Source organism: Camellia sinensis, chromosome 5, assembly GCF_055761805.1.
Source record: "Camellia sinensis isolate YWXY chromosome 5, ASM5576180v1, whole genome shotgun sequence".
NCBI lineage: Eukaryota > Viridiplantae > Streptophyta > Magnoliopsida > Ericales > Theaceae > Camellia > Camellia sinensis.
In genome coordinates, this window is record NC_138965.1 from 148,907,759 (window position 1) to 148,968,706 (window position 60,948).

Below are 60,948 nucleotides of genomic sequence, written 5' to 3' on the forward strand. Positions count from 1 at the left end.
CAAAGCAGAGTTCACAACGCTGTGTTATTTTGTTTGTTTTTCCCCAAATGTGCAACAATGAAAGTTCAAGACCTAATGATTGAATATGAAAGAGGTGGGCTCTAGCACGTGGTTCCATATTAGTTTTTTATTTTTTTATATCGAACACACAAAACAACATAGTTTTGCTATCCCAACAACCTGTTGTGACAACACCCACTCCTAACTCTTTTTTATACTACATTAAAATTATTAGAATTGTTAATTGAAATATATCTATAATATTATTAAAAATTATTAATTAATTTATTAATAAAAAAAATTATTTTATTATGTGATTAGAAATTTGAAGGAACATCATGTCATTTTTAAAATTAGAGGAATAATTTATAATTTAAACAAATCTCAAAGAGTATATTTATAAAAAAATAAAAATAAAAAAGTAAACCAATCAACACATAGAAGTATGAGTGCTTAAAGATCAGATTAGGTTGAGTGACCTCTTGTTTAAACGTAAGTAGATTTAGAAAAATCAATCTATATTTGTCGACTTAGTTAGCGGATGCGAATTAAACTGATTGAAGAGTGGATGCGAATTGATTTAACATTTGGACTTTACTATTTTGAGCATTTTTTTGGAACTATTTTCTAATAATTTTGTACTATTTTGGATTCAAAAATTTTTAATTTTCATTTTTCATAATAAAAATAAGACTCAGCATTCGTATGGTATAAATAACAAATATAATTACTAAAAAAAAAAATTTAATACACAAAACATAAAAGTGTGACGTAACTTTTTTAAAAATGTTAGTGAATCGGATTAGATCGGAAAACTCCTTCCACCGTCTTCTCAAACATAAATAGATTGCAAAAAATATATCCACGGTTAGTCAACTCAAACTATTAAAACTGTTTAATTTTGACGAATCCAATAGATGATGATCACCCACGTAACCAAACTCCACTTCACTCACTCTCTCCACATTGTTTTAGGCCCCCCCCCCCCCCCCCCCCAAAAAAAAAAAAAAAAAAAAAAACCAAACAAACCGTAAAATAATTTTTTAAATAATAATAATAATAATAATAATAATTTCTCAAACAGACAACTCTTGAGACCAGTCAAACCCAAATCATTCTTCATCTTCATCTTCATCTTCATCATCTCCTGTTGTATGTACACACACGCTTTTATGGAGAGGGAAGGCATGGTAGGTGGACAAACATCGATTCCTCTGCTTAACAGAGAAAACCCAGATCATGGTGCTTCATCATCTTCATCCTCTGCGGCCACACCTGTACTTTTATTCAGCACTTTCGTTGCCGTCTGTGGTTCTTATGTCTTTGGCTCTGCTGTAAGTTCCATTTTTCTCCTACTGCCAAAATTTATGATCGATTCCACTCAATTCATACATAAGCTTGTGTAAAGTTCAGCAATTAGGCATATTGATTTTTAATCTGGCCAAAAAAATTTAAAAAAAAATTTGTACAGAGAAAGGGCTCACTTTTGAATCATAGGGATATCCATTTATGTTTTCAATACAAATGTTGAGTGCAAAGTTGACACTACCTCTTTTTGTGCTTAGTTAGCTTAAAATAAACCCACAAATATGCAATGGTTTTTTTTAGGGAAAATAACAAATAGATAACAAATCAGTGCTACTTTTGAAAAATAATTTACAGATTCATAGAAAACCTTATGACTTTAATCATTACGGTTTGTAAACGTGTATTATAAATCTGTAATTATATTTCAGAAGTACCGCTGAATTATAATTTTCCTTTTTTTTTTAAGTGACTTGAGTGGCTTTTTAGTGGGAATTGTTAGAAATGGCTTTTGTATAATCTTATTTTTGTCAACTTTGAACATTAATTAAGATGGGACCCAAATGTTGTTTTTAACGTTTCTAAGTGGGTTTATGTTTAATGTCGCATAGTGAATAAATTCATGTATTTGATTGCTCAAAATTATTTCTGGATGAATGAGAATTCAACACGTATTTTCGGGTTCGTGAAACTAGTTTTTTGGTAGGTTTCCTACACATTTGTAAAATGTGCTTGTCTCACATTGGAAAGGCTTGAGGCTTTGAATGGGTTTATATACCTTAACTTTGGATACTTGGGATGGGCCCCAAGGCGTATCCAAATTTGTGAAAGGATGAGATTATTGGTGAAGTGGGCTAGACCCATTGAACCCAAATTAAAACCACACGCGCGCCGCCGTTGTCCATCCAGTCGGGCTGGCTGGGCGCGGCTGCATGGTGTGAGGTTGGGTTGGGCTAGTCCGACCCAATATTTATCTTTTTGGGCCAAAAAGTTTTGCAATTTATTTTTTATTTTTAATTTTGGTTTCAAAATTGAAAATAAATTGGTCAAAAAATTTTTCTTCACCCAAACAGGTCCCTAACAGGTTCATACCACCCGAACAGGTTCAGAACAGTCAAAAACAGGTTCACACCTGTTGAATTCAACTGTTTATCTGTTCAAACAAATTGGTACTTGTTTAATCTGTCTGAACAAGTTTTCCACCTGTTCGAACAACCACCTTTCCTCCTATAAAAAGCCAGCCTTCCAGCAATTCAGAACATACATTTTTTCCCCTAGATTTTCATCTCTCTTCTCTCCTTTCCGTTTTCCTATTTTCTGCATTTATTCTGCATTTAATTTAGGAAAAGAAAGAGAGAGTTTTAGCAAAGTTTTAGTTCGCCAGACTTGATTTTATAGTGCTATAAAATCAAGTGTTAGTCGTTGAATCCTGGGAAGTAGACGTCGGTAAAACTCGAAGCACCGGAGCGAGGGCGAAATCTACTTTAAAGAGATTGTGTCCAACACAAGCCTCGACATTAATTTTTGTAAGCATTTAATTCGAAAAATAATTTATATAATTATTTTTTGAATTATTTTATTTTATTATTTATTTACTTTATACATTTAATTTACACACACACACACACACCTTTGTGGGTACAACAATCTTAAAGTAGATTTTTTTTTATTTATTTATTTCTACGATAGACAGACAAATATTTTGTTTTGGAAAATTAAATAGTAGTAATATACTGTTTAATTTCTTAAATAGTAGTAATATACTATTTAATGATTTCTTTGATAACATAGTAGTAATATACTATTTATTATTGAAATTTTGTTACAAAAAATTATTCTGTTTATTTTATGTGTAAATTCTTTTGTATATAAATTTGTGATTGGGGTATTTTTTTTATTTCCTCAGAATTATGACAACAGAAATAAACAATACTGAGACTGTTATTATTCCGACCCCCATACCTGTTGTGCTAGTGATGACTCCGGTAGTACCGGTAAATCATGGGGAGAAACCAAAAAAATTCAATGGCGATGATTTTAAAAGATGGAAGCAAAAAATGATATTTTATCTTACGACATTGAATTTGACTTGCTTCACTCATGAAAAGGCACTGGCACTGAATGAGGGAGAAACTGACCGGCAAGTGGTTGCCTCAGTCGATGCATGGAAACATGGTGATTTTTTGTGTCGGAATTATATCCTCAATGGGTTGGACAATACACTGTACAATGTGTATAGTGTCAAAAGCACTGTTAAAGAACTGTGGGAATCACTAGATCATAAATATAAGACACAGGACGCTGGTACAAAGAAATTTGTTGTCGGCCATTTTCTGGATTTTAAATTGATGGATTCCAAGATGGTTATTAGTCAGGTTCAAGATCTCCAATTAATTCTCCATGACATACATGCGGAAAGGATGGTTCTCAGTGAATCTTTTCAGGTTGCGGCAATCATTGAAAAATTGTCACCATCTTGGAAAGAATTCAAAAATTATCTAAAGCATAAGCGTAAGGAGATGAAATTGGAGGAATTAATAGTGCGGCTCTGAATTGAGGAAGACAACCGTGGTTTTGACAAGAAGTCAGGAAACCATGTCATGCAGGCTAAAGCAAATGTTATGGAATGTGAACATGGGTCAAAGTTCAACAACAAGAAGTGGAAGCATGATGGCAATGGTCCCAAACAAGGATCCACTAGTAAGATCAACAAAAGGATCAACAACGGGTTCAACAAGAGGTTCAAAGGGAAGTGTTTTGTGTGCGGCAAAGATGGACATCGCGCTAAGGATTGTCACGTTCGCAAAGACGGAGGAAGTTCGACCAAAAAGCCAGCACAAGCCAACCTAGCCGAAGATTTTTATCTTTTCGATGGAGTGGCAGACATCAATCTTGTTGCAGTAGTCTCTAAAGCAAACTTGGTGGGGCAATCCCAAGGAGTGGTGGGTGGATACTGGAGCAACCCACCATATCTGTGCAGATAAAAAGATGTTCACAACCTACAAAGTGGTGGAAAATGGGGAACAACTTTTTATGGGAAACTCTTCTACTTCAACCGTAGAAGGACAAGGAAAGATCATGCTAAAAATGACCTCGGGAAAAGAACTCACTCTTAACAATGTACTCCATGTGCCAGAAATTCGCAAAAATTTGATTTATGGGCCATTGTTAGTCAAGAATGGATTTAAATTAGTCTTTGAATATGATAAAGTTGCATTCTTCAAGAGTGGAATGTATGTGGGGCGAGGATACATGAGTGATGGGCTTTTTAAGCTGAATGTAATAACTGTTGTACCTAATTTGGCTTTTAATAATAATAACACATTTTCTGTTTATATTGCTGAGTTTTCTTTTTTATGGCATGGTAGATTAGAATATTGTTAATTTTAATTCTTTGCGTAGACTTGTTGCTTTAGAATGTTTACCAAACTTAGAATTGGATTCTAATCATAAATGTGAGATTTGTATTGAGGCAAAAGTCACTATGGTATCATTTAATAAAGTTGAAAGAAGTATTGAATCTCTAAGTTTAATTCACACAGATATCTGTGATTTAAAATTTGTTCAAACTAGAGGAGGGAAGAAGTATTTTATTACTTTTATTGATGATTGCACTCAATATTGCTATGTTTACTTATTGAGAAGTAAAGATGAAGCCGTAGAAGCTTTTAGGCAATATAAACTTGAGGTTGAAAATCACTTGGCAGAACTATTAAGATAGCGAGGAGTGACAGAAGTGGTGAGTATAATGCACCATTTGAAGAATTTTGTTCTGAACATGGTATCATTTACCAAACCACTGCACCCTATTCTCCTCAATTAAATGGAGTTGATGAGAGAAAGAATTGAACTCTTAAAGAGATGATGAATGCCATGTTGATTAGTTCAGGGTACCTCAGAACTTGTTGGGGGGGCAATTTTGTCTACTAACTTTATCCTTAACAGCGTACCCCACAAAAAACTCAATCAAACACCTTATGAGTTATGGAAAGGTCGACGACCTACTTATAATTACCTCAAAGTGTAGGGGTGTTTGGCTAAGGTGGCAGTCCCTAGTCCCAAAACGTTTAGATAGGACCAAAGAACGTTGATTGTGTGTTCATTGGTTATGCCAATAATAGTAGTGCATATAGATTTTTAGTTCATAGATCTGAAAATTCGGATATGCATGTAAACACTATTATTGAGTCAAGAAATGCGTCGTTTTTTGAACATATTTTTCCTAATAAGGAAACTAAAGAGAAAAGTTCAAATAAAAGAACTTTTGATACTGCTATGGGTAGCAGTGAAGACCATAATGATAATGAATCCGATGAACCTAGACGTAGCAAGAGGGCTAGAATCTTTAAATCATTTGGTCCAGATTTTCTGACATAATTGTTAGAAAATGAGCCTCAAAACTTCAAGGAAGCAATGTCAAGTCCTGAAGCTCCGTTGTGGAGAGAGGCTGTGAATAGTGAATTGAATCAATACTGCAAAATCATACTTGGGAACTGATGGATCTTCCACCAGGATGTAAACCTCTTGGATATAAGTGGATATTCAAGAGAAAAATGAAAGCAGATGGTTCAATAGATAAATACAAGGCTAGGCTTGTTGTTAAGGGGTACAGGCAGAAGGAAGGCCTTGATTATTTTGACACCTATATACTATTGACAAGAATAACATCTATTCGCATGTTGTTGGCGATTGCAGTTTTGTATAATCTAGAAATACATCAAATAGATGTTAAAACAGTTTTTTTGAATGGCGAGTTAGATGAGGAAATCTGTATGGAACAATCAGATGGGTTTCAAGTTCCCTGCCAAGAGAAAAAAGTTTGTAAACTTGTCAAATCCCTTTATGGATTAAAACAAGCTCTAAAACAATGGCATGGAAAATTTGATCACGCTATTCTTTCGGATGGTTTTAAGATAAACAAATGTGACAAATGCATCTATATTACAAGCACAGACAAAGGCTGTGTCATAGTTGGTCTTTATGTGGATGACATGCTCATTATTGGAAGCAATAATGACATGATTAAATCTACAAAGAAAATATTGAACAAAAAGTTTGACATGAAAGATTTGGGAGTAGCAGATGTAATTCTAGGAATAAAGATTACTAGAACATCTGGAGGATATGCTTTATCTCTGTCTCACTATGTTGAGAAGATTCTGGAGAAATTTGGAAAGCATGACGACTGTCCTGCTTAGACACCTATTGACATTAGTCTTCATTTGTCAAAAAATACAGGTGCAGGCATATCACAATTAGTGTACTCTCGGATAATCGGAAGCTTGATGTACTTAATGAATTGCACTAGGCCAGATATAGCCTATGCTGTAAGCAAATTGCGTAGGTACACAAGTAATCTGGGGTTCGATCATTGGAAAGCAGTAATTAGGGTACTTAGGTATCTAAGACATACCCAGAATTCTGGCGTACATTATACCAAATATCTAGCAGTACTCGAGGGGTATAGCGATGCAAATTGGATATCAGATACTAAAGACTCAAAATCCACTAGTGGATACGTCTTTGCCCTAGGAGGTGCTGCAGTCACTTAGAAATCTTCTAAGCAGACATGCATAACTAGGTCGACAATAGAATATGAGTTTGTCGCATTAAATAAAACAGGAGAAGAAGCAGAATGGCTTCGTAATTTCTTAGAAGACATTCCAATGTGGCCTAAACCTGTGCCAGCTATATGCATTCACTGTGATGGTGAAGCAGCAATAGGACGGGCATAGAATCATATGTATAACGGTAAGTCTCGACACATTCGTCGAAGACATAATTCCATTAGGCATTTGCTCTCACATGGAATAATTTCCATAGAATATGTAAAGTCAAAGGAGAATATTGCGGATCCATCGACTAAAAGGCTAGCCAGAGAGCAAGTGTACCATTTATCGAGGGGAATGGGATTGAAGCCTATGACTTAAAAGTCGCCAAAATGACAACCCAACCTAGTTGACTGGAGATCCTAAGATCTGGGTTCAAAGGGACAATCGAGTTATGGATGACTTCATGTATCACTGAGGAGGTTTACTCCTACCCATTTCTATGATAAGAAGTGTGATACCTACAGCGTTAGTAGGATGAGCTTTGCTTTTAATGATTCTTATAGTTTGGACATCCAAGTGGGGTATAGTAGGATACTCTTAATAAGAAGTCACCAATATGAGTATGAACTAGGCCGGTTCTGTGAGAATTGAGAAGGCTAAATTCTCTAGAGCACTCGTGAATTACTAGGCGTTGTTCAGGGCCAAAATGAACATAACCGTAAGAACCAAACTGTGTCTGCGAATACACTATGTGTAGTCTATTGTCTTGGCTTACACAAACAGCTAAACAGTTCAAGGTATTGCGTCCACTGATTAGCCAGTAAGTCTAATAGGCTTTCGCTAGAGGAGGTTCAAAACCAAAAGTTACCTATCTCGATGTGGTATATCTTCTTAAGCTACCTATCTTGTTGCATGTCCGTTATCGTGAATTCCATTCATGTGGGGGATTGTTGGAAAATGGCTTTTGTATAACCTTATTTTTTGCTAAATTTGAGCATTAATTAAGGTGGGACCCAAATGTTATTTTTAACGTTTCTAAGTGGGTTCATGTTTAATGCCGCATAGTGAATAAATTCATGTATTTGGTTGCTCAAAATTATTTCCGGATGAATGAGAATTCAACGTGCATTTTCAGGTTCTTGGAACTAGGTTTTTGGTGGGTTTCCTACACATTTGTGAAATGTGCTTGTCCTACATTGGAAAGGCTTGAGGTTTTGAATGGGTTTATATACCTTAGTTTGGGATACTTGGGATGGACCCTAAGGGGTACCCAAGTTTGTGGAAGAGTGAGATTATGAGTGAAGTGGGCTAGACCCATTGGACCCAAAATTAAAACCACACGCGCGCACCGCCGTCCATCCGGTCGGTCTGGCGAGTTGGGCTGGGCCTGGGCACGAGTGTGTGGTGTGAGGTTGAGTTGGGCTAGTCCGGCCCAATGCTTATCTTTTTCGGCCAAAACTTTTGTAATTTATTTTTTATTTTTAATTTTGGTTTCAAAATTCAAAATAAATTGGTCCAGAATTTTTTCTTCACCCAAACAAGTCCCGAACAGGTTCAGAAGGGTCAAAAACAGGTTCACACCTGTTGAATTCAACTGTTTATCTGTTCAAACAGATTGGTACTTGTTCAATCTATCTAAACAAGTTTTTCACCTGTTCGAACAACCATCTTTCCTCTTATAAAAAGCCAGCCTTCCAGCAATTCAGAACATACATTTTTTCCCCTAGATTTTCGTCTCTCTTCTCCCCTTTCCGTCTTCCTATTTTCTGCATTTATTCTGCATTTAATTTAGGAAAAGAAATAGAGAGTTTCAGGAAAGTTTTGGTTCGCCAAACTTGATTTTATAGTGTTGTAAAATCAAGTGTTAGTCATTGCATCCTGGGAAGTAGACGCCGGTAAAACTCAAAGCACCGGACCGAGGGCGAAATTTACTTTAAGGAGATTGTGTCCAACACAAGTCTCGACATTAATTTCTATATGCATTTAATAAAGGAAAATAATTTATATAATTATTTTCTGAATTATTTTATTTTATTGTTTATTTACTTTATACATTTAATTTACACACACACGCACCTTTGTAGGTACAACAAGAACAAGAGTAGCAAAATAACATTTAAGCAACTTGGGCTTATAAGCCTGGCCATGTATATGAGATTAGGCCTTATTGGGAAGTTGAAGTTTTTAGCCAAAAAGTAACTAAAAAGCCAAAATGCTAAAAAGTCATATAAAAAATGGATTATCTCTACTTTTTACATGTTTTTTTTGTAAAACAATAAAAAGTTATTTCCAAACACTTCATGTACTTTCATCTCATATTTTAGCCAAAATGCCACTAAGAAAACCACTTTCCAAACGAACTCTCAGTAGATATTGTTGTCTCGCTCTAATCCAATGATGTAGTTTTTAGTACTGCAATATATGACTTTTGGTGATACTATCATGTAAACTTCTCTTCTTAGCACCACCAGAGTGTTTCACTATTCAACTTGAATTTTTTAGACTAAAAGAAGGCCGGAATCATTTAATTAAATGCCAACTACACTAATGCTTGATGTCTGATATGCAGGTCGGATTTTCGTCACCTACTCAGTCTGAAATCATGGAGGACCTTGGCCTCTCTTTGGCAGAGGTTAGTCTTATAATTGGATGTAAATGGTTATATAACTTGTGTGTTTCCATAGAATCATGATATACAATACTATTTGTTGATTTTTTTTTCCTGTATAAATTTTATGTTCCATTTTGTATATAATTTGGACCACAGATTCTCCACTTGTATCAGGATGTATAATTAACTTCCAAGGCTAGAAAATATTAGTTGTGGCTTGTTACAAATGTTTGGCTAATGCAATACAAACCAAAACTTATTATTATTAGGAATTAGTTACAAATTCGTAACTAGGATATTTTTGGCTATATATCGACTCTTCTCCATTTTGTTTTATATTCCCTCTTGGTGCCATTTTGCAGTATTCAGTTTTTGGTTCAATAATGACTGTTGGAGCAATGCTGGGTGCAGTAATGAGTGGGAAGCTTGCAGATCTCTTCGGCCGGAGGGGTGTAAGTTTTCCTATTACTTTGTGGAGTTTAATTATTGATAGACACGATAAAAAATTAATTTAATTAGTGTGCCAATTACTGAATTCTTGTTAATTTTGTTACTTCTCAAAAAAAAATATTGTTTATTTTGTTTGTTTTTATGTAGACATTGGGATTCTCAGACATATTCTGCATCATAGGGTGGCTTGCGATGGCGTTATCAGAGGTTTCTTGTCTCAGCTTTCTTTTGATTGGCTTATGTTTCATTTGATTACAATGAAGAAATTTTAATGCTTTAACTTTTTATATTTTGATCGACACATGGAATGGAGCATTAGGTTTGTAGAGGAAGCAACTTCACAAACAACGACATCATATTATACTTCATGAGATAGCTTCTATTAACTAGCTTCTATTTATTGGATGTCCCTGAAGTAACTGTTCACTGGCTTACATGCGAAGATGTTTGAAATAGGATATTGGCAATCTTTTTGGTCATTGTGCTTTTTTTTTTATGGTTTGTTCTTCTTTCTTGGGGCCATATGCTGCATTGGAGAAAATGCTTTTTCAGAGTTGCTTTTGTTGTATCTTTAACTGGAATTTAGGTTAAATGATCACACATATGTACATATCTAGGTAGTTGTACATTTATATTTTTTAGATTGTACACTATTAATTGTTCAATGATTGTCACAGCGTGCTTGGTGCCTTGACCTTGGAAGACTTTCTCTGGGATATGGAATTGGGCTTCTTTCATACGTGGTAATGCTCCAAGATTGCATTTCATATTTGACTACTTTTAAACATTTAGGCTATGTTTGTTTGGGGTGATTAGGTCATGGGATTGAATTATATATCCCGATAACAGCCCCCCAGGCTGTATATACACAAAATGGTGGGATTAAGGGAGATACTGATTAAGGGGTTAAAAGACCAAAATACCCTCAAACCATTGTTATTACACTATGTAGGCCATGTCACGTCTAGTGGCTTGGATATGATATATGTAATCCTAAACAATTGGTAATCACAAAACTATGAACTTTTTTTTTGTTGATAAATAACTATTAGTCCCATGACTAACAGTCCCATGTAATCCAATCAAACGAAACAAACATGACCTTAAGGTATTTGTATTCCCAATTCTAAACAGGTACCAGTATATATAGCAGAAATAACCCCAAGGGATATTCGAGGAACATTCACAACTGCCCATCAGGTAATTCATAACTCTTATAAATTTGGAGCTTAGTCTATATCCATGCCACGCACACATATATCTTTCTGATTCTACAGTTCCTGGATTCTTGTGGTGTATCAATAATGTATCTCATTGGAACCATCATCACCTGGCGCATCTTGGCTGCAATTGGTAACTTTGTTTTGCTTACTGTTTTCATTTATTGGAAGGTTGTTCAGTAGAATTGCTTCTAATTGATATCATTTCAGGAATTATTCCATGCTTAATTCAGTTTGTCGGTCTATTCTTTATTCCAGAGTCTCCAAGGTGGTTGGTGAGTTCATTTAAAATTTAGTCGGTAGTAGATGTTTTTGTGGTGGTTTTGTGCTAATTAAAATTTTGCATACTCCTGAATTCCTTTGTTGTTGCTTTCACATGACACCTTTAAATCAACAATGTGCTATAACCACATTTAAGAACTACAGTATTGCACTTTTCACCATGAGATCCTCTGATATTCATCGTTGTTAGAATTGTGCAATTCATGATTTGATTCGTACAATTCAACACGAGTTTCAACCAAAAGGATTTGAATCGTGTTGTTGATTGGAAATTTGAGTGGATTGTCCGATTCAATTTGCGATTCATTGAGATTCACTACAATTCACTGAGATTCATTTATGTTCTTGTTTTTTATTTGCATAATGTGTGAAATACTCTCTTTTTTTGTCTCCATCAAGAAATAAAAAGAGATAAATGTTATATAGAATAAAAGCATCCATTGACGTTCTCAATGATGGTATAACTCTCTGCAGGCAAAGAATTATCGATGGTCAGATTGTGAAGCTGCATTACAGCGCCTAAGGGGAGAGAGTGCAAATATTTCTGAAGAAGCTACTGAAATTAGAGTATCTTTTTGACCTCATAGGTTCATTCAAGTGTAAATTTTCTTTTTCCATTTGTTTGTCCTTTTTATTGGTAAAATGTCCATTGTCTAGTTTATTGAACTGAGTTTTAATTTATAATTCTTTTGTTTACTTTTCCCTAATGTTTTTGAAAAATATGACCTTGCTTTTAATGCTTTACAGGTTTATACAGAAAACCTTCAACAGTTCTCGGAAGCTAAAATATTTGATTTGTTTCAGCGGAAATATGCTCACTCCCTCATTGTGAGCCTTCTAAAAAACCTAGCCTGTGGCATGTCCCCTCTTTCATGACTTCAAAAATCATATTATGGGCTGCTCATTTTTATCTAGGTTGGAGTTGGACTAATGGCATTGCAACAATTTGGAGGGATCAATGGGATTGTATACTATGCGAGTGCTATTTTCGAATCAGCAGGTTAATAAAACTACTCAAGTAATAGTTCCTATCTAAAAAGTATGGACACTTTTAGGCCACTTTTGTTTGGCGGATTATGTTGGATGGGATTACAAGTATAGTGGGATTGAATGAGTAGATTAGTAATATGGTGATATTAAGTTGGAAATGTAAGATAAATGTGTTTGTTTGTGAAGTAATGTGGTGGTATTAATTGATTGGGATTAAACCTATGAAATTCCATAATTACCCTTCTTCTATTATTGTAGACATATAGGCTAAGGGGTAAAATAGTCTTATACCCATTAATCCCATAGGATTGCATCTCAATCCCATGTGTTTCCAAGCTTTGCTAATCCCCCTATAGTGTAGGTTTACTACTCCAAGAGGAATACTAATTCCCCCCACACATTTCCTAGCCAAACATGACATGAGTGGAGTCCACCTCACTCATACTCCAACCCCCCTTTCCAAACCTCTAATCAACCATGAGGTGGTGTGGCGTCTCAGACACTGCCACGACATGATACTCAGACACTTCCCACCACCTACTGGACAGATGTCCAACAATTTTAAATTTTTTTCTTAAATATTCATATATATGACATATAATAATTTCCTATGCTTATACATGCCAGATAATAAATATAAAATTATATATTTTGTGTGTCCCTCGTGTCCTACTTTTTTGAAAATTTTCATGCCGGCACGTCTGTACTTCTGAAGTTATTATTAATGGGAAGGAAAAGTGAAGAGAACAAATGAGTGTCTGGTTTGATGTAGGTTTTTCAAGCAGAATTGGGACTATAGCGATGGTGGTTGTTCAGGTTTTTCGACTCTCTACCTGTGATTTTATTTGGCAATTCTTCTTTGCACATTCATGAGATATTGTAAATGTTCTTCAGGTTCCTGCGACGTTGATTGGTGCCCTCTTAATGGATAAATCTGGACGAAGACTGCTCCTAGTGGTATGAAGGGGAAGTTGCTTTTGTAAGTTTGAAAATTAAATTTTGTTGCATAAAATGCGCACATGAAATTCTACTTCCTTTACAGATTTCTGCAGGAGGAACGTGCTTGGGCTGCTTCCTCGTTGGATTGTCTTTCCTGTTGCAGGTTTCTTCTAGCACTAATCTAATTTTTTTGTTTTGCCTATCATTTTTAAATTAAGTATGGTCATTTCACTAAGAAGTAAACTCTTAAGAACAGGACCTTGAATTGTGGAAGGAGCTCACTCCAAGCTTGGCACTGGTTGGTGTACTGGTAATGCAATTTGATCCATTGGCAGTCATTTCTCTCTGTCATATATATATATATATATTTTTCTAGATAAAAGTGTAGGAGGGGCCGAGGAGTGTGTGGCAACCGTCCTTGGGTGTGACCATAGGAGCCCAGGAGGGGCCTAGATGGGCCTGCAAAATGCGGGGGTCTGTTGGTGCTCCCTCAAAATGGGCTTGAGCCATACCGAGCCATAGTGGCAAGGAGGGCATGAGTCTTGTGCCACCACTGAGTAATATAAAAAGAGCTGTTATTTGGACTTTTGAAGCATTTGGTGGTTGTTGTTGTCATCTAAATTCAATTTCTTTGCTGCTTCTCTATTGATCAAAAGTGGGTCTAAAGGAAGTACCCTACATTGTATGCCTACTGTAGTCTTTTCTTTCTATTGAATTCTCATACAATGGGGGCTTGATTAACGCATATTTGAAATGATCACTAGTATTACCTTTCTAAGGGTGTTCACAGATTGGATTGATTCGGTTTCAAAATAAGCCAGGGACCGAACTAGTCCTTAGGTTCTAGAAAAATTGGAACCGCAACGTAACTGTTGAGCCTATGTAATTGGGCACCGAACCATAGAAACTAGTTTGGTTTCGTTCGGTTCTTGAAATTTTATATAATAGGAGATAATGTATATATTTTATAATAGAAAACAAACTAACAATAACCAGTATAGTTGAGTTGGTTGATGCTTGCTAGCGTCTTTTTTCCTTTTCTTCAAAAACAGAAATATTTAAAAATAATAAACAAATAAATCATGGTTTGGTTTGGTTTGGTTTAGAACCATAGCTGAAGCCTTAAAACCGCGAATCGAACCATTTGAATGGTTCAACCATTTTTGAAAACAAAACTAGAACCAAAGCTACTAAAAATCTTACCAAACTGGTTGTTTGGACCATATTGGGTCGGTTTACCAGTTCCACTTGTTTTTTTTCAAACACGGCTATACCTTTCATTCTTAGAAGAGCATGATTGGTAGTACAAGCAATTGTTTTACCCAATGCTTTTGTATATTTCAGCTGAAATTGTTATAGTGAATCCTATATTTTGATGTGATTGAATCTTCAATCAGGTGTTTAAAGGATCTTTCTCACTGGGCATGGCGGGAATTCCATGGATTATAATGTCAGAGGTAAGTATTTGAGCTTCATTTGGTACACATCTTTATGCTAGCTTCTTTCTTTCTCTTCTTTTTGTTTTTTTTTTGTTTTTTTTTCAAAAGAAAAAACCAACATGTTTGGCACACTGCTGGCATTAAAATTTTCTAATAGTTTTTTCAGGCAACCGTGTTTGGCAGCATTGCTAGTTTTTTTACTTTTTAATACAAAATGACAAATATGCCCTTGATAAGAATGGCATTTTCTCAATTGTTATGTGCAGAATGGTAATAACGGATACACCCCGTGGGCTGCACAAATTAAGAACCCCCCTCCCCCCTCCCCAAAAAAAATAAAATAAAATAAAATAAAATAAAAATAAATAAAAATGGGGCATATTATCGACTTTTTTTGGTCCAAATGAAGCGGGTTTTGCTTTTTGGGCTAAAAAGGGTGAAAAACTGAGCTTATGGCGTCTTAATGAGGCTAATTAAGCTGAAATTTTGCATCATTGAATCTTAAAATTGAGATCCAAACAAACTGAAACTAATTTTTTTTTTTTTTTTTTTAAATTGTTATTATATTTTGATTTCAGATATTTCCTATAAACGTGAAAGGTCTGGCTGGAAGCCTCATAACAGTAGTTAACTGGCTCGGCACTTGGATTGTTACATATGCCTTCAACTTCTTGATGAACTGCAGCTCAGAAGGTAAGAAGTCTAATTCATTTTCCTTCTCTCTCTCTCTCTCTCTCTCTCATTATATAGTCTGCTCTATAACATTTTTTTATTTTTTATTTTTTTTAGGAACATTTTTCGCATTCTCAGGCGTATGTGGTTTAACCGTTTGGTTTGTTGTGAAGCTGGTTCCAGAGACCAAAGGACTTACTCTGGAAGAAATTCAAACTGCTATGTATCCATCTACAACAAAAATATAGGCCTGGCTTGCTTGCTTGCTTATCCTGAGATTTCTAGAGTCCAAAGCAGATAATCAACCGATAAATTTCTGGGCCTTTTACATTTTTTTTTTTCATTAAATGAAAAAAAGGTTTGAAGGTAAAGACAATGGCCTTGTTTGGTTTGTGTTTCTCAAAAAATTTTGGAAAAAATTCTCTAAGTATCGCTTGATTATCGCTCTTCTTATATTTTTAGAAATAAATAAATCAATTTAATCATACTTGTGTAATTTAGTTTTTTTGCAAAATGATTTTCAATGGATAACAATGTTAATTATTTTAAATAGGCCTTTCAATTTTTTTAATGAGTCAATTTATTTTAAATTAGTTTAGGCCGTTCTTAATTTTTTTTAAACTTAAAACATACTTAATATATTACACTAAATTATAATAAGGGGGTCTTTTTTTGGATCTATTGTCAATAGATAAAAATGTTAATTTTTTGAATGGGCCTTTCAAATTTTGAATGGATCAATTTATTTTAAGTTAGTTTGGATTTTTTTCATTTTTTTTTTAGATTTGAAACATATTTAATATATTACACTAAATTTTAATAGGAGGAAATTTTTTTTAAATCTAGTTTAAAAAATCTTAAGCCATGACTTGGTGGACTTATGCTCAGGCCGGCCTGCTTGCTTGGAAATGAAAATGATTGTTCTTACAACACTTCTATTGCAGGCAATTTTATATAGAATGTCCACAAGGGAAAGACACCCGTCAATAAAATTCAAGTAAACATTCCAAGTGTATATAATTAAATCCATACAAATTTCCATCTTAGATGTGAATATTGTGTAATTTGACAAAACTAAATTGGTTAATTATACTTTTCATTCCTGTAGTTTTGACTTAAGTTTCACTTTATTCTTTATAATTTCAATTTGAAGAATTTAGTTTTTACACTTTTAAGGCTAGTCACAATTTGGTCTTTCCATTTAAGTTGGAGGTTAAAATTAGTAATTTTGAGACACTTGTTAATTTTCTAAAGTGTTTATAGATAAAATTTAGACAGAATGATCAAATTGAAATTAATTTATAGTATAAGAATTAAATTGTTTAAATTAAAAGTATAGGATTAAAGTGAAATTTGAATCAAAATTACAGGGACAAAAGTATAATTAAGCCAAACTAGTCAATGTCCGTTTGAGTTTTTGTTGGGCAAATTTTATTTATTTACTTGTTTATTTTATTCTTTTAAGTTTGTCTCAAGTCTTGATTAAACTATTCTAAATGAGAGGATAATTTATAAGTAAATTGGGCCGAGCTGGGTAATGGGCCGTTCTGTGGACCACAGTAAGAAGGGCTGATTAAAAGGGGCTTGTAGTTAGCTCGGTCCCAAAAGAGCCTTGCAGTTAGCTCAGTCACCCCGATTGAAGTGGTAATTAGTTCAGCCCAGTGTTTATTATGGCTTCTTAAGGTTGACCTTGCTATGGTTAGTGCGGTCAGAACTTGCTGTATTTAGCTCGGTCTTTAACGGACACAACTGAGGTATTGGTGAACAAGGGCCGAGCTATGAGTTGCATGTGAAGGCACTGGTTTGAGTATGACAAAGAAGTATTGTTAGCTCGATTGTTTTGTCATACTACCAAGGCAAAACCATCTCACTTGGTTTAAGCAGTGAGGGGGGTGTTGAAGGATAAGCATTATCTTTCTGAAGTGTGATTCATGGGAGGACTCTACATGGAGGAATAAAAGTCCTAGGATTGTGCTATGCGGAACCTATAAGAGCTCACAATATCACCTATGAAGAGGTAACACAACTTTGATTCTCGAATACATGAAACTTTTGTCTATTTGTCTATTTTGCTGACTTAGGCATCGGAGAGGTATCCGACATACACCCGCCGGCTAGCTCACATTTGTGTTTTTAAGGAGTAAAGCGACGACGTTTGGAGGAGCGCAAACTTGGTCAACAGGATTATACGAGAACATTATTTTGTACTCATACAATTGGCGCCATCTGTGGGAATTCCAGAAAAAACAAAATCTTTTGATCAAGTTTTTCCTCTCTAATTGGAAGCAATGGCGCACAACGAAGATTTGCCGCAATCCGCTATCGACGGACAAACCCCTGAGGGAGGTGGGAGGCGCGAAGGGTTACCTCCTATTCCTTCCATGGTTGATTTAGAACCCCAGCGACAGAACCCCCAGAGGGATGCAAGAGGGAGGCGTGCTAACAGCCCCCGTCGCTCTCAAAGTCCTAAAAGACAGAGGCGAAGGATCGATCCTCAAGTCCTGGAGGATTGCGTGAAGGAGCAGGACGAGTTGATAAGAAAGATGGCGGCAGACATGAAGTCAATGAAGCGCCAGATAAAAGGAAAAGGGGTGGCAACAGGAGAGGAGCGCAAAGACAACACGCCCCCTTGCTACTCGGAAGATCGTGGTAGGCGCACTACACCATCACAAGTAGAAAGTAGGAGCCTTAGAACAGGCGACACGCAATCAAGGACTTCCAGGACTCGTTACTCCTGGTCTGAGAGAATGAAAACTGAGAGGTCATATATTGAGGGAAGCACTTATTGGCCTTCGCACACGCACCAGACGTTATCTAGGCATATGGAGTTGCCTAGATCATCTAACTTGCGAACTGTGCTTGAAGAAAGGGCACGATGGAAGGAAGATACTAGGGCAAGCGACCCGCGTAGAGTTTCAGCCCTTCAGCTGTTGGCCCCTCGGACGCATGAGAGCGTCGAGGTAGGAATGCCAATACCCCGCCTTGCTTACGAACCAACGGACAAAGCATTAGCAAGGTTGCAGAGCTCGCCGTTCGTTCCGGCAATTGAAAACACACCACTACCTTCAGGCTTTCTCCAGTCCAAATTCATTACTTACGAAGGGAAGACAGATCCCTACATGCACCTAAGCCACTTTCGCCAGGTTATGACAGTATACCGGCAGAACGAGGCCTTAATGTGTATCATGTTCCCATCCAGCCTGGGCGACCTAGGTTTAACCTGGTTCGAAAGGCTACCAGAAGGCAGCATCGCCTCATGGGCGCAGTTGGCAGAGGCATTCATAACTAGATTCAAGACAAACACCAAAACACCAGTGGAGATCGATCAGTTACTCTCCATTGACATGGGCGAAAAGGAGATGCTTAGGTCTCATAACAATCGCTACTGGAAAACCTTCAACCAGATTGGGGATTGCCCTACAAATCTCGCCATTGCACAATACAAACGGGACCTGCCAGTCGGCAACAAATTGAGGGACTCGATCACTATGACTCCCCTTCTCACGATAGAGGCCTTAATAGAGAGAGTACATCAACATATTCGCGTGGAGGAAGATAGCACCCATGTTAAAAAAAAATCTGGCACAGCAGCAATACCAGATAAAAAGACCATTGTAAAAGTTAACACGGTAGAACGACTAAGCAGGAATGGGCGAGGTAGGCGAGCCAACAGAGAGGACCCAATCAAAAGGTGGTTAAGAGTCCGCACCGCCATTACCACGGTGTTTAAAAAACCAATCTACCGAATTCTCAGTGAAATACGCGACGAACCTTTCGTCCGATGGCCAGCAAAGTTGGGAGAAGCATAGAAGGACTATGATGAGAGGTCCCGGTGCACCTTCTATGATGAAAAGGGGCACCGCACTGAAAATTACACACCGTTGAGGCAACATTTGGAGCAGTTAGTGGCAGCAGGGCACCTGGACCAATACATAGAAGGAAGGACACAGCCAGCCCCCCAAAACCACAATAACCCAAACGGAATGCCGGTCAACGCCCCACCTCAAGGCGTAATTAACGTGATACATGGAGTATATAAACCTGAGCGGGTTTGCGAGCTCAAGGGAATGATAAAAAAGGCTGAGCACTTAAGGAAGGTATTAAGTGCACAACCTGCCATCAAAAAAGGGAGAACAGATGCCACAAATGTCATATCTTTTTCAGACAGAGACCTGACAAGGATATATTGCCCTCACAATGATGCACTGGTTGTTAATCTACGCGTCAAGGATTTCGACGTCAAGCGGATTTTGATCAACCATGGAAGCTCGTGTGAGATAATGTATTACGAAACCTTCAAACAACTGAAATTGGAAGACAAAGACTTGGCACCAGCAACATCTCCCCTAATCGGTTTCACCTCAATGCCAGAATGGCCAGTGGGCAAGATAATCCTCCCAGTCAAGGCAAGAACCATGACGAAATAGGTGAAATTCTAGGTGTTGAAAGTCCCTTCCACTTACTACGTAATCGTAGGGAGGACATGACTACACGCCATGCGATCGGTAGCCTCAACCTACTATCAAGTATTGCGATTCCCTAACGAAGTCGGAGTAATCGAAGAGGTCTTTGGAGACCAGATTATGTCAAAACAGTGCTTTGTCACAGTAAATGGCAGTCGCGCTGCAAAAGGATATGTACAGATGGTGGAAGAACTTGAGAGCAATGAACTGTTTGCGGACGTTGGTAAGGCAGGTGAACAGAAGGCGGTGGAAGACTTGGTACAGGTAAGGATAGATGAAAAAGACCCAGAAAAGTTCTTTTTGCTTGGCTCGTCTTTGTCCAGCACTGAGAGGATAGAGGTCATGGAATTCTTAACCTCTAACATCGAAGTGTTTGCCTGGACACCGTATGACATGCCTGGCATAGACCCAAACTTCATCTGTCACCAAATGAACGTTCACCCGACTGCCAGACCAATTATACAACGCACTTGCAGATCAGCACTCCACCATGCCGAGATAGTGGCGGAAAAAGTATGAAACTTGCTGGAGGCAGGGGCTATCAGAGAGGTGCACTATCCTAGGTGGATCTCCAACACTGTCGTTGTGCCAAAGAAGAATGAAAAATGGCGTGTCTGCGTGGACTACAAAACAGTCAACAAGGCATGCCCAAAGGACAGCTTTCCCCTACCATGGATAGACCAATTGGTAAACCTGACGGCAGGACATAATCGACTTAGCTTCCTTGATGCGTATAGAAGTTACCATCAGATCGTTAGTTAGACCAAGAGGTCACATCCTTTACAACGCCTAGAGGATTGTATTGTTACAAGGTCATGCCCTTTGGCCTAAAGAATGCAGGGGCAACATTCCAACGGATGATCACCAAGATGTTTGAGCCATTGTTAGGCAAAATAATGGAGGTTTACATAGACGACCATCTCAGGGACCTAGATGAGATGTTCCAGATTCTAAAGAAGAACAAGTTGCGCCTAAATGCATCCAAGTGTACATTCGGCGTAGGATCAGGCAAATTCCTAGGCTTTTTGGTGACCAACCGAGGTATAGAAGCAGACCCCTCTCAGATCAAAGCAATCCAGGATCTTGAGAGGCCCAACACAGTCAAGGAAGTGCAGCATCTCACTGGCCTAGCTGTCGCACTCAACCGGTTCATAAGTCGGTTGTCAGACAGATATCAACCATTCTTCCAAGCACTAAAGGCCAAGTTTGAGTAGGATGAAGAATGCGACCGCACCCTAGAAAGCCTGAAAGAATATATGTCTTATCTACCGTTGCTAGTAATCCCAATACCTGGAGAAGAGCTCTTTTTGTACCTGACAGTTTCACAGCACGCAATCAGCGCGGTGTTGGTCAGAGCGGAAGGAATCCAACACTTACCCATCTTTTATGTCAGCAAGACCTTACTGGGCGCAGAAACCAGGTACTTACCTTTAGAAAAACTGGCCTTAACCCTGATGATGGCCTCTAGGAAATTGTCGCATTACTTCCACGCCCACACCATAATCGTCCTAACAACTTTCCCATTAAAAGCTTTGTTTGAGAGGGCGAACTTTTCTGGGCGAATCTTGAAGTGGGCGGTAGAATTGGGACAGTATGATATCAAGTTTCAACCCAGAACCGCAATAAAAGCTCAAGCTTTGGCAAACTTTGTGGCAGAGTTCACACCAGGAAGCCATCACATCTGCCCAGTTGACTTGACTGGTACAATCGAAATGGGGACGGAAAATGCTGCAGGAAATGCGCAACCCCTAATGCAGGATACTCAGCCACATCCCAAGGCATATCGGATTGAGGAAAGTACAGAAGAGGCAAACCATGCTGCACCAGGCAAAGACTCATCAGCAAACAAAAACTTGGTATAGTCAGATAATGAGAGGCAAACAGTGGGTGTGGACTTGGAAGAAAACATCAGCAACACTCATGACCTAAAAACATCACCCGACCCCTCAACTTGCTGGAAGCTATTCATTAGAGAGATGTGGAAGCTCTTCTTGGATGGAGCATCGAACAGGCACGGTGCAGGACTTGGCATAGTCCTCATCTCACCAGATGGCCTAGTAATGGAACAAGCAGTCAACCTAGGATTCTCAGCATCAAACAACGAGGCGGAGTATGAAGCGCTCTTAGCAGGCCTAAAATCAGCTCTCTTTATGAAGGCCACCGAGCTAATGGTTTACAATGACTCCCAGCTGGTATTAAACCAGATTTCAGGCGACTACGAGGCAAAAGATGAGAAGATGGCTAAGTACCAAGAGTTAGTCAGAAAAGAGATCATGAAGTTCGAGGTAGTACGGATAAAGCAGATCGGCCGTGAAAAGAACAGTAGACCAGACGAGCTAGCAGGCTTCGCTTCGATGGCAGATACATCCATCCCACACCCATTACTAATCGACTTCTTACCAAGACCAAGCATTGAAGAACCCGAAGCAACAAAGGTATGTTGTGCCGAACTAGGCCCTTCATGGATAGATCCCATTATAATATTCTTAAAGGACGGCATCTTACCCGAAGAGAAGAAAGAGGCCAACAAAATAAGAGCAAAATCACAGCGATTCTGGCCCTCCCCATCAATGGCCTTGTAAAAAAAATCATTCGCAGGACCCTACTTGAAATGTGTTCATCCCAGCAAGATCGAAGCATTTTTGTTCAAGATACACGAAAGCGTATGCGGAAGCCACCAAGGAAGAAGATCATTGGCTTACAGAGCAATTTCGCAAAGATATTGGTGGCCATACATACAAGCAGATTCAGAGAAGTATGTCAAGAAGTGCGAGAAATGTCAGAAGTTCGCATACCAAATACATCAGCCAGCTAGAGAACTCCTACCATTAACTAACCCGTGACCCTTCGCAATGTGGGGCTTGGACATAGTAGGACCACTTCCAACGGCACCCGACAATAGGAAGTTCTTTCTTGCAACAACAGACTACTTTACGAAGTGGGTAGAAACAGAAGCACTCGCCTCAATAAAAGAGAAAAATGTGAAGAAGTTTATTTGGCAGAATATTATCACTTGGTTCAGTATACCAAAAGCTCTAATATCTGACAACGACACTCAGTTCGACGACAAAATTTTTAGAGGCTTTTGTAAAGAATACAAGATAGAATTTTACAACTCTACACCGACATACCCCCAAGCAGATGGCCAGGCGGAAGCATCAAACAAAGTCGACTTGGATGGATTGAAGAAAAGGTTAGAAAAAACAAAAGGAAGTGGGCTGAAGAGCTTCCTCATATTTTATTGACTTACCGTACCACACCTTGACAATCAACTGGAGAAACACCATTCTCCTTAGCCTACGTCATAGAGGCAGTAATCCCACTAGAAGTTGGCCTCCCCACAATTAGAAGTGAAAATTTTGACCTAGAGTTAAATGGAGAAGCCATAGCCTTGGAAATCGACCTTGCGAAAGAAAGAAGAGAAAGAGCACTGGTTCACATCGCCTCATACCAGCAAGAGTTATCTAGAAAATATAACAAGACAGTATATCCAAGGCAATTCAAGATTGGAGATTGGATGCTGCGCAAAGTAATGGGAAATACTCTAGTGCTCGGAGACGGCAAGTTAGGGCCTAATTGGGAAGGACCATACAAAGTGGTTGGATTAGCAGGAAAAGGGGCATACCACTTGCAGGATGGAGACGGCAAGGCCATTCCCAGGCCATGGAACACTGTCAATCTCAAACTATTTTATTTTTAACTTTTCTTTAAAGTACTTGTAATTTTTCATTTTTCAATAAAACAAGTAGTTTCTTTTCTGTATAATTGTTTTTCTTTGTAAAAGTTGTTTTAGTAAGCTAGGGGCATTGAAAGCAGAATTGGCCAGAATAACCAACTTTGAGCTCTCTTCAGCTAAGGTTAGGATCTAGGCTGAAGAGGTTGGCTGGAAAAACCAACACTTCTCCTAAGCCGATATAAGAATCTAGGCTGCAGGACGTTTGGCAGGAATAATCAAACACTTCGCTCTAAGTTGGCAGGAATAACCAACTTTGAGCTCTCTTCAGCTAAGATTAGAATCTAGGCTGAAGAGGTTGGCTGGAAAAACCAACACTTCTCCTAAGCCAAGATAAGGATCTAGACTGCAGGACGTTTGGCAGGAATAACCAAACACTTCGCTCTAAGTTGGCAAGAATAACCAACTTTGAGCTCTCTTCAGCTAAGATTAGGATCTAGGATGAAGAGGTTAGCTAGAAAAACCAGCACTTCTCCTAAGCCAAGATAAGGATCTAGGCTGCAAGACGTTTGGCAGGAATAACCGAACACTTTGCTCTAAGTTGGCAAGAATAACCAACTTTGAGCTTTCTTTAGCTAAGATTAGGATCTAGGTTGAAGAGATTGGCTGGAAAAACCAACACTTACTTTTACCTAAGCCGAGATAAGGATCTAGGCTGCAGGAAGTTGGTAGGTATGACTAACACTTTCTTCTCTTTAGCCGAGATAAGGATCTAAGCCGAAGAGTGGTTGGCTTAAATAAACCAACTTTAAGTACTCTTCAGCTGAGATAAGAATCCAGGCTGAAGAGTGGTTGGTTGGAATAACCAACTTTTAGTACTCTTCAGCTGAGATAGGGATCTAGGCTGAAGAGTGGTTAGCAGGTATGGCCAAACAGCTTTCAAGGTTAAGACCGAGGTACATATCTCGGCCAGGAAATGTTATACTTCTACAATTACAGTTGAAAAATAAAGTGCAAGAATGGAACAGACCGAACAAAAAGAATAAGATTTTCATTCAAAAGCAGAAGTACAAAAGGTGGGACCTCAGTCCGGTTACAAGTTTTTTTGTGAAAAAAAAGAAAAGAAAAGAGAAGAAAACTCAGGAGAAAAGGTCCTCCAAGTCGGAGTCCAAATCAACCCGAGCTTCACCCAGAGGTAGCTCGGTCGAGACAAGCACACCTTGGTTTAGCTTGGTCGTAGGCACCGCGGTAGTCACAACAATTGAAGGTGGAACAGAGACCACTGGAGTGGGAGAGATGGATTGACGACCGAGCTGGGCGTTGGCCTCAGGAGCAGAATCCTCGTCATCCTCCCATTCTTGAAGAAATTTTTGTTGAATGGCGTTGGCGTACTCTACCATGTAGCTGGGAATAAAATGAGGAGGAGGGCTCTGAAAAACCTGGGTTTCCTGACCATAACCGAGCTGCGCCACGACTACTTTCCACCCACACTTAAAAAATATATCCTTAGCAGCCTCACACTGCTAGATATATGTGGCTTCACCCTCCTTGTAACCGCGGTCTTCCGCATCTTCTATCTTTTTCTCCAGTTTGGTTATTCGTCATTTTTCTTTCTCTCGAGCTTGGCCAGCTCGCGCAGATATTTGTTTTTCAGCTCGGCCGTAGCCTTTTGCTTGTCTGCTTCAGTCGAGTTGACGAGACTGGTCAGACGGGCTACTTCGGTGCGTAGCTCGGTCATTTTTTGCTGGGACTCTTTTAGCTCGGCCGTCTTTACGTCGGCCTCTGCCATGGCCTGCCGTGTGGTTTTTCGAAGTTCCAACGCGCGCTTGTGAGCAACGTGGTTCTTCTGTAGGGCCTGCAAAAGGAGAGAAATAATTTTGAGCAAAACTGAGCAAACAGATGTATAAATTAGGACAAGAAAAGGGAGAACTTACCAACACCATTGATTTTGTTACCGAGCGAATGGCCTTCAGCTTGGTGAGATGGTTATGATGCTCCATATCAGCTGGAAGGCATACACTCTTGGCAAGGTTAAAAGCCAACGAATGGTCTTTTTCGGCGACCACTGAGTCAAAGTCAGTGATAGCTCGGTTCTTGTAGGTGACCTTGGGCACTCATTCTGATGGGATAGCCCGGTCTGATCGCTAAGGTTGTGGGCTCGGTGGTGTGGTTTAGGGAAAAACAGTTTCATCCTCATCAACATGGCGTGGCTCGGTTGTGGAAGTCCGAGCACGCTTGTTGGGCCGAGATGATGACGGCTAGGCGGTTGGAAGGGCTACCACGGCCTCTTGTGTTTGGCCGGTTTGTGGTACCTCAACCTGATTTGTTTCGGTAATGAGGGCCCTAACAGCTCTCTTTTTGGCCATCTCTTGTTCTGCAGTTAATGGAATCAAATTGATTTGAGGAAGTGTTGGATCTGGTTCTAGTGAGGGTTCCAAGAGGAAGTTTGTCACCCTGGTCTTCCTCCTGCTGCTATATCTGTAGGTTGGTTCGAAATTAAGTAGCTCGGCCTAACTTCGATTGGGATATCTTAGTGCGACGCGGAGTGTGTCAAGGTTGGGATAACTGTACTGCGACTTTAGATGGTCCAAGTTTGTATAAAAGAAGACAACGGTTAGCACGGTTGAAAATGAGGATAACGAAGTAAAGAAAGCACAAAATTAAGCCGAGGTATTTATACCGGCTGCTCCTTTATTCCAGTTGATTCGGTCTCCTGGTATTTGGGCTTCTTAGTCTTCGAAGTTGCCCGAGACCCAGAAAAAATCGTCATCATTTACATCTTTGTCCGGGGTATTTTTTATTATTTTCTCTTGGCAGCGTCTTATTCTTAAATAATAAACCCAGCCATCTTCGTTCTGGCCTAGAGAGTACTGGTGGAATAGCTCGGCTAAACCGAGGTTCAGGCCAAGCCAATAGTTTAGATTGGCGATGCCGTTATTATTCGGTATGAGTTTGTGGAAAGTTGAGTAGGGCAGATATTTGTTTGTCTGAGGAATTCGCAAAGAAGAGGTTGAACGAGAAAACGAAGACCGGCCTCTACGATGGAAATAACGTTGAAAGGCACAAAGCCCAGTTTTTCCCAAGGAATGTTGTCTAGTTCGGCTAGTGAGAGGTGGACGTCATCTGGAATTTGGTAATCCCTTCGGAACTCGACTATGGCTGTGACAACCCTCACCACTAATTAGTGCTAATCCATGATTAAGCATGTTAACTGACTGATTGACTGAAATCCTGAACTGATTGATTGAACGTATTAGTTTGAATGCATTTCTATCTGTTTGTCAGTGAACTATCTGTTTGTGTTTTATGTTTAAACTGCTAATTGAAGGTCTTATCGGCGGCCGAATCTGAAAGTGACTAATGTTTTATGCTCGTTAGAATTTATGTAATTTTATGGTATATTTAATTGAAATGTGATTGGGTATGATTAAATTAGATTTAATAATGGTAAATTTACAAGAGTTGGACTTATTTACAGGAGTGCCACTTAGTGGACTATTCCATGAGCCATTTGTTTGATTTCCTTATGTTAGCTTTATCACTTCATCAACCATTTTGAGAGCTACAAACCAACTAAGAGAGAGAGAGAGAGAGAGAGAGAAATTGAGTTCATCTAAAATTCTTGCTTGAGATTAGAAGAAATTGAAGGTTTATTTGCATAATTGAGCCTCTACACTTGTAATCCAAGACCTAAGGTAGAGAATTTACCTTCTTGTTCATAGTTTGAATTACTTCTTGCATGGTCCATGTTAATTTTGAAGTCTAGAGCCAAAATATGGCTTAAATTGTTGAATTGAGTAAGATTTCTTACATGCATGGTCCTATTGTTGACTTTTGAGTTGTTTTCATGAAAATTGCTACATGCATGTTCATATTTTTGGTCTTGATCCATGGATTCACCATGCTTTTGCAAGAATTGGCTCTTTGGAGCATGTTTTAGAAGCTTTGAATTTATTAGAACTCATGCATGTATAAGTTTTGCATCAATCTTCATGTTATTGGATTTTGGGTTGGAATTGTGTTTAATTGAACTACCTTTGGGCTTTGATTTCTCAAATTGACCTTTGAAACATGTAATATTATGAGTTTTGAAGTGTTTTCCAGAAAATTAGCCCAAGAGGATCGATTTTAGTGTATTAAAATTGAGTTTTGAGCTTGAGGTTCAAATCTGGAATTTCCAGATTTTGGACTCACGCTCGAGCGGGGGATTCTACGCTCGAGCATACCTACTGAATTCATGCAGTCCGCTCGAGCGGAGAAAGTGACGCTCGAGCGTGAAATGCGTGTATCCAGTACTTTGCATGTTTTTACAGTCCGCTCAAGCGGGGGAATGCACGCTCGAGCGAGGACTTGTGTCTCACGCTCGAGCGGGGGTTGAGCGCCTGTCGAGCGTGAATTTCGTGCATCCAGTACTTTTGCCATGTTTTACAGTCCGATCGAGCGGGTAAAGTGACGCTCGAGTGGGGAACCTTTGTCTGCATGTCTGCTCGAACGGAGAAAGCCACGCTCGAGCGTGGACCCTGTTTTCTGAAAATTCTGAAAAAGTGTTTTAAAATGCATCTTTGCATCCTCATTCCTATCCTAGGCATTCCTAGGCCTAGTTTAAGGTATCTTAATGAGGATATTGATGTAGAACCACACCGAGTCAAGATAGGGATTAAGTTATTATTTCCCAACTGTGTAGCTTAGTGTGTGTTCACTCTGTAACTGTGTAGGGTTGGCATCCGAGGACGCGAACTAGCTTATCTATAACCTAGAACTCTGTGAGTAACAATGTTGTAAAGATATGTTCAATTGAGATTATTTTCTGAATAATGACTGTACTGCTTTATGAAATGACACTGTTTACTGAATGAATGTTTGTCCTATTTGTGAACTATATTCGTGGCATCTATAGCAATTTACTGTTATTGCTACTGTTACAGAGATCTCTGTCGGTTCCCATGTTTGGAACCATTACTGATGGCCATCATTGACTGCTCGGTCTGTTAAGACCTACTGTACTGTTTTGCTATCGGATGTACCACATATGACTATTATATTTTCTGAATGACTATTATGGCATGAATTATGAGCCACAAACTGAACGACTGATATATTGTTAAATAACTGTTTTCAATACTGAAGGGACATTCATTCTTAACCTCTTTACGCATATGTTATTCACCGGACTTTAGCTCACTACTTATATATATATATATACATAGGTGTATAGGCACCAGACCGTTGCTAGGAGCGTCGGGCTAAGCTCCCGTTTTGTCAAAGCCAACCACCGTGCCTCACTGCGAGGTTCCAAGTCCTTCAAGCTAAGGCTTTTTGGGGTGTTTTAGTTTTCTCCCTTTTTGTATCTGGTTTTGTAACACTGTATAGACTGATATGTGTACTCGTACTGTACTGTTATGGTAGGGATTTGGTCCGTAACTTGAATGCCTGTAAATAATGTATGTATGTATGTATATACTGTTTTGTTTCTGTATGTGAATATATATGAAAAGTCTTTTTGCATATAGACTGTCATAACTCATTGGACATCTTTTAACTACTGTTTTGGCTTCCGCCAGCCCCTGTACTCTGTATTACTGTTATTACTGTTAAGCAGGCCTTCGGTAATCTCGAATTACTGGCCGGTTACGGTGCTAAACCCATAGGGGCGGGTTTGGGTCGTGACAATGGCTCCTGCAGAGTTCACTAAAAATCGATACTTCCCCATGTGGCCTTAAACTACGTATAATTTAAGTCAGCGTTGAGATGACCTGCAGTATCTCGGTTGAGCGTACAAAGGTGTGCCTGGCCAACCTAATTCAGTCTGTAAAATGAAAAGGAAAAGTTTTAAGCACAGATCGTTGGACCGTGCTAGAAGTAACAAAGGTAAAATAAATGGAGTCCTAGCTCTGCTACGTGGGATATTATCCGTTCTTAGCCTGGTTGGAGCAGAAGACTTTAGCTCGACTAAGTGGAACGAGAAGTTCGTAGCCTGGTTGAAGCTTATGGTGCAGCATTCTTAGTTCGGTTTTGACTAAGTCAGGGAGCTGGTTTGGCCCTAAGTTATAACTCGGTCGGTGTTTGAGGCTTTCTAGCGCGGTATTGCGCAAACCTAATACAGTTCGCTAGCTCGGCTAAGTGAAACAGAAGGTACTTAGACCTATTTGAAACTACAGGTATGGCATGAAGTCCTAGTTCGGTTGTTCAGTTTTGCTAGGTTCGCACCTAATACAAACAACTTCCTAGTTCGGTTGAAGTGTGATTTTGGGTCAAACCATCGTTCTTCAGATTATTCGTAAATACAGTGGTTCTATTACCTGGTTTTTTCCAGAAAGATGGAAGCAAAAATGGTATATGTATTTTGAAAAATGTACGAGTATTATGCTACATACTTCAGAAACTATATAAACAAAGAGGAAATGGGATTGAGTTACTTACAAGTATGAAGACGAGTTGATGAAGATCGAAGTCACGAGGGAGAGTTTTGCAGGCACTGTGTTTTGAAAAATGAAGGCTCAGAGAGAGAGAGAGAGAAGAAGATGAATACTAGAAGTGATTGGTTCAAGGCGAGGGGTTTAGTTTTGTGTAAAGAGAAAGAGAAAAGGCGGGACTGTTCAAATTTTTTGAAGTACAAAGACGGCGCAACAGCTATGCTGGGCCAATGAGAGTCTGCCACGTGTCCATGGAATGGAAAACGATTCAGTTACAACGAATGAAGAGACATTTTGACCGGACAGATTAGTAGCCCGTTGTGAATTTAGCTCGGTTTAAAGGCTAAAGTTTTTAGCTCGGCTTGTAACGAGTAATCACAATCATGCTGCGCAGATGGAATTAAGGGGCAATTGAGAGGGTAATTTATAAGTAAATTGGGCTGAGCTGGGTAATGGACCGTTCTGTGGGCCACAGTAAGAAGGGCTGAGTAAAAGGGGCTTGTAGTTAGCTCGGTCCCAAAAGAGCCTTGCAGTTAGCTCAGTCACCCCAGTCGAAGTGGTAATTAGTTCGGCCTAGTGTTTTGGACCGAGGTATTATGGCTTCTTAAGGTTGACCTTGCTATGGTTAGCGCGGTCAGAGCTTGCTGTATTTAGCTCGGTCTTTAATGGACACAACCAAGGTATTGGTGAACAAGGGCCGAGGTACGAGTTGCATGTGAAGGCACTGGTTTGAGTATGACAAAGAAGTATTGTTAGCTCGGTCGTTTTGTCATACTACCAAGGTAAAACCATCTCACTTGGTTTAAGCAGTGAGGGGGTGTTGAAGGATAAGCATTATCTTTCTGAAATGTGATTCCTATGAGGACTCTACATGGAGGAATAAGAGTTCTACTAGGATTGTGCTATGCGGAACCTATAAGAGCTCACAACATCACCTATGGAGAAGAAACACAACTTTAATTCTCGAATACACGGAACTTTTGTCTATTTGTCTATTTTGCTGACTTAGGCATCGGAGAGGTATCCGACACACACCTGCCGGCTAGCTCACGTTTGTGTTTTCAGGAAGTAAAGCGACGATGTTTAGAGGAGCGCAGACTTGGTCAACAAGATTATACGAGAACATTATTTCGCGCTCATTCACTAAAAATAAAAAAATTAAGTCAATTTAAACAAATTTCACTAAAAACAAAATTAAGTTAAATTTTATATAAAAATAAAGGGTTAACTACATTTTTCACTCTTATAGTTTGATCCAAAATTTATTTTGGAGCTTTTTTGGGAATTGGTTGTTCTAATTTTTTTTTTTAATTATGAAAATATGTATAAAAAAGTAAGAAATTGATATGATAGCTTGGTTTAGCTTTTTGGCTATTTTATCAAAAAAGCCACACTCCAAATTAATCTCAAATTGAACAATTTAATTTAGTCATTTTGTCTAAATTAACAATTTTGAGATATTTGTCAATTTTTTAAAGTGTTATGTAGAAAAAATTAATGAAAATTTAGACAAAATGACCAAATTAAAATTGAATTGAAAGTAGAGGAACTAACTTGTTAAATTTAAAATTATACAGTAAAATTTAAATCAAAATACATTATGAAAAATGATTAATTGAAAAAAAAATCCAAAATTGGCTTAGTTTTGTTTTGGTTTTTTTTATAAATTTTGTTTAAAAATCTTAATTTTTAAGATTTTTAAAATCATTTAGTCGAGATGAATTTAAAATATAAAGTAATTTAGTAGTAAATTTTTTTAAAAAATACTAAACCAAAATAAGTTAAACTGAAAAGTAAAAAATAAAAAATGAAAACTCTAAAAAAGGCAAGTGGTGTAGATAAAAAGAGTCCTGATACAAACCCTCACTTGGATGATCCCACCACCTCCACAAACACGTGAGGACAGAGAGAGACAGACCAGTCAGCGTCCACTGAGATGGTGGGGCCTCACCTCACTCATTAACCAGATAAAAATGAAGTGTGAACCAACCAAAATATTTTCGACGTTGTTTAACTGCAAAAAGACAAAAAACATACACAAGCAAAAAGACAAAAAACATAAACAAACCCATTTTCCTCTCTCGTTTGTCTGTTGTTCATTGTTCAATTCAATCAAACAACTCTTCTCTGATAAAACATTAAAACAAAAATTCAAACAACTCTTCTGACTAAAACCCCAAATTTCCTCTAAACTTCAAATCATTCCATTACTTCTTCTTCTACTGTTGCATATACATGTAGGCCATGTTTATTTGGGTGAACATGAGCTTGAGATTGGACTAATAGTCCAATAAAATTATTAATCCGATATTTGATTAAACAATTGAAGTACGGACTAATTATTTTAAACTTGACTATTAGTTAAGATATGATACATAATCCAACGGATTCGTAATCCTTGGACTATTAGTTATGGGAATGCTAATCCAGCCCGCCCAAACAAACATGGCCGTAAGGTCTAAGAAAAAACTGAATTGACCGAATCCGACTTTAATTTTAATCTTCAATTTGTTTTCATATTATACGGTCTATTTTAATTTTAAAATTTTTTATACCAATGCAAATCGAACGGACAGAATATTATATTTAAATATTTTTATATTTTAATTCTTTGAGCATTAATGATAAATAACTAATATAAATATTGTGATAAAAACCAATGAAATAAATATTTATAGAGCAATTTCGCACAATTTTTTTCATTTATTTTTAATATCAAATTGTACAAACTTTTGTAAAACTTTTTAAAATTTCAAATAAATCCCTCTTCTACATCAAACCAATAAAATCAAACCGTTGTATACAGTCTGTATCGATTTCTCAACTACCAAAATCAAAAGAATCAATTCAATACTAAATTTACCCTCAATACTGTTCAAACCAAACCGAACCGTTTGTGCCCCCCACATAAATGGATAGAGAAGGCATGGCAGATGAACAATATAAAAGGGTTAATTACATTTTCCACTCTTAATTTGATTCAAATTTCATTTTAGTTTTAAATTGAACAATCTCATCTCTACATTTTAAGTTCATTTTTAATTTAGTCATTTCGTCTAAATTAACAAATTTGGGACAGTTACTAATTTTTTTAAGGTGACATGTAAAAGAAATTAAAAAAAAATTAAATGAAATGACCAAATTAAATTTAAACATAAAGTGTAGTGACCAACTTGCTCAATTTAAAATTACAAATATTAAAATGAAGTTTGTATCTAACTACATAATGAAAAATGTAATTAACTCAAAAAAATTCCAAAAAATTGATTATTTTTATTTTTTCTAAACTATTTTAAAAATATATAATTTTTATTTTTAATTTTTAGAATGAATTTAAAATGAAAAGTAAACCAAACCAAACCAAACCAAGTCTTAAGTCCCATCAAATGGGATCGGCTACATGAATCCTTCTTCTCCACGCGACCCTATCAAAAGCTATTTCATTAGTCAAATTAAGTGAATTCATATCTCTATTTATAACGCTAGTCAACGTTAATCTAGGCATACCTCGTTCCCTAACACTTCCATCTACCGTTACAGCATCGCATCTCTTCACTACTGCCTCTGTTGGTCTCCGTTGAATATGACCAAACCATCTCAAACGATTCTCTCTCAACTTATCTTCTATCGGTGCTACTCCTACTGATTCCCGAATACACTCATTCCTAATCCTGTCCTGTCTAGTCTTACCACACATCCACCTTACCATCTTCATCTCAGCCACACTCATCTTATCTACATGTTGTTTCTTGGTTGCCCAACACTCCGTCCCATACAACATAGCTGGTCTAATAGCCGTTCTATAAAACTTACCTTTTAGTCTAGTGGGTATTCGTTTATCGCACAACACCCCAGACGCACTTCTCCACTTACACCATCCCGTCTTAATCCTATGGGCCACATCTGCATCAATCTCTCCCGCTGTTGTGATAATCGACTCTAAATAACGAAAATGTTCACTCTTAGGCAGTTCTTGGTTCTCAATCTTCACTTCTCCTCTGCTTTCATTGTTATTGTTACTGTTACTAAATTTATACTCCATGTACTCTGTCTTAGTTCTGCTTATCCAAAATCCTTTAGATTCAAGAGCTTTTCTCCAAATCTCCAACTTTGTGTTAACTTCTTCTCTAGTCTCATCCACTAACACAATATCGTTTGCAAAAAGCATACACCATGGCACATCATCCTGAATATTTATCATCAACTCGTCCATAACTAAAGCAAAAAGGACTTAAGGTAGATCCTTGGTGTAACCCTACAGTGATAGGAAATTCATTTGTCTCTCCAGCTGGCGATATAATAGTGGTCACCACCCCTTCATACATGTCCCTAATCACGTCAATGTAGCATTTTGTCACCCCTTTCTTCTCTAACACCCACCATATTATATCTCGGGGCACTCTGTCATATGCTTTCTCAAGGTCGATAAACACCATATGAATGTCTCTTTTCTTTTCTTTATACTTTTCTATTACTCTCCTCAAAAGATAGATCGCTTCCATTGTTGACCTACCAGACATAAACCCAAATTGATTCTCTGACACCTCTGTTATGTCTCGTAATCTGCGTTCCATCACCCTCTCCCACACTTTCATTATATGACACATTAGCTTGATTCCTCTATAGTTGTTACAATTTTGGACATCACTTTTATTCTTATAGATTGGCACTAAAATATTCTTCCTCTACTCATCTGGCATGTTCCTAGTCAACAAAATTTTGCTAAACAACCTAGTCAACCAAGCAACTCCCTTTTTACCCAAACACTTCCAAGCTTCAATAGGGATATCATCAGGTCCTAAAGCCTTATTTGATTTCATCTTCTTAAGTGCAATCTCCACTTCAAAGTTCATAATCCTACAATAGAACCTATAATCTTGGTTTATCGTATTACTGGCTATTTCTTCCCCTATTGTCGTATTTCCATGTTCTTCATTTAACAGTTTCTCAAAATAATTCTTCCATCTTTCCTTAATCTCATCATCCTTTACCAATACCTTAAAATCCTCACTCTTGATGCACTTTATTTGATTAAAATCTCTTGTTTTCCTTTCCCGTATCTTAGCAAGTTTGTATACCCTTTTCTCTCCGTCCTTACTATCTAGTCTAGTGTATAGGTCATCATAAGCTTTCAACTTAGTCTCTCTCACTACTTTCATGACCTCCTTATTAGCCAATCTATAGCTCTTAAGGTTTTCCTCAGTTCTATCCTTCTGCCACTTTTTAAAGCACTCTTTTTTTGCCTTAACTACCGCTTGAATCTCTTCTCTCCACCACCAAGTTTCTCTAGAGCTGGGTCTTGTTCCTTTCGACTCTCTAAGCACTTCCCTTGAGATTCTCCTCATACAATTGGCCATCGAATTCCACATAATGTTAGCATCACCTTCTAAGTCCCAAGTACCTTCCTTATCCATTCGATTCTTAAATATTTCTAGTTTATCCCCTTTTAGGTCCCACCATCTCATCCTACGATGCCCACTGTCCTTCTTAGCTTGGTATTACCCTCTAAAACATAAATCTAGTACCAAAATCCTATGTTGAGAGACCGGACTCTCTCTAGGAATCGCCTTACAATCATTGCATTTTAGGCAGTCCACTTTTCTCACTAAGAAATAATCTATTCGGCTCTTAACTAATCCACTCTTAAAGGTTATCAAATGTTCCTCCCTTTTCTTATATATAGTATTGGCCACCACCAGGTCAGAAGCCAACGCAAAATTTAAGATTCTCTCTCCAGCCTCATTTCTGTCACCAAAATCGTATCCACCATGCACCCTTTCATAACCTAGTTTATCTATGCCCACATGGCCATTAAAATCTCCACCTATAACCAGGTTCTCTCCTACGGGTATCTCCTGTAAGATCTTATCCATTTGCTCCCAAAAGTTCCTCTTAGTCTTATCATCTAACCCTACTTGAGGGGTGTAAGCGCTAATAATGTTCACTATATTTCCTCCAATAAATAGTTTAACTAATATAATCCTATCTCATTTCCTAGTGACCGCCGCCACACTTTCCACAAGACCCTTGGCAATTATGATTCCTACCCCATTCCTGCGTCTATCCTTACCACTATAATAAAGTTTAAAACTAGTATCCTCAATTTCCCTAGCTTTCTCTCCCGTCTACTTAGTTTCTTGTATGCAAGTTATACTAACTCTCCTCCTAATCATAACATCTACCAATTCCATCGTCCTACCAGTTAAGGTTCCTATGTTCCAAGTGGCTATCCTAAACCTATAGTCTTGGACTAGTTTCTTTACCCGCGCTCGTCTAGAAAAACGCAGAAACCTTTGCCCATTTTTCACCGCACTCAGGCGTCGATGCGGCGCCCCTTACTCACTTTTCGAAACACCCGGAGACAGACGCAACGCGTCACTTGAGGAGAACGACCTAGCATTTAAACGATTCAAAGTAGGATTCATTTTCATAAGGGATCCGAGCGACTTTTTTACGTATTGGCTATTGGCTATCGGCTACCTAAAAAACAGAATACTACAGTCCGAAAAATATTATCCAAAAATATCAATCTATGATTTAATTCAATTGTCACTGCATTAATTTAGCATTTTTCTTTAAAAAATTGACAAAACCAAAATAAGATGAAAATGAAAAAAAAAAAAGAAAAAAAAAGAAAAGAAAAAAGAGTGAAGATAAGAATGAAGTGTGAACCAACCAAAATATGTTTAACCGCAAAAAGACAAAAAAACACAAACAAATACCATTCGTCTGTTGGTTCTTTGCTCAACTCAACTCAACTCAACTCAATCAAACAACCCCCAAATTTCCTCTAAACTTGAAATCATTTTCTTCTTCTTCTTCTCCTACTGTTGTATATATATAGATATACGCATAAATGGAGAGAGAAGGCATGGTAGATGAACAAACATCGATTCCTCTGCTTATCAGAGAAAACCCAGATCATGTTGCTTCATCCTCTTCTTCTGCCACACCTATGCTTCTACTCACCACTTTCATCGCTGTCTCTGGTTCTTATGTTTTTGGCTCTGCTGTAAGTTCAAAAAAATTGCTATGATTTCTAAAATTCAGCAATTAAGCATACAATAAGATGAATTGACTTAGGCTTAGGCTGTATTTGGATCGTGGATTTGAGTAGGATTTTTTTGGACCCAAATGCTGGAATCATTTAATCAGATGGCAAATACTACACTAATGCTTGATGTTTGATGTTTGATGTTTTGATATGCCAGGTGGGATTTTCATCGCCTGCTCAGTCTGGAATCATGGATGACCTTGGCCTCTCTTTGGCACAGGTTAGTCTTAAAATTGGCTGTTACTGGTTATATAACTTGTGGGTGTTTCATAAAATCATGATACACGATAATTTATTGGTATTTTTTTAAATTTAAGCTCCACGTTATATATAATTTGGGCCATAGATTCTCCAATTTACCATGATGTACAATTAATATCTGAGGCTGGAAAATATTAGTTGTGGCTTGTTATTAATGTTTAACTAATGTCACACAAACTGTAAACTTTTAGGCTGAGGAGCTCTCTTGTTAGTTTTATGTATTGTTGGGAGACAGTCACAGGAGTTGTTAACTTGTCCCTTGACCAATTTTCGGGTTTGTTTAAAGCCTTTTTGTTTTTGCGTGCGAGGTTAGGGTTGTTTCGGTTTGGATTGTTAACTTGTTCTCCCCCCCCCCCCCCCCCCCCCCCATATTGTTATTGAATTGTTGATAATTTACTCTTTGCATTCAAATAATTACATGTGCAATTTATTGATGGAGAAGTCTCATTATTGTTGAAGTACAGTAGAGTTAATTGTCTATTAAAATGCTTCAAGTGAAGTAGAATTCATGACTATTTTTTCTGCCTGGTAGTTTTTTTTTTTCATATCTCTATGTGACTTAGTAAACTTTTTTTCCTCTCTCTCTCTCTCTCTCTCTCCTCTTGGTGCTATTTTGCAGTATTCAGTTTTCGGTTCAATAATGACTATTGGAGCAATGGTGGGTGCAGTAATGAGTGGGAAGCTAGCAGATCTCTTTGGCCGGAGGGGTGTAAGTTTTCCTTTTACTTTGTGGAGTGTAGTTATCATTAGGCATGGAAAAAAACCCTTTAATTAGTGTGCCGATTATTGGATTATTGTTAACTTTGTTACTTATCAAAAAAAAATTATTGTTAATTTTATTTGTTTCTGATGTAGACAATGGGATTCTCAGAGATATTCTGCATCATAGGGTGGCTTGCAATAGTATTATCAGAGGTTTCTTGTCTTTTCCACATCATATTCTCCTCAGCTTTCTTTTAATTGATTTATGCATCATTTGATTCCAATGAAGAATTTTAAAGCTTCTAGTTTCAAATTTTGATGGACACATGGAATGCAGCATCAGATTGTAGAGAAATCAACTTCATGAACAACGACATCATATTATACTTCACAAGATTGCTTCCAAATTAAATCATTCATATTTAATTTTTTATTGGAAGTTAAGTTCTCATTCTCTATTCACTAGCTTCTATTTTACTGGATGTTCCCAACGTACTATTCATTGGCTTCTATGAAAAGAAGATTTTTTAAATAGGATATTGGTAATCTTTGTTACCATTGAGCCTTTCATTTTGTGTGTTGATAATCCTCTGGGCCGTATGCATTGTAGAAAGGGGGATTTGGTGATAGCCCCCTCACTATCTAATTTGTCTTTCAAAAGGACAAGAATTATATAAGTACTTTCAAAACCCCCTAATATTTTAAAACTTGTTTCTTTTACTATATTACCCTCATATCTATCAGCTCTCCTATTAAGTCATCTTCACTATATATTTCAGAGTAAAATTTTACTCTGTATGAAAGTAAAATTTTACTCTGTATAAAAGTAAAATTTTACATTCTGAAACTAAAAGTAAAATTTTACTCTGTATGAAAGTAAAATTTTACTCTGAATAAGAGTAAAATGTTACACTCTGAAACTAAAAGTAAAATTTTACTCTGTATAAAAGTAAAATTTTACTCTGAAAAACTAGTGAAATGTTAGACTCTACACAAAAGTAAAATTTTACTCTGTATAAAAGTAAAATTTTACTCTGGTTCTGTCAAATGAAAAAAACAGAGCAAAATGAAATTAGATCAAAAACAACAAAAATAAATAAAAAAAAAACAAACAAACAAAAACAAAATAAATTAATCAACAAATCAACATATCTAATTGAGAAGAAATACTTCTAAAACTCCATCAACAATCACAAATCTCAATGAAAATAATACATGTGTTCAACAACACTCATACACACAAATATATATATATATATATTCAAAACTTAAATCATCCTCTTTTCCATTGGAGTAGATTCCAAATGCAGTAGTGAACAACAACAATGCAACGCATTAGCTTCATATTACGTTTGGGACTGATCGAATCTCACATACATATCCAAATTACTTTCCTCTTCACTATCCCAAATCCAAATCTACAATCCTCAAATCACCAATCCAGACTCTGTTTAGCGTGATTCTAGAGTCAATGTCCCCTTCTTATGTGCTTGCATTGGCAAACTAGGGTTTCTAGGTCACGAGTTCGTTTACGAGGTCCACTCGGAGGAGACCTACAAATTGATTGCTGAGAAGAACTATGCGAGTCTCACTACTGTTGAGATGTTGCAGAGATTTAACCGGAAGCTCTTCAGACCGCACACGCAGCTCGGTCGTGAACGGCCTCCGCAAAAAACTGAACGATTCGATGAATTGTTTCACAAATATCTGGCAATTAATCACGGCTGAGTACAAAGAGACAATTGAACGACGATACTACACAGTGACAGATGAAAAGGCGGATGAATCGACGATCGATCGGTTGATTGCGACGGGAGAGAGTGAGATGTTTTTGCAGAAGGCGATTCAGGAGCAAGGGAGAGGGAGAGTGATGGAGATGACAATGGAGATTCAAGAGAGGCTGTAGAAAGTATAATTTTAAATAATAAATCATAATTTAGTTGAGGGTATAATAGTCTAATAAAATATTTAAATAATAAATTTTGTCCTTTATGCAAGATTTTATAATTATGAGGGGGTTTAAAAAGTATAATTTTTTTCTTAATCCTTTTAACAATGAAAGAAAGATAAAGGGGGTTTATAGCTAAATTTCCCTTGTAGAAAATGCTTTTTGAAAGTTGTTCTCCTTGTAAATTTAATTGGAATTTAGGTTACACAATTAAACATAGGTATGCGTCTAGGTAGTTGTACATTTATATTTTCTAGATTCAGTACATTTAATTGTTCAATGATTTTCTCAGCGTGCTTGGAGCCTCGACCTTGGAAGACTATCTCTGGGATATGGAATTGGGCTTCTTTCATATGTGGTAAATACTTTAGAGTTGTATTTCATATTTGATATTCTTTTTAGGATAAATTACACTGACCTCCCTTGAGGTTTGGAGAAAATACAACAAGTCCCATAATTTTGGCATAATTACATTGGGTTCCCTTAGGGTTGTAATTCAAATAATACTTAGCCCCATTTTCATCAATATTTCGTTAGTTATATGGATGGAAAAATGATGTCGTCATATTTTTTACACTTGAATATATATATATATTTTTTCTTGTTTATCCTTATATTTTCACACCATTTGCATTAGTTTTGGTACCTTTAGTAACGAGGTTGATGTAATTATGGCAAAACTATGGGCCTTGCTATCTTTTCTCCAAACCTCATGGGAGGTCAGTGTAATTTACCCTACTTTGTAATATGACAGTTGACGGTGTTTGCATTTTGAATTCTAAACAGGTACCAGTATATGTAGCAGAAACAACACCAAAGAATCTTCGAGGAGCATTCACAGCGGTTAATCAGGTAATGCAGAACTGTTATAAATTTGGAGCTTTATACATTCATGTCATGCACACTTATCTTTCTGATTCTACAGTTCATGATATGTTGCGGTGTATCAATAATGTATCTCATTGGAACTGTCATCAACTGGCGTATCTTGGCTGCAATTGGTAACTTTCTTTTTCTTACTGTTTTAATTTTATCTTAGGGTACTTCTGTATAATTGCTTCTAATTGATATCATTTCAGGAGTTATTCCGTGTTTAATACAACTTGTGGGTCTATTCTTCATTCCGGAGTCTCCTAGGTGGTTGGTGAGTTAATTTAAAATTTAGTCAGCAGTAGATGTTTAGATGTTGGTTTCGTGCTATGTTGCATGGACTCTTCAGGTTTGTTGAAGTATCTTGTCGACACGACACAACATGGGTATGGATACTAAAACGGATCGAAACCTTCTGTTTTGAAACAGATACTACTACTTAGTTTTTCTTTTATTTATTAGAGGAAAAAAAATTATGGAGTAAAATCATTGCTAATATAATAAAATTAAAGTCACCGTATATTATATGATATATCATGAATAGAATTAACTTTTACATATATAAATTTTTCCCCCCTCAATTAGAGGACATATCCCTGTACTGGTTACTAGTTTTTGGAACCTTCTTTGCCAAGTTCGCATATCCTAAAATTTGGATCACCCGAGTCCATGTACCATAGCTTTTGTGGTAAAAAAAATTGGGTACTCTCTAATTTCTTTGTTGTTGCTTTCACTGGACATGTTTAAATAAAAAAAATATGGTATAGTCACATTTAAGGACTACAGTTACTGCACATCTCCGTGTGAGATCATGTGAAAAATTGAACAAAAGCACATATTGACATGCTCGATGATGGTATTACTCTCTGCAGGCAAAGAATTCTCGGTGGTTAGATTGTGAAGCTGCATTACAGCGCCTTAGGGGAAAGAAAGCAAATATTTCCGAAGAAGCTACTGAAATTAGAGTATCTTCTTGACCTCATTGATTCATTAAAAGTGAAACTTTCTTTTTCCATTAGTTCTTCCTTTTTGCTGGTAAATTTTCCAGTTTAATGAACTGAGTTTTAATTTAACAATCTTTTGTTTACTTTTTTCCGATGTTCTAGAGAAATATGACCAACTTAGGCTATCTGACAGGTTTATACAGAAACCCTTCAACAGTTCTCGGAAGCTAAAATATTTGATTTGTTCCAGCGGAAATATGCTCACTCCCTCATTGTGAGCCTTCTAAAAAGCCTAGCTTCTGTCATGTCCCCTTTTTCATGACTTGGAAGATCATATTATGAACTGCTCATTTTTATATAGGTTGGAGTTGGACTTATGGTATTGCAACAATTTGGAGGGGTCAATGGGATTGCATACTATGCGAGTGCTATTTTCGAATCAGCTGGTGAGTAAAACCACTTAGACAATAGTTCCTATCTAAGAAGCATGGACACTTTTCAGAAGGTGGCGTGTCAGTGTCTGACACTTCTTGGACACTTTCTCTTGGACATGTGTCTGACGCAACAAGACACTTCTCAAAAGCTTTCTCTCAAACATACGTCCAAACATGTCGAACTAATTTTAAAAAAATCACGCTTTGGACACTTGTAGAACACATTTTTATTGTTTAGACACGCATGAAACACATTACAAATTTGAAGAAAATAATTTGAAATTTAATGATTAAAAAAAAAAACATAAATTTATAGATATTTGGACTTTATTATCTTGACATATAATCATTGTTTATCCTTATATATGTCATATATAAATATATAAACTATATATTTTGTGCGTGTCCTCTACCAGTCATGTCCTACATTTTTTGAAAATTTGCATGCCGGTGTGTCTGTGTCCATACTTCTTAAATTTCTATTACTAATGGGAAGGACAATGAAGAGAAACCAAATATATGTGTTTGGTCTGATGTAGGCTTTTCAAGCAGAATTGGGACTATAGGGATGGTGGTGGTTCAGGTTTTTGGACTCTCTACCTGTGATTTTATTTGGCAATTCTTCTTGGCACATTCATGAGATATTGTAGATGTTCTTCTTCAGGTTCCTATGACGTTGGTCGGTGTCCTCTTAATGGATAAATCTGGACGAAGACCGCTCCTAATGGTATGAGGGAAGCTGCTTTTGTAAGTTTGAAAGTTAAATGTTTTTGCACAAAAAGCCCACATGAAATTCTACCTTATTTAACAGATTTCTGCAGCGGGAACATGCTTGGGCTGCTTCCTCATTGGATTGTCATTCCTGTTGCAGGTTTCTTCTAGCACTAATCTAATTTTTTTGTTTTGCTTATTGTTTCTTAATTAAGTATGGTCATTTCAATAAGAAGTGAACTCTTAAGAACAGGCCCTTGAATTGTGGAAGGAAGTCACTCCAATCTTCGCACTGGTTGGTGTACTGGTAATGCAATTTGACCCTCCAGCACTCATTTATCTTTCTGTTAATTATATATATATATATTGTTTTTGTAGATAAAAGGGCAGGTTGGGTGACCAATATGTGACAACCTCCCCTAAGTGTAACCTAAGTCACCGAATTTGTGTCCCAGGGTCCATGCTCCCGCACTAAAGTTGTGAATTCACGAATTTGCCCCAAACTTGGGGTAAATTTGCAAATTACTTACGGAGAGTTTGCGAATTGCGTTGATAATGGGAAGAATTCATAATTTATGGTAACTTTTGGATCTTACTCCACTAATGCCTAAGCGCATCTCACCTATGCAGTGTCTCATCACCATGCCAACGTTAGACCTGCTAGCCTATGGTGTTAAAAACATTTATATACATAAGTGAAAGGTGAAAAAAATATAAATATTTTTGCTATATATATTCTTATTATAGTTTAAATTTTTTTAAAAAATAAATATATTAATAAGTAAGATACAAAAATGCTTAATAATAAAAACGTTTAATAATATTAAAATTATATAATAAAGATGCTCTCAATTCTATGAATATTTTCAAAGATGCTGCTCTTGCTCTCGCTCCCACTCCCGCCTAATGAACTGGTGACTTAGGGTGTGAGCACAGAAACCTTAGGAGCCTACCTGTTAGGTAATCAGACAGGAGGGGCCTAAATGCGTGCACAAACACACGGATCTGTGCTGCTCTCTCGAGATTGGCTTGAGCCATAGCCAGGCCCCAACCCTACCGAGGCATAGTCGCAAGGAGGACATGAGTCTTGCACCTTTAGTGCATGATTGAAAAAGGCCTGTTAATTGAACTTTGAAGCTTTTTGGTTGTATTGTCTTGTAAATTCAATTTCCTTGCTGTTTCTCTATTGATGAAATGTGGATTTTGCGGAAAGAAAGTACCCTAGGTTGTATGCTTATTGTCTTCTTTTCTTTCTATTGAATTTTCGTACAATGGGGGCTCTATTAATGCATATTTGAAATGATTTCATTCTTAGAAGAGCATGATTGGTGCTCTTGCAAGCGATTGTTTTACCCAATGCTTTGGGACATAATTTTGTATATTTTAGCTGAAATTCTTATAGGTAAATGGATGGAGTTGAATTCTATGTTTTGATGTAGTTGAATCTGCAATCAGGTGTTTACAGGATCTTTCTCTCTAGGCATGGGGGGAATTCCTTGGGTTATAATGTCAGAGGTAAGTACTTTAAAACCTCATTTGGTTGGCAAAGTTAAGCCAATTTTTTTTTTTTTTTTTTTTGTTACATGTCCCAAAAAAAAAAAAAAAAAACTAGTTTGTTTGGCACACTCTTAGTTTGTGACTTTCCTGATCGGTTTTTTAGGAAACCATGTTTGGCAACATTGCTAGTTTTTTGATTTTTTAATGCAAGTCAAAAAAATTAAAAAAATAAAAACTTGGCCTAAAAAAAATAATGTGCCCTCACTTAGAATACATTCTCATGAATGATATTCTATCAATGCGCTGCACAAATCAAGGAGAAAGAGGCAAAAAATGGGCTTCTTATTGTCTTTTATCGGCCAAATGAAGCGATTTTTTGATTTTGGCGCTAAGAAAGCCAAAAAACTGAGCTTAATGCTAAGCGGCCAGATGAGGCTAATTGAGCTGGAGTTCTACATCATTATAATGGATATCTTAAATTGAGATCCAAATATAATGAATATTTTGACCTCAAACTGAAAAGGAATTTTTTTTTAATTATTATAAATTTCAGATATTTCCTATTAACATGAAAGGCTTGGCTGGAAGCCTTGTAACGGTGGTTAACTGGCTCGGGTCTTGGATTGTTTCATATGCCTTCAACTTCTTAATGGACTGGAGCTCAGAAGGTAAACCTAATTCATTTCCCTTAAATCTCTCTCCAGATTTCTCATTCATATTCTGCAGTATACGACAATTTTTGTTTTGCCTCTCAGGAACATTTTTCACATTCTCAATCGTATGTGGTTTAACTGTCCTGTTCGTTGCGAAGCTGGTTCCAGAGACGAAAGGTCGGACTCTGGAAGAAATTCAAGCATCGATGAATCCATTTACTGCAAAGAGATAGGCTTGGCAGGCCTGTAAAAGAGTAACATACATGTTCTGCAATTTCATCGATTGATCATGGATGGATAGGTAAATTGTGATTTAACTTCAAGGATTGACAACCGGTTTTCACCAAATTACACAATTGGCAGTCATAACCTAAACTCTAACTTGTGTCTAATGATTGATTGATCTATTTTGAATCTGCTTTCCTCATTATTGAACTTAAGCCATTCTCAGAAGAGGTTGGTATGTTGTCTATTTGTGGGCCTTCTCGCCGGTGTGTTACTAAATCTTTATAACTTTGATTGGGCATTCATCAATTGTTTTCCACATTTTGCTTTTGTTTGATTCCTTCATGATGTCTATTATGTGAAAAGTTTGTCATTGTCATAACTTCAATTATCATTGGGTAAATTACACATACACCCCCTGAGGTTTGGATTTAATACATATCATTCTCTGACATTTGGGAAATTACACTAACCCCTCTGTCATTGTAATTATTTAGACGGAATGAAGATATTGAACTCATGCACTCTTTTTTTTTTTGCTTTGCTTTACTTTCTCTTTTTTTTCCCCTTTCCTTTACTTTTTTTTTTAATGTAATTTTCTCTGTTTTTCTACTAGGAGTTGTTATCTTTTATATAAGCAAGGGGTTTGTGAAATTAAACTATTAATCACAGGGGTGAGAATGTAATTTCCAAAACGTCAGGGAGTGGGTAGTAATTGGGCCAAAACTCAAGGGGTGTCAATATAATTTACCCATTATTATTATATATAGGGCAAATTACTTACACCTCCCTTGAGATTTAGTTAAATTATAGATTCTCCCTTGATGTTTCAAAAATTATATCTCGCCCCATTGCAATTAATATCGTTGACGAAGATAGTAAATCGACTAAAATGCGCCTAACTGTGTTATGTAGAAAAATGATGATATTTGACAGATACATCATACCAAGTAAATCAATAGTTGTTCAATACTTGTTTTAGAAAAAATTTTAAAAAAATTAAAAATTGATTTGGTTAAAAAATAAAAATAATAATAAATAATTATCATTTTACATATTTTATTTTGAGATGTTAGAAATAATTTTTACAAATTACATATATTTTTATTAAATTAGTTTCCATTTCTTAAAAAAAGTATTGTGAATTTTTTTTTTTAAAAAAACAAATCAAACATGTTTCAAAAATCTTAGGTAGCGTTTGGTTTAGAACTCAAATAATGATTTGAATTAAAAAAATTTAAAATTTATAACCAAACTCTTTTCAATACTCTTTATAGAACTCTATTTAAAAATAAATAAATTCAAAAAAATGTTTTTTTATTTTGTTCTTTAAATTATTTTTTATTTAATATTTTTTGCAAAAAATATTTTTTTATTTTTATTTTAGAAGAAAAATATTTTTTATTTTTGGGGGATGCACTAATAAATCCCAAATTTATATCTTGTAAACCATTTGGTCCTATGAATTTTCTTATGAACCATTAGGTCCTATCCCAATGTTAATGACCATTGAACATCATCGACATCAACAACAACTTCAACCTCATCAAACATCAGATCTCATACACTACAATTCACAGATCTCATAGTTGATGTTGCTCCATTACCCACCATTGAACAACATCATCAACATCCAAATCGATCTCTCTCAATTTTGAAACCCTAGTTTTCTTTCTCTAGACTCTCTAATGGCACCCAAAGCAGCAGCAGAGAAGAAGCCAGCGGAGGAGAAGAAGTCCACGGTGGCGGAGAAGGCTCTGGCGAAGAAGAAGCCGAAGGCCGGGAAGAAGCTGCCATGATCGACATCGGATTGTGGGTGTTTGTGGGTGTTCGAACATCAGATTCATGGTCGATGAAATCAGAAGAACATTAGATTCATGGTCGAACATCAGATTCATGGTCGAACATCAAACGGATTTTGAGTTTTTGATGATCTCTATCAGATTTATCAGATTCAAACATCAAACATCAGATTCAAACATCAGATTCATTAATCTATATATATATATATATATATGTTGATTTCACATTGAGAATATCGGATCGGAGAGAAAAATGGTGAAGAACAATTATTTGGCAATGAGGACGACGGGTTCAACAACTTCAACGCAGTTGATAAGTTCTAATCTGCAAGATCTGGGGAACGAAGCAAGGAAGTTCGCAAGTCATGCCATCATACTCACTTCTGGCCTCGGTCTGGGCTCTGTTCTTCTTCAATGGATAGCTTCAATCACTACTATGTAAACATCTTCTCTCTGTCTCTCTCAGGAAAGTTACAAAATGATACAGGTTAGATATTTACACTGATGTTGGTAATGTTGGGGCCTAATCGTACAACACATTTTATGGGTAAAAAGAGAGAAGGTCATCGCCATGTAGAGGGTGGATTCAGTGCTGCTGGAAAGGATTCATCGCAGTTGGGGATGGTGGAATGATGTTGTTCTGATGATGATGTTGTGATGTAAAAAAAGGACTAAATGGTGCATAAGAAAACTTTTAGGACTAAATGGTTCAACTTTTTCGAAAATAGGATTTATGGGTAAATTTTCCTTTATTTTTTTATTTTATCAAAAAAAATATTTTATTATTTTTTAAATATTGGCCAAATATTTGTTATGATTTAGATATATATAAGCGATCTAAAATTTTTTAAGATTTAAAATTTTTTTAAAAAATATTCAAAAAAAATACAGTGCACAAATATAGTAATTACAGTGCACGTTAAAAAAAATAAATATTTACAATAGAAAATAATTATCCTAAAAAAATAAAATTAAGAAACTTTTTAAATATTAAAAAATATAACCTAAAAAATTTTAAAATACAATTCAAAACTCAAAAACTCAAAACCAAATAATTTCTCTCTTTTCAAAACTCAAATAATGATTCAGAAAACTAAACCAAATGGAGCCTTAATTTCTTTTTAATCTAACATAATTCTTTTGTAAATTTTGTTCGCTTATTATCATAGGAATTTTAGGTTAAATTAGGTTGTTCAATGCTTTAGAAAGGTACCAGGGACAATATCGTCTGTCAAGAATAATTCCTAACGTTTACTTAATGGTAGGGGGTAAATTGTTATGCAAACACAAATCTCGAGGGACGGGATGTAATTTTTGAAATCTCAAAAGGGAATTTGTAATTTAACTAAACCTCAAAAGCTGTAGGTAATCTACCCTTTTATATAAAAAGTAAGGGTTTTAGCAAAACTAATCCAAAACTAAAAATTCTTTAAAACCCTTTAGTTTTGGCTCTTTATACTGATAACTTTTAGTAATATAATGTTAATCAACTTGAATTACTCCAGTGTCGTGTTACCAGACAAACTAAATTTTTTCCAACCATTTCTTGTCGTTTGATTGAGAGATTTTACTTTACTTTAACAAGAAATTAGTTGGAAACTATTTGTGAAGTGCCTGTTTAGTGATATATTACTATACAAATTTGATTATTCCAGTATCATGTTGCCGAATTAAAATAAATTTGTCCAGCCACATGTCGCTTTACATGCATTGTAGATTGTCTTCATTGTTGTCGTATTAAATTCATTTCAATATAATCAATATCTCTTTTGGTCGCACCATACTCTTGACATGTAAACTAATAAGGAAGTTTCCAGAAGCTTCTCTATGTGCACACACTTAATAAATTTTTCTTTTATTACAATTTTGTCCTAAAATAGAACTACCAAATACCCTTGTTTTCTCTTCCAAACCCTAATCCTTTAACCTTTGGCCTCCACCATTGCTGTCATTGTTGGTCTTCTTCCACGACCACCTCAACCATTCTCCCACCCTTGCCTTCTGTCATCATCCCTTCCCACATCTTCACCAATTGCTGTAGCCCCCTCCATCATCTACAAGAATCCCAATATCTTCTCTGCAATGTTCATCGGCGACATGTATGATTAAAGATATAAAGAGAAGGGAACCATATCGAGAGGAAGAGGAATTGGTAGGGTATTTCAAGAAAAGTTTGTGGTGGAAGGTGGTTCGTGGATGAGAAGTTTGTGACGACAATTTGTGATGCAGGCTAGTTTATAGATAAGGGGTTCTTGACAATGGAGATTTTAAGGTACTACAGTGGAGAAGATTTCGTGGTGGAAGTGGTTCACAATGGTGAGAAGGTTCACGAAGGGGGGGCTCACGATGGTAACAAGGGGGATTCACAGTGGTTCATGATGGCGACGGTGGTCAAGGTGGAGATGGGTGGTGGTTAAGGTTAGGGTTAGGATAAAGGTTTGAAAGATAAATAAGATTAGGGTATTTTTGGTATAATAGGTTGTGTACTGAGTAAAATATAATTTTTCAAATTCATTAAATGTGCGGCTTGAGAAAAGATATTCACAAAGAAGAATTGGTATGTAGAAATAGAATTTCTCGATGTTTCCTCCTCATATAATCTACCAGCAAATGAGTGCCCTTCAAAACGTTCAAAAACTGGATGATTGTACTTGCATTGTTGCAATGAATAGAAGCATAATCCTTCCAAGCAAAAAAACGAGAAATATTTTTTTAAAAAAATAAAATTGGAGATGCACAGTAATAAGTAACTGAACAAATGAAAAACGTTCGGTCTTGGGTTATTGGACGTGTTTCTTTTATTCGACAGTGGGTTACCAGACATATATTTTTTTGTTCGACAATGTGATTCTGAATTATTTTATTTTGTTCGATTTTGACACACCGAACAAAAGTAAAAAAAACTCTCAAAAAACAAAACAAAAACCTATCAAACAAATAAAAAAAACTCACAATTTTACTTTTTTGATGGTTCTTCACCACTATTTCTTCCTCCATTGATTTTTTTTTTATGATCAAAACACTATAATTCTCACATTTAAAAAATATATATATATAGCAGAGAAGAAAAATTGGGAAGAGAAGAAGAGTAGTAGAGATTGAAGAGCAATGGGTATAAGGAGATAATATTTGATTTTAATCTTTTGTCCTTACAAGTTATTTCAAACATGGGTAAAATTGAAAAAAAAAAAAAAATCTGATATAGAGGGTGTAAAAAGATAAATTAATGGTATAAATAGAATCACTATTTGAAAATAGAAAAAAAATAAAAAAAAATATTTAACTTATATTTTATTCACACTTTTTATTTTTTATTTTTTAATTTTTAATTCTTATTTTAATTTATGATCAGTCAAAGTTTTAATGATTTGATTAGTTGGTGAAATGTCACCTTTTAGTATTATGCTATATCTGGAGGATTTGGTATTATTCTATATTTGGATGACAAATCTTGAAGGGAATAATCAAGAATTTGGTATTAAAATTTTAAATATCATGGGTTAAAATTTTATTTCATTTACCCTTTTTTCTCCCATAAATCTCTACTCAAAATTTTAATCCAAAAACAAATTTGAGAATGGAAAGACAAGTAAAGAGCATTGGAGCCTTGAGGATCAATTATTTTCACTGACATTGCTTGTCCAAGCCCTACTTTTCTTTTCTCTTTTGTTTTCTCCTTTTAATTGTTTTATAACTTTCCTAAAAAATAATAATAATAAAATTAACAGAACCAACAAGTTATTATTCAGTACAAAAAATTGAAGCACATAAATATATTCAGATTCAATTATTTTATGATGAAACTCACGTCTTAAATAAATTTAGACCACGCATTAAATCTTTTAAATATTTTTCTATGTCATGAATATGTGTTGCACACTGTTACCCTGTGGCCACAAGTCATATGGAAAGATTATTTTCAATATTATTTTTTTTTTCAATATTTAAAAAACAAAAATAATGAAATTTTTTAAAACACATCGTTTTATTCTTGTAAAAAACAAGTTTTGAAATTTCAATTTTTTTTTTTTAAAGTATTGCTTAAAAAATGAGTTGTTTTCATAAAGATTTATGGAAAACAGTTAGCCAAACAAATTTTTTTTTTCTCCAAAAAAAAAACTAGGTAAGTAATTTGGTCGAATATTGTATTTTGAAAACTATTTATAAAAGCAATACAAATTTTGAAATTATTTAAGAAAATACAATAGTTTTTGAAATAGTAAATTAAAGAATTATTTTAATTTGAAATTACAAGTTTAAACCAAGGTTTTAAAAACCGGACCGGAACGGCCGGTTCGACCGGTTGAACCGTCAACCGGTTGGGGTTCCGGTCCGGACATACCCTCTGAACCGGTCAAAGTTGAAAACCGGTGTATTTAGCCAGAACCGGAAAAACCGGCGGTTGAACCGGTCGACCCGGAGCCTGTTCGCCGGGCTGTCCGGGTCGACTTTTTTTTTTTAGTTTTTTTTTTCTTTCTTTCTTTTCTTTCTTTCTTATTTATTTTATATATATATATATATAAAATATAAGAATATAAGAAAATTTTAATTTGAAACTCTTTTTCAAGGGTCTCCTCTTGTGAGGAATCCTATTAAGAGCTTGATGAAATTATTGTGAAAGTTTTCACCTATTTATAAGAAAAAAATTCTTTCAAAAAGACTCAAGAAATTCATGTGGGATTCAATCAAATGTATTGGAGGGAATATTGAAATTTTGATATCCCTCCAAAATTTTTGCTCTCATTTCAATCAAATTATTTGAATTAAAATCACTTGGAGGGAATATTAAATATTTGATTTCATCTTCTAAAATTGAAATTAATAATATTTTAAAATATATTATTATATTTTTAGTAAAAAAAAATATTAGGACAAATATTTAAGATAATTTAATATTTTTAATATTTTAATTTATAATTTTATTACTTATATTTTTATTTAAATATAATTTTAATATGTTTATTACGTCACGGTTCGATTCCGGTTCAACCCGACGGTTGAACCGGTGACCTGTCCACCCGATCCCTTTTCCGGTTCGCTCACCGGTCCGATTTTTAAAACATTGGTTTAAACAATAGATGTGATAATATTAAAACCATACTATTGAAAATGAAATCAAATGTTGAACTTGTGATTCCTGGATTGTTTAAAAGTGTCATATTAACAACATGTGAATTCACTATTGATCCTGTGGGGACATAATTTTTTGAATGACAACACGTGGCCGAGGTGTCACCGAAGTGCCAGCCGAGGTGCCACGTGTCCTAGTCATGATGCCGAGATGATCTCGGTTAGGCTGAGGTTATCAACGAGAATACCGGAATTCGAGATAAGCGGATAAAGAACAAGAGTCCTAGAATGGGAGGAGACTTCAGTTTGGGTAAAGATGAGACTCTTAGAGAGCTTATCCTGATCCTATTGGGAGTCCAAGATTAGCAATAATCCTGAGTCCATTGGAGTTAGGCTTCCATTAGGACTAAGATTGAGTTGGCTATAAAAGAGAGGCACCCCCATGGGTCTAAGGTATGTCTTTTTATGCTCAAGCTAGTGAGTTTAACACTATTGATTATCTTTGAGAGATATTGAGTACTGACTTGATTGTCGGAGTACCCCCGGGTGGCGAACCACCACCGGAGTCTTCTCTTGCTGTTACAGGTTAGTCAGGTGCCATCTATTCTGCCAGTGCTTTCCAGCTGGATACTAAGATTGCAGTGTGGTCAGATTTTCACCCACACAATTTGGCGCCGTCTGTGGGAAAGAAAGGAGAATAGATGGCCATCATAATACATGATCAACGTAGCGGAAACGACGAGTTTAGCAAAGATGGAGAATGTGTCGACATAAACAGAATGAAGACCCTTCCAGAAGGGACGCAAAGACAGGGGGCATGAGTGCTCCCAAGGAGATGACATTCGAGTATAGAAGAGCTCAGCCTAAGTGAGCAAATCCCGGATCCCAGATCCCAGAAGACATGATCTCGGCCTAGATGAATAGGTCTAAGAAGAGAAGAGCTTAACCTGAGTGAGCAGATCCAAGATTCCAGAAGACAAGAGCTCGGCACTTAAATTCGAAAAGAGAAGAGTTCAGTGAGCAAAATCTCAGATCCTAGAAGATAAAAAAGAAACACACAATTAGGGGGCAGAGAGAAGACAAAGATGTTTAACACTTGTTGAAATTTGTAGCAATTTACAAGTTGAAGTTAAACCGAGATTATTGTTTAACACTTGTTGAAATTTGTAGCAATTTACAAGTTGAAGTTAAACCGAGATTAATGTTTAACACTTGTTGAAATTTGTAGCAAATTACAAGTTGAAGTTAAACCGAGATTAATGTTTAACACTTGTTAAAATTTGTAGCAATTTACAAGTTGAAGTTAAACTGAGATTATAAGTTGAAGTTAAACCAAGATTAATGTTTAACACTCGTTGAAATTTGTAGCAATTTACAAGTTGAAGTTAAACCGAGATTATTGTTTAACACTTGTTGAAATTTGTAGCAATTTACAAGTTGAAGTTAAACCGAGATTAATGTTTAACACTTGTTGAAATTTGTAGCAAATTACAAGTTGAAGTTAAACCGAGATTAATGTTTAACACTTGTTGAAATTTGTAGCAATTTACAAAGTGAAGTTAAACCGAGATCATTGTTTAACACTTGTTGAAATTTGTAGCAATTTACAAGCTGAAGTTAAACCGAGACCATTGTTTAAACACTTGTTGAAATTTGTAGCAATTTACAAGCTGAAGTTAAACCGAGACTATTGTTTAAACACTTATTGAAATTTGTAGCAATTTACAAGTTGAGTTAAACCAATATAATGTTCAAACGTTTGTTGAAACTTGAGAAAAGTTTACAAGCAGAGTTAAACCGAGATGATGTTTAACGCTTGTTGAAACTTGAGAAAAGTTTACAAGTAGAGTTAAACCGAGATGATATTTAACACTTGTTAAAATTTGAGAAAAATTTACAAGTCAAGACAAGGTTGTACTGAAAGAAGTATCTACATACTTGCCGAGATTACCATGTTGCCAGGACTTGGAAGATAATGAAAGATAGAAGTCTTAAGAAGTAAAAGACAAGTGGTGAATTTTTGAGCAACACTTGTGAAAACATTTGTTACAATGTTTTCAAGTATTAAACCAAGGCTGAGATAAACCGATTAGTGGGTACAACCGAGGTGTTACACCCGAGGAGATTACACAGTTAAGGTGTAAATTGAAGACATGCATATTATTTTTCCATACAAGAGTAAAAAGAAGAACACATCGGTTAGAAAGGATCTGTGACTGCGGCATGAAGCCAACTTCCATAATGTGATCCTAAGTGCAACTTATGTTCACATTAGTGGGCAAGGAGAAGGAATGATAATGTTACCACTTGTTGAAATTTTAAAACAATTTACAAGTTGAAATAGTTAAGGATTATGAAGTCTACCACTTGTTGAAATTTTTTAGCAATTTACAAGTTTGGTATAGCCGAGATCACACTAAAAGATGTTTTCCGAGATATGATCATCCAAGATGACCAACTAGCTTGTTAAAAGCTTAGAAGGTTGGGAAAAGTGAAGCATGTATAAAAGAAGGCAAGTACAAATGAGGAAGCAACACTTGAATACCTCTGTTAAAGAACACACTTGTAGAAATAAAGTATCGAGGTTATGTTAGTCCGAGGTGTCTACCCAATGATAATTCCGAAGTGATGCTTATCCGAGGTGTCTACCTGATGATAATTCTGAAGTGATGCTTATCCGAGGTATACTACCTCGAAGTGATTTGCAGGATATATTCGAAAAAAGTTGAAAAAATTCTAAAGTATGGAGAAGCACACAAGCAGTAAACAGAAGAAAGCATTCAATACTCAGAAAAATACAAACATGCATTAAAAGAAGCACTTCGACCTGGTAAAGTGATTTCTTGTTCAAATACAAAACAGTGGCGCATTGGCGAACAACAGACATTGTTCAGAAGCAAAGAAGTTACATATGCAAAGACAACAAAAGTACAAGAATGAAGACCCTAAGAACTAGGGACTAAAGCAAGAATGTCGGACTGATCTGCTTCGACGATTGACGGTAGTTCAGCCTCGGTAGTCAGTTGGGAAAGCTTCTCTACTGTTATCTCGACATCTATTTCAAGAAGGGACGTGGTTCTAGGACTATGCAGAAAACAGAAACGAGGGCAAGAATCTGGAAATACAACAAGAAAAGACAAGAAGAGAAAATTTAGAGCCAAGAATAGTGGTGAATCATCAAGAACACTGTGACAGAGTGTATGCAAGGGTACAAGGCCAAGAACAGTGGCAAAAGTGCCAGAAAGTTGTGAACAGTATGTGTATTCAAGACTTGGGCAAAAACAAAATCATGAAATAGACACACTGAGATACGTGATTCATGAAATCGAATACTTGAGCAAAACAGCAATGGCAACAAGTAATGAAGCAAAAACTCTTGAAGAGCAACAAAAATTGAAACCAGAAGGAATAGTGGCTTATCAGAAAAAGTGAAGCCCGTATGAGGATCGCCGAAATCAGACGATGGCAGCAATCGGAAAGGATCAGCAAAAGCCTCACCGGAAGGAGAGAGTGAAACTGGTTGCAGAAAGCAGCAAATGGAAGATTTGAGAGGGTTGATTTTGATCAAAAGCATGAAATGGCGGCAAAATGGCAATTATGGTGCTTGGGACGACGTGCTTGTCAGACAGTGCAAGTAAGTGCGAGATGACTTAATGACGCATATCAGACACAGCTCCGTAAGGGAAAGATGCGTGACGGTTTCGGTTGAAATATTGTACATGCCAATTCATATGCGTGGTGAAACACTTGGAGTTTTTGATTTAATGAAACAAATACCTCCGCTAGGAGGACGGTTTCGGTTGAAAAACTTGGGCGAACTTGGTTGTTGGTTCCAAAGTATTGATGAAAGCAGATTATAGGTCTCGATCATATTGAGCCAACGAGTTCTGACTTCGGCAATAGATGATGAAGCAAGCTTAGCCGACGTGCTAAATGGAGGAAATGATATAGGTTCCATCACCTTAGGATGTCGAGGTTATAGAACCTAGGGGGCAGTTGTGGGGACATAATTTTTTGAATGACAACACGTGGCCGAGGTGTCACCGAAGTGTCAACCGAGGTGCCATGTGTCCTGGTCATGATGCCGAGATGATCTCGGTTAGGCCGAGGTTATCAACGAGAATATCAGAATCCGAGATAAGCGGATAAAGAACAAGAGTCCTAGAATGGGAGGAGACTTCATGTAGACACCCCATTTTTGACCGACCTTAAGACTCAGATGTCACCGATTGAGCGCTCGGTGATATTGCATATTGTGCTCGTTCTGAGGTTTTAGAGTCTCGGCTGCGAGCCTTGCCTCCGGACTTCTAGACTCTTTTGTACTTTGTCTCGGTTTGCGAACCAGGTCCCGTTTCCTCCATTTTCTCTTTCTGAAGGGAGGGAGAGGTCTTGTAGACCATCTCTCAGTAGCCGTAGGCTACGTTTCGTGGTCGTAGGCCATTTTTCCCGTTTAGAGCCCGGTTTCCGATTTTTCAGAGCCGTTGGCCGTGTGCGTTGGTTCGGGACTGCTTAACCACCTCCGTTTGCTCTGGATTTTGGTACACACCTTGTTTCCTCCCTTTTAAGGGACACTGTGGCTCGAGAGACCAACTTCGTGGTCAAACGCCACCTCCGGTGCCTAATAGTCAGTTTTCGGGGCCCCGGGCCGTGCGTTTTGGCCCCCGAACCTCCGTTTTGCATCCGTCTTGGCCCATTTTTGGCAGGGGCCCTATTTTCATGGTTAGGAAGGTGGTGGTATGGTGGGAGGCCACATTTTCCCCTGAAAAACCAACTTTCTCCTTTTTTTCTCTCCTCCAGCCGGTTTTTATTGTAGAAAGTTGGTTTTTCTTACTTTTGAGCCACAATTTATAGCTTTTCACACCACCATTGTGTTGTGCTCATCTGGGAGGCCACCAATATGGGTAGGCCGACTAGTAATTCCTCTTGACCCTTTTGAACCCCTCTAAAAAGCTATTTTTTTTCTCTCCTGGGTCACATTTTCTGGTTTTTCACCACAGGGCTGTGTTTTACTCATCTGGGAGGCCACCTTTCTGGGTAGGCCGACCTGCAATTTTGCTTGAACCTCTTGACCCCTGGTCGGCTGACCAGGGGAGGTGGTCGGCCGACCACCCTGACCCTTTTGAACTGGTCGGCCAGTTTTGTCTCTCTGAGTGTGTTCCAGTTGTGCCAGCTGTTTTACACTCGACCCACTGTCCGAGGGTTTTGTCCTTGTTTTGGCCCCTTTTAAGTTGGTTTTTACCCCTTTGCTTGGCTTCAAAGAGGAATTGGCCCCTTTGGTCAAGCTTCTTGAGGAAGCTTGATCCTTTTGGTCTAGCTTCTTCAAGAAGCTTGACCCCTTTGGTCTAACTTCCTTTAGAAGCTTTGAACCTCTCTCTTGGCTTCTCCAAGAAGCCATGGCCTCCTCCCTTTATATAATCAACCCTTCACCTCCATTTTCAAGGGTTAGAAGCTTTTGGCTAAAAATATACGTACAACCCTCTATCTCTATACTTCAAGCCTCAAAACACTCATATTCTTGGCCATTTCACCCTACACCTCTTAGCCTACCACCTCCCTCATTCATTCCAGCACCTTGGAGGTCATTTATAGAGGTTGAAAGCTCACCAACTTGGTCCAAAAGCTGCTGGAGGTCGGCTCTACAAGGGTAAGTCTTCATTTCTCCTTTTCTAGCCTTATTTTGCTTCATTACTTAGCCCCATTTGCAAGCATTTCTAGGCCTCGACCTAAACTGTAAAGTGTCTTAGTTTGAGCTCCTCTTCAACTTTTTTTAAGGACACTTTTCTGTTTGAGGTCATCTACTTCCCCTTACCCTCTATCTCTCTTTTAGGGCTTTTTTTGCATCATATTTTAGCCTTACTTGTGAACGTTTTCGAGATTTGTCATAAATTGAAAAAGATCTTGTTTTAATCTCCTCTTCAAGTTTGGTTAAGGTATCTTTTCTGTTTGGGGTCATCTTCCCCCTATGCATGCTTCATCTCTTCATGATTAGGGCTATGCATTAGAGCACTTGCATTGGCCATGGTTTGGCCTCTTAGCCACTATGCATTTTTGAGAGCCAAAATCAGAGGGGAGTGACCCCCTCTCTCCTTGTCTTGTTTGGTGGTCTTGTTGGCCTTCTAAAGGGACCCCTTTTTGCATGCTTTGAAGTCATGTTCCAGGCCGCATTATGAGGGTTTTGAGGTCTGCCTTAGCTCTGTCCAAGGCCCTTTTGGCCATATTTTATGTCCCTCATGCATGTGTGGAACAACCCTCCTTAAGGCCTTTCAAAAGGACCTTTCATTGTATGCTTTATTGATCAATTTCAGTCCCTTTTTGGTGAGTTTTAGGGCTGTCATATTTGATTTCCAGAGTTGGTTTTGCTATGCTAAGTGTCCATCATATATGTGTTGAGTAACCCCTTGCATGCCCTTTCAAAGGAGCTCATCATTTTCGCACATGTTGGCTGCATTTCAGTGGTTATTTGGGCATATTTTGTCATGTTTTATTCACTGTTTTTGGCTAGTTTGATGAGTTCTCATACGCTTCATATACATGCCATGTAAACCATGCTTGCTAGCCAAATTTGCATGCTATTTTAGTCCATCATGTTAGCACTTTTTGGCTATGCTTTAAACTAAAAATATGCATGTTTTGGGACTGCCTTGGATCTGTCTTTGTGCTTCATGGCCAAATAATGCTTGCTTTGCATAGTTATAATTCAATACATGTGCCTAGCTTTGAGTTTCGGGGCTTATTTCATGCATCGGGTGCCATATTTTCATGTTTCGGGACCATTTAGCATCATGTTTCAGTGCTGGAAATTACATGTTTGTATGCCATCTTTCATCCCTTGCCATGCTTTGGTAGAGTGGCATTTTATGCCTTAGGTTCGGTCTTCGGTATGCGTGCACGTGAGCACGCATTTCGGTTGTCTCTTTTCCATCTCATGGCCACTGATGTGAGTGTGGCTGAGGTCTATTCATGTTGGTGTAAGTCCATCGTGCATTGTGTATGTCATTTCGGTCCATAACATTGCGTATGCTAGATTGCATGTTAGAGCATCGTATATGCCATGTCACATCAAGCATTGTGTATGCCATTTCATAGCATTGCGTATGTTAGGTTGTATGTTAATTGCATTGTGTATGTCATCTCATTTGCATCGTGTTTGGGATAGGAGTTAGCCCAAGCACGGGAAACGAGGTATGTTTCGTACTCCGAGTGACGGAACGTGTCTCAATTCCCTATCGCCGACACTCCGGATTACCCATGATGGAGTTTAGGTCTTGTTGTGTTTTCATGTGCATTCATTTCATATTGAGTCGTGCAATTCGACTCCTCGGCAATCATGCATCGATATGCGTGATTAGTGGCACGAGGATCGAGGACTACACTCCCTGAAGAGTAGTCATGCATACATATGTGAAAATACTTTGCCATGACCCTTTGTTGCTCTCTGTTGCAGTAAATCAGAAATCAGCGGCCTTCTGGAGCGTTGCGCAATATTCCAAGAACAATTGCAAACAGAGGCAAACTGGAGCATCGTAATGGATTTCTGCGCAAGGCAACTCAAGCATGCATCATTCATCATTTGGAACAGAGCTGAGGCGGTTCATGGATTTGCGTGCTAATTTACCTGCTTTCCTAGATTAATTTGTTAATTAATTAGGATTTTGTATTTATTCAGACTGCACTATTTATTCGGACTGTATATTATTTATTCGGACCCTCCGAGCGAGGGCACAACTGTAATAAGTGTGCGTGCGTGTGATGTATGTTTTCCAACCCCACGTCTTTCTCCCTTTTATTTACCAGCTTATGATGGTTAGATTAGGGCATGTTTCAATTAACATACAGCATGATAGCATGTTTGCATTCATTCATCTGTTTTACATGCACCAGGCTCGGCGCATCATACTAACTGCATTTGTATTTCAATTCTGAGTTGAATACTTGTTAGTTGTAGCATTTCACATGACATCTTTAGAATAGCCGAGCCTATCTTATTTGCATTTTGCATGTGTATAGTTAGGACCATGCATGGATTTCTAATTAGCTTCTGTTTTGGCTTGAAGTACTCGGTAAGTGGTTATGCTTTAGAATTCTTGCATGCGTGTGAGTGACTGCCATGATAGCATGCTTTACCATGAGGCTATTTGCTTATATGATAACTGCCCGAATGCCTGTGGGTGAAGGTTGGGTTATTTGAATTGGAATAATGCATTGACTGTGAGTTTTAAGCCCACTAGATAGTGGCAAAACCATCTTTTCTAAGCCCACCCGAGGGTGGCAAAATCTGTATTTCAAGCCTACTTGCGAGTAGCAAACCGCTTTCAAAAACCAAAATGAAATGTTTTGTTCCAATTCAGGCGATCCAGTCTGTACTTGTATGCTGTGCGCATCACATAGTAAATCTAGGCTAATAACCGGAATAAGACCGCATTATGTTTTCAAAACTAGATATCATGGTTAGTAGAGGCTGATCTTTGATCGGGCGAGCGGGGGTGCTCACGAAGTGACCTTCCCCAATCGTACCCAAGTTTCCGAGCCGAGACAACTTTGGTGATGACAGACACGTGGCCTTAGGCAACGAGTCAGGGTTTCCTAAATTCCCCCAAAATAAATATTTAGGTGGCGACTCTGTATCTGGCAAAGTAATCCATGTTTGGCACTTCTTTCTAAAAAATCTGTTTTCCAAAACGATTGCCGGATTTGGACTTTTTGATAAGTCATCGGTCTTGCATTGCACTCTGCGAGATTAGATACAGGACCGTGACACAAATTGAGTC

At 37.2% G+C, this 60,948-nt stretch overlaps 2 protein-coding genes across 12 annotated transcripts; both read left to right on the forward strand.

Annotated features, from left to right (window-relative positions):
* Positions 1-919: 919 nt before the first annotated feature.
* On the forward strand, positions 920-16,567 carry LOC114277570 (sugar transporter ERD6-like 5). 6 transcript variants are annotated; one of them, XR_014330300.1, is made up of 19 exons: positions 920-1,334; positions 9,427-9,489; positions 9,831-9,920; positions 10,066-10,125; positions 10,596-10,661; positions 11,053-11,118; positions 11,196-11,271; positions 11,349-11,413; positions 11,895-11,987; positions 12,168-12,248; positions 12,336-12,420; positions 13,183-13,226; positions 13,305-13,367; positions 13,453-13,512; positions 13,601-13,659; positions 14,747-14,806; positions 15,367-15,481; positions 15,578-15,826; positions 16,405-16,567. XR_014330300.1 is itself a non-coding variant. In XM_028219473.2 (18 exons), the coding sequence occupies exons 1-18, from the start codon at positions 1,155-1,157 to the stop codon at positions 15,706-15,708; spliced, it is 1,452 nt and encodes a 483-aa protein (XP_028075274.2). In that variant the 5' UTR covers positions 920-1,154; the 3' UTR covers positions 15,709-15,956. The 6 variants fall into 6 exon arrangements, 2 of the variants coding, with proteins under 2 accessions (XP_028075274.2, XP_082726224.1); XR_014330297.1 differs by having other exon boundaries at positions 13,606-13,659; XR_014330299.1 differs by lacking the exon at positions 16,405-16,567 and having other exon boundaries at positions 15,578-15,956.
* Positions 16,568-36,670: 20,103 nt separating this feature from the next.
* LOC114277579 (sugar transporter ERD6-like 5) lies at positions 36,671-45,629 on the forward strand. 6 transcript variants are annotated; one of them, XM_028219479.2, is made up of 18 exons: positions 36,671-37,021; positions 37,221-37,283; positions 37,944-38,033; positions 38,180-38,239; positions 40,267-40,332; positions 40,761-40,826; positions 40,900-40,975; positions 41,054-41,118; positions 41,717-41,809; positions 41,982-42,062; positions 42,150-42,234; positions 42,762-42,805; positions 42,887-42,949; positions 43,034-43,093; positions 43,187-43,240; positions 44,389-44,448; positions 44,984-45,098; positions 45,186-45,629. In XM_028219479.2, exons 1-18 carry the CDS (start codon positions 36,866-36,868, stop codon positions 45,314-45,316), a joined length of 1,428 nt encoding a protein of 475 aa, XP_028075280.2. In that variant the 5' UTR covers positions 36,671-36,865; the 3' UTR covers positions 45,317-45,629. The 6 variants fall into 6 exon arrangements, 3 of the variants coding, with proteins under 3 accessions (XP_028075280.2, XP_082726234.1, XP_082726236.1); XR_014330303.1 differs by having other exon boundaries at positions 36,692-37,021; positions 43,182-43,240; XR_014330301.1 differs by lacking the exon at positions 45,186-45,629 and adding an exon at positions 43,389-43,511 and having other exon boundaries at positions 36,692-37,021.
* Positions 45,630-60,948: the final 15,319 nt, after the last annotated feature.

Coding starts and splice junctions, on each gene's coding strand:
- LOC114277570 (XM_028219473.2), top strand. CDS start 1,155: ATGTACACACACGCTTTTATGGAGAGGGAAGGCATGGTAGGTGGACAA. Junction 10,662..11,052: donor TTGGGCTTCTTTCATACGTG/GTAATGCTCCAA, acceptor AATTCTAAACAG/GTACCAGTATATATAGCAGA. Junction 13,660..14,746: donor TGGCACTGGTTGGTGTACTG/GTAATGCAATTT, acceptor ATCTTCAATCAG/GTGTTTAAAGGATCTTTCTC.
- LOC114277579 (XM_028219479.2), top strand. CDS start 36,866: ATGGAGAGAGAAGGCATGGTAGATGAACAAACATCGATTCCTCTGCTT. Junction 41,810..41,981: donor AAGAAGCTACTGAAATTAGA/GTATCTTCTTGA, acceptor GCTATCTGACAG/GTTTATACAGAAACCCTTCA. Junction 43,094..43,186: donor GATTGTCATTCCTGTTGCAG/GTTTCTTCTAGC, acceptor TCTTAAGAACAG/GCCCTTGAATTGTGGAAGGA.